This window comes from Sminthopsis crassicaudata, chromosome 1 (assembly GCF_048593235.1).
Source record: "Sminthopsis crassicaudata isolate SCR6 chromosome 1, ASM4859323v1, whole genome shotgun sequence".
Lineage (NCBI taxonomy): Eukaryota > Metazoa > Chordata > Mammalia > Dasyuromorphia > Dasyuridae > Sminthopsis > Sminthopsis crassicaudata.
The window spans coordinates 2,011,959-2,084,047 of record NC_133617.1 but is presented as its reverse complement, the minus strand read 5'-3'; the positions used below and the strand labels follow the sequence as shown (position 1 = coordinate 2,084,047).

The 72,089-nt window shown below is 43.3% G+C and overlaps 2 protein-coding genes across 2 annotated transcripts; one reads left to right on the top strand and one right to left on the bottom strand.

Annotated features, from left to right (window-relative positions):
• Positions 1 to 13,736: 13,736 nt before the first annotated feature.
• LOC141555089 (vomeronasal type-2 receptor 26-like) lies at positions 13,737 to 48,736 on the bottom strand. Its single transcript, XM_074288060.1, has 6 exons — positions 48,725 to 48,736; positions 46,719 to 46,814; positions 19,659 to 19,744; positions 19,441 to 19,450; positions 17,833 to 17,956; positions 13,737 to 14,662 (listed from the first exon to the last, which is right to left on the bottom strand). The coding sequence occupies exons 1-6, from the start codon at positions 48,734 to 48,736 to the stop codon at positions 13,737 to 13,739; spliced, it is 1,254 nt and encodes a 417-aa protein (XP_074144161.1).
• Positions 48,737 to 56,227: 7,491 nt separating this feature from the next.
• Positions 56,228 to 66,514, top strand: LOC141554507 (immunoglobulin superfamily member 1-like). The gene is made up of 13 exons (XM_074286894.1): positions 56,228 to 56,303; positions 56,801 to 56,811; positions 57,102 to 57,169; positions 57,349 to 57,384; positions 57,558 to 57,767; positions 58,605 to 58,741; positions 60,153 to 60,407; positions 60,741 to 61,040; positions 61,928 to 62,227; positions 62,676 to 62,963; positions 63,794 to 63,864; positions 63,975 to 64,012; positions 66,445 to 66,514. The coding sequence occupies exons 1-13, from the start codon at positions 56,228 to 56,230 to the stop codon at positions 66,512 to 66,514; spliced, it is 1,860 nt and encodes a 619-aa protein (XP_074142995.1).
• The last annotated feature ends 5,575 nt before the right edge of the window (positions 66,515 to 72,089 follow it).

Sequence of the window (72,089 nt, the reverse complement as noted above, 5' to 3'; positions counted from 1 at the left end):
TGAGTGACAGCTTTTCTACTTTTCCATCTCCAAATTTTACACCCATTTTGTGTGACAATTGAACAATATCTGAACGTCCTTTTCATTATTTAGGACATGTCTTACATGAAAGTTATATAACTAGGCCACCTCCTAAGTTTAAATTGAATGATTATAATACCTTGAATGATTTCCAAAAATTAGTGGGGAATATTCAATGGCTGAAAACTACTGTTCCTATTCCCCTATCACTAATGCATCTGTTATATGATATATTAAAAGGTCCTTCAGATTTAAAATCACTTAGGCAATGGACTGAATATGCAAAGGTGGCTATACAACAAATCATGAAACATATGAGTATCTGTAGCATTAGATGGGATCCAAATACGCCACACAGATTTGCTCATTTACAAGACTCTCCCTTTTTTGGAGTTTTCTTTCAGGATACAGGGGTTATTGAATGGGATGTATCCACAAAAGCCAATAAGAATCTTAACTAATAAAAACCAAGCTTTATATCAGTTTTTGTCTGAAGCAATACAAAGAGGTATCTTAGGTAGACCCTCTATTATTCATTTGTCATTATCACATTCTTATTTTGTTCATTTAATTGAGTCTGAAGAATGTCCTTTATTGCCTTTTTTGTTCTCTTTCTCACGTTAAGTTACCAAAAGTTGCCCAACTTTATCAACAGCTTAATATAACGATTCCTTCTGCTGTGATGAGTGCAACTCCTGTAGATGGTCCTAATATTTTTACTGATGCTACTAAGGATTACAGAGCAAGTTTTTATATACCTTCTTCTAATGCATTATGAGTTTTATCAACCCCTTATGACTCTACCCAGAAAAATGAATTATATGCTATTTTATATGTATTGCATCATGTCTCCCCATCTTTTAACCTTGTTACAGATGGTCAGTATGTTTATTTAGTAGTTAAGAATTTACAGAATGCTATTATTGACATCCTTCATGCCACTATTGCTCAATTATTATATCAAATTCAACAAGCCTTGTTTGCTTTAAAATCTCCCATATATGTTCTACATGTTGGATCACATACAGATTAGGTAGAGGAGCAAAATTTGAAGGTAACAAAACTGTTGATTCTGCTTTATATAATTGTGAAGTGCTTGATGCCATACAGTTAGCTCAACATGCTCATGATAACTTACACTTAAGAAGACTGTATGGAATAACAACACAAACATCAGAGTTAATAAAAAGGTGTTTAAAATGTATTCCCCATATAAAAGTGGTCCTACCTATATCTGGCAAATGGAGAACACAGTGCGTTCATGTAACTGTAGATACTCATTCTAATTTTATAGTAGCTACTCTTCAACCTGGAGAGGCACTGAAACATGTTATTTCTCATTTATACCATTGTTTTGCTTCCACTGGTGTGCCTCAACAAATAAAGATGGATAATGGACCTGCTTACACTTCAAAAGTTTATCAGTCATTCTGTACTGAATTTGGCATTACTCATGTAACTGGTATTCCTTATAATCCTACAGGTCAGGCTATTGTTGAGCATCCACTACATCCCTGAAGACACTCCTTGTTAAACAAGAAAAGGGAGTGTCATGGGGAAGGCCAAAGGGTCGTTAACCCAAAATATGTTGGATAAAGCAGTATTTACATATAATTATTTACAATTTGCTGCCAATGAGTTGACATCAGCCATTCATTTTTGGTTTACATTTGAGAGTACAAGATCAGATGGCACTAAAATACAACATCAACAACTACATCAGGAAAAAATTAAGAGTATTATGGAAAATGGAGGAGGGTGATTGGGTAGGTCTGGGAACAGTGAAGGTATGGGGTCCTGGATATGCTTTTATCGTTGCAGATGGATCCAGATGTGAGCAGTGGGTGCCAACAAGAAGGATCAGGACCATCGGTAAAGGTGAACAAGGAGCAAGGAAACGAGAAGAAAAGACAGAAAAAGCCGCAAACAAGAACATCACAGGGACAAAGGAGACAATGGAGAAAACAACTTTCTTTAGATAAAGCACTGCAAAATGAGATATATGCTTTAGAACTTACTGTAGAATGGTTGGGAGAGGAATTAGTCCTCCAAAATTTGTTACAATCTCTACCATGTCATTACGCTTAAGTCCCCAAATGTGTTACACCTTTGCCCTGGAACAGTACAGCACTCAATAACACTTGGCTCAGTGTATGAGATCATTTGAGAGGGGCCTTATTGGCTGCCAATGTATCTAACCAAATTGAAGAATTGGCCAAATAAATCAAAGATATCAATGTTATGGCTGCTCAATTTCAGTGGCCTGACAACGCATCAAGATCTAATGGATTGGATACAATCTCAAGTGTTTCCTATCCCGCACTGGTTATTCTCTGTTATTCTGTTTCTAGTAGTGTTAATGTTACTCTGCTTATGTACCCCGTGTTTGATATCATGTATCTTGTTCTTTGCATTCTGTGCTATTGTTTCTGCTTTTGCTGACTGGCACCCATGACCGAGAGTACCGCCCAGAGAGCTAAGTCTTACTGTGGTGGATTAAGAGGTAGGGCAGCAGGTAGCATGGTAGGGTTAAGGATATCCAGGAGTTTCCTGCTCCATTAACGGATTGAGCTTTCTCTCCATGTCTGTACTGTGAACGGGATCTCTTTTCCATGATATAATTGCTGGAATAAAATGCCAACATTGAGCAGGGATTAGGAGACACAGACAGCAGGCGAGGTTTGGGCCAAGGACGCTCGGGAGTCCCGGGATATACCGGCCTTTATACGAGGCTGAGCCTTCCCTGCGCTTGTGTACCGTGAATGGGGTTTCCTTACCCTGAGACATAAGCGGTACCCGCTAAACAAGAAAAGTGTACGTGGCATGGAAGAGAGGAGGGCCAGGAGAACAGTGTGTGCGCCTCAAGGCCAGTTCACAAGGCTGTTTACATAGAGGTTCATAACTGGCTCAGAGTAACCAGCCTAGAGAGTGATGACTGGCTCTGAGGAGCCCGGAACGGGGCAGGGCAAAGGATAAGGAGATCTGGGCTGGGAATGACGGGAAATGGGATATAAAAGATTTGTAACTGTGCCACAGAGGGGGACAGAGAGGGGTTGGGGAGAGAAAAGGGTGGACAGAAGGTGTAGGGGGCACACTAAATGCTTGCACTTACTGAACTGTCTGGTGCCGGTTGCTCTATGAGGAAGAACACAGCTGAGGGGAGCTGTGCCGGACTTCGGAAGACGGGGGATGGTCAGGGATCCGGGGGATGGTCAGGGATCTGGTTGAGGGCCCTTGGGTGAGTAAGGGAACCCTACAGATTAGTAGTTCTCTAGGTCAGGGGGACTGACTTAATATTACAGCAAATGATGGTTCCCTGGTGACGTCATGAGTGGTTTATGCTCAACATGGGGCACATAAAGCTGTGCCAAACGGAGCCGGAGCCGGAGGCAGCCTCAGAGGGGCCGGAGCCACATTCATTCCCTCCGTCTCACCCCCTGGGGTGGCCTCCTGCTCCTCCCCCCAGAACAAGGCCGGCCTGGGAGGCTCTCCAGAAACCCAGCCCAGGCTCCAGCAAAGGAACCTGATTGGGAAGGACATAATAAAGGGCTTGTGCTGGAACCCCTGCTGTTCTAGTGCTGCTCACTCTGCTGAAAGGAAGGCTGCCCCCGACCTCCAGAGAACCGAGCGAGAACGTTCCATTTATCCAGACTGTGACTCCCAACAACAGAGTCCAGCACCGAGACGCTGCTCCAGAAACAAGAAGGGGAGGGGCACATAACCCAGAGAACGGCCCAACTGAATTTATCTATAAAATGGTTTGGATTTTTGGAGGAGACGCACGGGCTGTGGGAGGCAGGTTCTGACCCCCCCCCCCCCGGGGAAAGCCGGTGTCCGGGGGAGCAGCTCCACTGTCCTCAGATAATCACGGGGTGATGGGAGGGAGCCAGAAAGTGGGGAAGGGACCAGAGAGGTTAAGGGCTGGGGGAGGGGGTTTGCTTGTATCTCTACAGATGGAGGAGGCTGCACAAGCGGCCCCTCCAACATCCCGGGGACAAGCTCTTTCCAAAACAGGTGAAAAGGCTCTTTTCCAGACTGAAGGGAGAAAAAGCCCCTGCCAGTAGGGAGCAGGGAGCAGGGAAGCTCCCTGGGGTCTCTGGGGCTCCCACCCTGAGCCCAAACGGCACTTTCATACTTTTCTTAGTTCAAGGACGGGCAGCTGAGCCTCCCACCAGGGGCTGCAAAAGGGAACCCAGTGAAGCTCGTTGCTCAGGGCCCCAGTTCATTATGGGGGATGTGGGAGCTTACACCCCCTCCCGGGTCCCAGCAGCTCCCAGGCCCACACTAGGGCGTCCTGTCCCACTGTCCTGCTCCAGTGGTTCGTGCCCAGAGGGGCTGGCTGTGATTTCCAGCTGTGCAACTTTGCCCAAAAAGTCCCTTCAGCCCCCCCAGCTGCGGCCTGTCCCCTGCACAGTGGGGGGAAGCCTGGACAGCTCTCAGGTCCGGCCCAGCTGCCATCCAGGACCGGCTTCTTCCCTCCCTTCTCCTGTCCCCGCACCCCAAACCCCCATCCCTTTACACATACATTGGCCTTTCCCTGGGGACCAAGGGCTTCCCCTTCATTTCCCCCCATGTCTGGCAGGCTCAGACTCCCCCGGCCCCCCAGACTCCCAGAGCGGAGCTCCTGATTCTGCTTTCTCTGTCCCAGTCCTCATGAGGGGAAGCAGCCCGGGGAGAGGGGGCCAGCCACCCCAGGAAAGGGCAGCTTAAGGGCCCTCAGATCCATCCAGCCCAAGCAGCCAGAGCCCTGAGGGGGAGCAGGAGGCAGCGAGTGCCAGGGGAAGCCCCAGAAGCCCCGGGACCCCTTCTGATCCCAGGCTGGACTGGACCCGGGCCAGGACCTGAGCACAGACACCTTCCCAACAGCAGTGCTTCCAGGGGGAGAGACCCGGGCCCAGGAGGCCTGGGGACCCCGGGGCAGGGACCAGGCCCAGCTGATGAGCAGGGGCCCTGACACTCAGCCCTGAGTCCTTGCAAGGGTTCGGCCTTAGGAACGAAAGTGCTTTTATTGGGGCAATGGGAGGGAGCAGGAGGCCTCCTGGGGCCTCAGGTCCTCTCTGAGGTGCAGGGCAGCCGGCAGCTTCCCTTTGCTGTGTCCCCTGCATAACAGGAGCCCCCAGAGAGCAGGGCTGCCCTTTCTCCCAGGACCCCTGGCACCCACATCCCCATCCAAAAAGCCTCAAAAAATGCTCCTTTCCTTCCTTCCCTTAGAGGAAGGCTGGCACAGGACTCCCCTCCCCCACCTAGAGCTGCCCTTAGAGCCCTCAGGGGGAAAGCAGCAGGGACTTCTGGGAAAGTAGGACCAGAGCAGGATGTGTGGCCCCCAGTGTTGCAGACTCTCCTCTAAGAAGCCATGATTCAGCCTTTCCAAATTGTCCATTTAATAAAACTTTGACATCCTCCTCTTTTGTTTTTTGAGGAAAAGGGAATCTACTTAGAAGTACTATTTCTTTGCCCTAAAGCCCCCCTGCTGACGTTCTTTCTGCTTTGTGACAGGGTACAGAGCCCCAGCAATCACCTTCCTTAGGGATATAGGGTAAGAATGATGCCCCCTGACCCTGCTGTAAAGGAATCCTTACCTTCCCTCCCCCTGCTGGGAGCGGCCCACTCCAGGGGTCACGTGGTCTCCTAGGTGGGGGGGAGCTCCCTGCTCACCCTCCCCTGGGCCGGAATCTGACTGTTCTCCTTGGGGAGACCCAGAGCACCCCGACCCTGGAGAGGAGGGTCCCGGGCACATGGGGAGTAACAGCAGGGTGATTATTCTGCCCTTTAGGAACGTTCCCCAAGAAAGACATTGGGACAGTGGGTGACTTTGTCCTGCAGCGTTTCCCATGTGTGTGATGCCATTTCCAAGCACAAAGTCTTGTCAGGGAAAGGCACGGGGGGGGGGGGGGGGGAGGGGCACTGTCAGTGTGGGAATGTCTGCAGGAATGGCTTGGATGTAGATTTGGGTCCAGTGACATATTTCTGGCAGAGTTGGGGTGAAATGCCAGAGAAGGGCGTCTGTGGGAAGCTTTTCCTTTTGACAATTTAATGGCGCCTTTTCCTCTGACCCTCACACCTAATAGACCCTGGCACTAGGACTGGGCTTGCTCCTCTCCCCAGTCCTGATGGGGCAGATTACAGACAGGGCAGAGGTCATGCAGAGCACAGCTGCCCCCTGCAGCCTTGGCGAGCTCTAGGAGGCTCTGACCATGGAGAGAAAGGCATCTGTCCCACCACAGAGGGCCGGGTCTGTCTGCACCGGGCCCAACACCTTTCCCCAGCACGAGCCCTTCCTGCTGCCACTCATCCTCCCCTTCTGCCCGGGGGCTCACCCAGTGTCAGCAGGGCTGGATCCCTGACCATCTCATGCAGAGACGGGAGCCAGCATTGCTGCCTGTGAGAGACCTCAAGGGCCCCCGCTGCGCCAGGGCAGGACAACCTTTCCTGGACATGCTGGGCAGCTCTGGACCTGGGATCCATGGACAATAACCAGAGCAGAAGCTGGGTCTCAGTATCTGTTGTACAATATCCCAATCATAATGGGCACAAAAAATGTCATCCATGTCATGCACAATGCGGGCTCCTTTCCATTTGGTTCTGACAGGAGCTCTAATTTCTGCCACATTCTGATGACACATAGTAGGTGTGCTTTTATATCCTGGGTTAGGACTTGCTGTGGAAATCTTCAGTAAGTTCCCTTCACATTGGTGGAGGGTGTTGAAAATGCAAAATATGGACAGTCTTCAAATCTTAAATGAATAGAGTGAAACAGTCCTTGATGTCAATGATCCATCTGTGCCTTTCACAGTGATATCAGTGGGTGAGGGAAGTCCCGGCTATAAGCTGCCCATAGACTCCATTCTATTATTTATATGAATAAATCTTTTAACTTTCTCCATTTTCCTGATTTCTTTTTTTGTGGCGAATCTGGGTGGATTCCATGGGCAAGTGGATTGCTTTATGTGACCAGTTTGGAATTGTTGACAATTTTCCCAAAGGGCCTCTGTTTTATCATTTGTTAGGGGCAAAAAATCAACCCCTTTGGGGTTCTCCTTTCCATTTGATCTTAGCCATCAGTGTTTTTGTATAAATTCTTTCTGTCAGTGACCCCTAGGAAGAATTGTATGACCATTCATCCCTTTTAGCAGATCCCTCCCTCATAAATGAACAGGGAGTGTCTGAAGAACTTCAGATTTGAACTGACGTTCGTTATTCTCGTTTCTCCACAATAACCATTTAGACCATATACCTTGTAAAGGCTTGTGGGCTCGTATGTTGGCCAAAATTGTGACCAAAAGTACTGTGACATCACTGACTTATCAGATCCTGTGACCACTGACCTTTCAAAGAGTTTTCCTTCTATTTACAACCATAAAAGTGGCCTAGAATCAGCTATAGATTGCATCCAGAACACCTCTTTTCCTCTATTTCCAGAACATTTTAATATTTTCTTTCTACTTTTTCATAAGATATTATCAGTAACTGTGCTCTCCTTTCCTGCTTTTTTAAAAAATGTCCTGGTGAGGAGCAGCAAGCGAGGAATACACATTTCCCCTTCAGAAATCACAATCTACTGCTTGTGGAATAGCCATAAGCCCTAGTAATGGCCACGAACTAAGTTCTGACATGAGAACTCCTAATCCCGAGAATAGGAGGAGAAAGAAGAAGACCTGAGATTTTAGTGGAGAAAGAACATCTTCCCACATTGTCAGTCACTCAGTGGGACATCGAGGAACATAAATCAAGGCTTGTCCTTCCCGGGGTCGCATGTATTAATTCTGGTATGGTCAATAAGTAGAATTTAAGGTATTGGTTGCAGACACAGTTTGGGTGGAATAAGAAAAAGTGTGGTTCCCATCATCTGGGGCTGGAGTTGGCCTTAAGATAGTTTCTGATATCTCTTTATCTTGCATATTATTCTCAGAGGGACATTGAAAATGTCTTGGCCCTTCTGGTATTTTGCACATAAAAGTCAAAGATTTATCGCTGAATTGCAATGTGATGCAACCTTTTGTGTAGTACAATTGATCTTCATATGACCCCTTTGTCCCCAATTATAGCATCCATGGGATTTTGAAAAATTCTGAGATTGTGATTATCCTGATTCAGCACAGCAGTCATTAGTAGAACTTGAAAGGAGTTCCAACTTTCTGACACCTTTAGAACATTTCTACTAAAGACATTTCTGGTTTGGCCCTAGATAATGCATTTTTACAATCTCCATTAGCATTTTCAAGGTCAAGTTGTCTTAATGAAATATGGGCTATCTCCCCATCACTGAGAGAACACTGAATTGCTGTCATTCAGTGACTGACAAACTCAGCCAAGGCCTCATTAAGACCCTGAATGATTTTTGTATCTGATGTCTCTCTGCCAGGTTTCCCAAGTATCTTTACCCATGCTGCTCTAGCTGTCTTCATCACTTGTTCATAAGCTATTACTTCATAATTTGATTGATTTCTTCACTGACTAAATACTCCCATTCCAGTGAGAATCTCAAAGGTGATTCTGACCCTGGTGTGATCATTGATCTGGACTTGGTCTTGCCATTCCTAAAAAATTGCTGCCTTCCATATTAAATAATGTCCTCCTTCTAAGGTGGTTTTTGCCATTGAACACCTGGTTAAAGGAGGTGAGGTGCTTCATGAGACTGAATCTAACAGGGTAAAGGCATGTGGACTATTGGAACCATCACTGGAAGCAGCTGATGTAACACTTTCAGTAACTACAAGTCCACAGCTTGATATTCTCTCCTATTTTGTCCTGGATTACTTGGAACTGTGGTTTCAATAACTGCATTTCTAAAAAGTTGTCTTCTATTCTTTCTTTACCTGTCTTAATTGTCTCTGGAACTAGTCTGTTTGATTCATTTCTGTAAGAATTTAGTTTCTCTTCAGATCTGTATTTAGGAGAAGCCTCTAAACAGGGATCTGTAGGTTCTGTGAATTGTTCTTTCTTGTTAACATTAAAACATTCTATAGCTTGGGCCATGTGTTCTTCCTCCACAGTACTAGCAGACAGATCGACTTTAAGCACTCTAGTTATTAATAGAACTCCCTCTGAAGACAGAAGAGAGATTTTCAAAATATTTCAAATAGAAAATATAATAACCTGAAAAGTCCCTGGCCCTGTTTCTCTAAAATATTCACTCATTGATGTTTCCTCTGTCTTCAATTTCTCCACATGGATTGTTCCTTCTTGTGAAAACCAAAGACAGCAGTTTTCTACAGACTCAAAAAATTCCTGTAATTGTCCAGTAGTAACAACCAATTCTCTTTCCTTTACTCGCTTCTTTAATACTTTCAGATAACATTCTAGGTCCCTGTCACCTGATTGCATTTGCCCCATTCTGATTCAATATGTGTGCTACATAGGTATCAGTGGTGCAAAACTCAATATTACTGCTACCTAATTCTTGTGTTAGCCTGGAGATTAACTAATTTCACCTCTTACCCTAATCCTTGAGCTCACCAAGGGTTCCCTCTCCTCTGCAATGGCATTCAGGTCCCATCTAGCTGAGTGCCCCGTGTGGATGCCGGCTCCCCCAACTAGGATGAGTGTGGAAACAAAAGTACAGGAGCCAGCCAGGTACCATCTAAGCATTCCATTTATTGATCTAAGAGCCAGGATCTGGATTTTCTCTAAGCTAATATTGCAAAAAACACTAGAGTCTTCAGGTTACTTAGTGAATATTTCAAGATTACAGATACACATCTTGCTCTTCCTTGTAGCTTGACATGAACATTAAACAGTGATTAGCAGTAAGTCTGCCTATTGTAACAATCATAAATTGTAGCACTTGGTGGTAACATTCTACTTATTGTAACAGAGTCATATATTGTGTACTTCAGGAAAGCCTTGTTCCTATTACATTCATCAAGCCTCTTATCTCAGAAATATTTCCAGAAATTCTATTCTAATTATTGTTCTATAATAGACGACCAGCAGGACGATTTCAGAGAGGCCTGGAGACACTGACAGGAACTGATGCTGAGTGAACAGAGCAGAACCAGGAGATCATCGTTCACAGCAAAACAAGGTTATATGATGATCAGTTCTGAAGGACGTGGCTCTCTTCAACAATGAGGTGCTTCAGATCCAGTGCTTTACTGATAAAGAGAGCCATCTACAACCAGACAGAGGACTGTGGGAACTGAGTGTGGTTCAAAAAAGAGCATTTTCACTTTTTGTTGTCATTTGCTTGCATTTTATTTTGTCAATAACATTTTTCTAGTTTGATTGGATTTTTCTTATACAGCAGGACAATTGTATAAATATGTATGAACATATTGACTTTAATCTATAATTCTATCATGTTTAACATATAGTAGCCTACTTGCCATCTCGGGGAGGGGGTGAGGAAAGGGGGGAAATTGGAACACAAGGTTTTGTAAAGGTCAATGTTGAAGAATTGTTCATGCATATTTTTTTTAATTTTTATTAATTATAGTTTTAATTTACCAGATATATGCATGGGTAATTTTAGAGCACTGACAATTGCCAAACCTGTTGTTCCAATTTTTCCCCTTCTTCCCCCCCACCAGATGGCAGGTTGACCAATATATGTTAAATATGTTAAAGTATGTGTTAAATACAATATACATATACATGTCCAATCAGTTGTTTTGCTGTACAAAAAAGAATCGGACTTTGAAATAGTGTACCATTAGCCTGTGAAGGAAATCCAAAATGCAGGTGGGCAAAAATAGAGGGATTGGGAATTCCATGTAGTGGTTCTTTCACTGGGTGTAGCTGGTTCAGTTCATTACTGCTCTATTGGAACTGATTTGGTTCATTTCATTGTTGAAGAGGGCCACGTCCATCAGAATACATCCTCATACAGTATTGTTGTTGAAGTATATAATGATCTCCTGATCCTGCTCATTTCACTCAATATCAGTTCATGTAAGTCTCTCCTAGCCTCTCTGTATTCATCCTGCTGGTCATTTCTTTCAGAACAATAATATTGCATAATATTCATATACCACAATTTATTCAGCCATTCTCCAATTGATGGGCATCCACTTAGTTTCCAGTTTCTGGTCACTACAAAGAGGGCTCATGCATATGTTTTAAAACTAACAAGCTTTAATAAAGAAAAAAAATAAAAGAAAGAAAGAAAAAAAAAAAGAGCTATTCTATGCTCCCAAAATATCTTGAAACAGAGCTGAGAAGACCAAATAAAGAGGTAACTCACTTCAGATCTCACCCCAAATGCTCCAAATTATTTTAAACTGATGATAAATATATTTTACTCATAAAAAAGATGGACTGGAACATTTTTCTAATCTAAGACAACTTCCCATAAGGAAAGGTCCATTGTGATATAGGAGCTCAGTAGTGGTATTGATGAATCCAGCAAAGTCCCAGCCATGGCTTAATGCCAGCAAACAAGGTGTAATAACTCTGACTCTGCTGCTTTCTTGGCAGAAATCAAAGGTCTAATTGGTTAAATGGAAGCTAAAGCCTTTATGAGAAATACAGACAACATCAATCAAAATGTAAATAATGAAAAAGTGGAAAATAATGTGATATATCTCATTGGAAAAATAACAACCGAGTAGGGATCATTTTAATTTATGGGACTTCCTAGACATCTTCGTGTAAGATATTATTGAGGAAAACACTTGGTATTCTAGAGAGTAAAAGAGAAATGGAATGAATGCACTGATCACCATCTGAAGAATTCAAGAAGGAAATGTCCAGAAATAGGGTTGTCAAATTCCAAAACTTTTAGGTAAATGGGAAAATATTGCAAGTATCTAGAAAGAAAGAGTTCAAATATAGTGAGAAGACAGTCAGGATACATAAGATATTGTCACTTCTTCTTTAAAGGATCAGAGTATTATGAATGTGAATTTCTGTAGAGCAAAGGAGCTAGGATTGTAAACAAGAATCACCTGCCCAGTAAAACTGATGAGAAACCTTCAGGAAAAAGGTAGGAACTCAGTGAAGTAGAGGAATTCCAAGTAATTGTGATGAAAAGACCAGAGCCAAACAAAACTTTTGATTTTCAAATACAGAACTCAGGAGAAGCACAAGTTATTAATCAGGAAATGGAAATCATAAGAGATTTAACCTGATTTACCTCTTTACATTCTTACATGAGAGGATGATCCTTGTAATTCATGAGAAATTTCCCATTATTAGGGAAATTAGAAAAAGTGTATAAAAAAGAGTGCATAGGTGTGAACTGAATATGAATATGAAAGAATACTTTATGAAAGAAATTACATTAAATTAAAGGGTTGGTGGAATATATTGGGAGAAAGGGAAAGGAGAAGTAGAATGGCATAAATTATCTTCTACTAAAATGGAAACAAAGCATTTAGTAGAGGGGAAGGAAGGAAAGAATAAAGAGAGAGTGAATATTGCCTTCATTTGTATTGGGTCTAAGAGGAAATAACATACACATTCAACCTAGGTATAGAAATCCATTTTATTTTGCAAGATAATAGGAGGATAAAGGAATATGAGCAGGAGCTAGGGTAAGAAAAGAGAGGAAATATTGGGAAATGTGTGGTGAAAAGTAAAAGGATAAATTGAAAGAAAAATAAATGAATAAATGGGGAAATGCAGTTAGCAATAGTCATTGTGAAAACAATTTTGAAACAACCTTCTTTGATGCAGCCAGCTCTTCTGAAATGTATAGATAAAGGAATGAAATATATTAAAATATGAGCCAATCCCCAATTGATATTTGTAACATGCTGTTGTCTCCAGAAGCTGCTGATCCCTCTCTGGGAGGTGATCTGCTGTGTCAACTCAAATCTCTAGGACAGATTCTTCTTCCTGTAGAGAGCTGACTTCCCTTCCTGCAGAGAGCCGCATTGAGTCTTGTCCAGAAAAAACTCCCTTCTTCCTCCAGAACTGCCCTCTTTTATCCTCCCAGAGAATGGGCGTGGGATAATGCAAGGGCTTCTGGGAAAAATTACTTCAACCAATGAACTTGCTCCTCCTCAGGAATTCACAAGTAAAACTCCCAGTAAAGGCCTGAACTAGGGAACTGTCAAGTACCAACTTAGCACTTAGTAAGAACCTAATATCTCATTATCTCATTAGCACTTAGTAAGAACCTAACAGATATTGAGAAAAATATGTGATATATGTTGAAAAGCCCATAAAATTTTGCAAATTCATTCACCTAAAACTAACACTACATGGCTTGAAACCCAAAAGGGATTAAGAAAAAAAGGAAAATATGTACAAAAATATTGATGTCGCCTCTGTTCTTGGGAAAACAATTGGAAATTGTGGGAATTCTCATCAAATGCACAATGACTGAGGAAATTTGTGGTATGTAATTGTGATGGAATACTTTGATGATTCTGTAACTATGATGACCATAAAAATCTGGAAAGATATACATGAACATAGGAAAAGTGAAATATAAGGTGTACAAAGTCAAGCAATGAAGTGGACTGGTCACCTGCAAATAACTTTGCTTTTTCAACAACACAATGATCCAAAACTACTCTGAAAGGCTTTATGATGAAACATCAAACAGTTTGTAAAATATTATTTTAAGGGTTCTTTTTATTAACCCAAGGAATGGTGCATGCATATTTCTTAAAAAAAAAATTATATAAATATTTTGTGTAACTGCACATGTGGCTTCTCAATGGTTCTGGGGTTGGAAAAGAAGGGAGAGAACGTGGAAGTCAAAGTTTTAAAAACAAAGGAAAAAATATTGTTTTACATGGAATGGGGGAAAATAAAGACATCAAATTTTAAAAAAAATAATTCTTGCGCCTGGAACTCCTTTGATTTTTGTTCTGTTTTGTATTATTTTCCCATGATGTCAGGAGAATGACAAGACATTTGGGAATAAAAATGCAGCCCAATAATCCAGCGCTTGAGGCCAAGATGGAGAAGATCTCCACAATCATCACAGCTTTCCCTTTGGAGCTCTGATATGTGGGGAGGAAAGAGATCCAGACACTGCAAAACACCAGCATGCTGAAAGTGATGAACTTGGCTTCATTGAAGGCATCAGGCAGGTTCCTGGCCAGGAAGGCTATGGTGAAGCTGCCCAGGGCCAGAAAGCCCATGTAGCCCAGGACACAGTAAAATGCAAAGGCGGAGCCCTCATTACATGTGAGGATGATGTGCCTGGATTCAGAGTGTGTGTCTGCTTCTGGAAAGGGGGGACAGGTCCCCAACCAGATGGCACAGAAAAGTCCTTGAATTCCAGAGCAGATGAGAACAACACAGTAGGGCACTCTAGGATGAAGGAATATCCGCATCCTGCTCCCTAGCCCTGTAACCCTGAAAGCCAGAACCACTATGACGGTTTTGGCCAAAATGGAGGAAACAGCCACTGTGAACACAACTGCAAAGACTGTTTGTCGGAAAAGGCAGGAAGCAGTGGTGGGACGGCCCACAAAGAGCAAGGAACAGAGGAAGCAGGAGGAAAGGGAGGTGAGGAGCAAGTAGCTGATGTTCCTGTTATTGGCTTGGACTATGGAAGTGTCTTGGAATTTCACAAAGACCCACAGAACCAGGGCAGTGAAGAATGAGAATGAAAGAGCTACAGCTGTCACTGCCTTCCCCCAAGGTTCATTCACATCCAGGAAGGTCACAGTCTTGGGGAGGCAGTGATCTCTCTGCTCATTGGGATATTCATCCTCTGGGCACTTCTTACACTGCTCAGCATCTGCAGGAGACAAACAAGGACTTAAAATTTAGATTAAAACATTTCTCTACATTCCCACTGCAGGAAATAGTCAGGAGAGCTTCAGCAAGTCCTTCTACTTCTATAGGATGCAAAACCCCATTCTCTCTTTACTGATGACACAGTCACTGCTAATTCACTTGGTATACTGGCCAGATCAAATCTATCCATGTCCTTGATCTCTGGCTGGCTTTCTTTCAGGTTCTTTTTATTCCTTTTTTGTAAGTGATGTCACCTTTTCTTCTTAACCTAATCACTAAGGACAGTAAGCTTAGACAGTGGAGCCCTTCAGTATCAAATATCCAGACTACTGTGTAGTGTCGGGCAACAACTCAAGTTGAAGAGCTGCCTGTATCAATACTTCCTCACTCTTTCCAGCTCCCAGTTTACACCTTTCCACAACCAATTGATATGGATTTTAAACATTTCCTTGGCAGATACAGTGCGTGTATTCTTGTCTCTGTTGGTATAGAAGCTCCTTGAATGAAGGATTCAATTCTTATTATCACTCTAGCCCTTTATTTATGACCAAGTTCTTCTCATACTAAGTAACTATTGATCAACTGATTAATGACTTATTAAATAGCTGGCAAGTTTCTTATAGAAAACCTGTTTCTTTTGTTTTGGAAGTGTTAATTTTATGAAATGAAGCCTTCCCAGGATATATTCAATAGGGAAAATGATAACCCATTAATACCTTCATTTTATCAATTACTTTAAAGAAAAATTCTTTTTGGATCCTCATTTTCAATAGTATTTGGAATATTGGATTGACCTTTTTCAAACCCTAGATTTCAGATCCATGAAACCTGAAATTACCATCTGGACTGCTTCAGTGACACTAGACCCTTTATTTCTAGCTCTGTTGCCTAAAAATTATTTTTTTCTCCTTATTGAGTCTTCCTGTTTTCTAAGATCTTCACAAATCTTTTATTGCCCCAATACATCTGCAGTGAAAACCCCAAGAGACATGCTAGCTATGTCACAAGTTGCCATCAGCTGTTTCAATTTTACTCTGCATTATCAGTGAGAACATGACTACTTGAGAATGAATAGGACTTGAAGTCAAGAAAATCAGAGTTTATATCCTGCCTCAGAAACACAGTTATTATGTGACTCTAGGTAATTAATATCCTTTGGTCTGCCTTTGTTTTCCTTTCAGTGAAATAAGGATAATAATCACACCATCTTTATAAGGTTATTATAAGCATCAAATGAGAGAAAACATGTAGTACAAAATTGAGCCTCTATTTACATGGTTTTTATAATTTTTACCACCATCATCCTCATCCTTCTCATCAATAAATCAAGAGTTTGCCCTCATTGCAGGGTAGACCCATAGTGTGACCCATGAGTAGGCAGCAGATGAGCTTAAGGGAGGGCCTAAATTTTGTACTTTGTACAAATTGTAGGATCTTCTCATAGAAGCAGCCTTTTCTCTGCTTTCCTCTTTTGCCTTCTCTCTTGGATTCAAAACCACGTAAGGCCAGGCTCAAATGCAATACTATTGAATAAGCCATGGCCGCATCCATTCTGCTTTGAGCTTGTGATGCAGTGTTGACTCCACAAGCCTGTGACCCACGTGGTGATTTCCTTATCCCATGTCTCATTTCTTAACCTCCTGAGCTGATTCATTATCTGATGTCACTCCATGTGCAATGTGATGAAAACAGGTGATGGCCATGAAGAGGCAGATGCACTTTTAATACTGTGGAAGTCACTCTGCTCCACAATGTGGGCCCAGAAATCAAGGCCCAGCTAAATGCCTGACCTTCTTAGGTAGAGATTGTTCCTGCTGCAGGAGTTCCCTCTAACCACAAATCACAGATCCAGTCCCAGTCTATCCCTGCTTTTAACTGTGTTGATTAAAATGTCAGGGGAAAAGGCCAATTTGTTTAGCATTCCTCACTATGCCTGACTTTTTGTTCAATACCATAAAGCATTAGAAGAATGAAATGTGGAAAGGCAATATTGGATCATCAGTAGAAAGGGCTAGTAGCATTTGGATGGTTCCTATGGTGCTTACAGAGAAAACTAATTGCTCTGGGTCTCATATGGGACATGAAGCATGATCTCTGAAGACCCTGATAGTTTTTAGCTCTTGGTCAATGTTGAGTAAATTTTCCATTGAAACCACATCCACAAGTTAGAGAAAAGTCTTCAATCTATAATACAACTCCCCCATCAGGTAACTTTCTTTACTTTTGCCTTCTCCATTTCAATATCTCTGTTTCTATTTCTGTCTCTCTATTCATTTCTTTCTAACTCTATCTCTGCCTTTGTCTCTCAGCATCGTTGTATCTGTTTCTCCCTTTTTTTCTTGCAAAGACATCTCTCACTCCCTTATCTATAAACATATATAATTATAAATATGTGCATTCATAAATATGTACCCTTATATTTTTACTTAAATATATATATATATATATATATATATATATATATGAATGTAGAGACACTTGTATATATTGTTTTTAATCTTTACCTTTGTGTATATCCATGACACACTATCTAGGAGTAAAGGGTAAGTGATTGCCGTTCATCAAAGAAATAAGATGATGAATAATTTCTCCTACATATTATCTTTCTCATTTTGCACTCAGAAAAATTACCATATCATTGTGTTTGTACAGTTCCTGGCTGGGACTTGGCAAGTTGATTTGCACATATTTTGTCTTGTTTACACTTACCTGGGATTTCTCTTTCTGCCTCTTGTTCCTGGCCTTTTTTGGTAACATACAAATGGCAGTGATAAATGTGGGTTTGTGTTATATTCACCAATTGTGTTGAAAATGTTAACTGTTTCAAGTAGTTGTTGTTGATTTTCAAGGAGTTTGTAAACATACCATATCTCCTGCAAAGAGTGATATTAGGTTTTTCATTGCATACATTAATTGCTTCAAATTCACTTTGGCCTCTTATTCCTAAAGGTAACATTTCTAGTACAAAGATTCATAATATTGGTGAGAATGGGAATCCTTGTTTTCACCCTTTATCTTATTGGAGAAGTTCTTAACTTTTGCTCTTTCTCTGACTCATATAATCATTTACAGAGACTGTGACATTTCTTCAAAATTGAGACGAAAGCATATGCTCTTAGTTTTTTTTCACTCTCAGAGGCTGTGTGAAGTGAGCTCCTTTCAGTAACTCACCCATATGCCTGGAGATTTCTCCTTCTGAACATGGGGAGCAGCTGAAGCAACAAGGAGGCTTCCCCTCCAAAGGCAACTTCCTGAATCCAGCAGGACAACTGGCACTACATACCGCAGAGGGAACCTAAGATGGTGACAGGAGACTGGAATAAACATTTTTAATTGACATTTATGTTTGTGAAGAAAAATGCAGCTGTTTTCGCCATTCTGGTTTTGAGAACCACCTCCACAGATACATAATTAGGAGTGTATAGGAATGATCATATGATCCAACTTACTCTTTCCATTTGTCACCCACTCTTCTGCACCACTCAGTGACAAACCTTCTCCTACTGAACCATTCACAAAAAGGCATTTCACATGCAGGACATTTGTAAGATAGTCCATATGTTGGCTAATTACAGAGAAGTTGACTTGCCCAGTCTCAGTCATAGATGTGGGACAGATCTCAACAAGACCCTGAAGCTTCTCCTTGGGCAGGACCATTATATTGCATGTGCTGTTCCCAAAGCAATGTGAATTTTAATGACCTAGAAATATATTCCTCAATGGACTTGGTTCATTTCAACAATGAGATGATAAAAGATAATTCCAATAAACTTTGTTCTTACTTTGTTGTGAGTGGGTTTGTGTGTGAGTGGGTTTGTGTGTTTGTGTGAATTGGGATTAAGTTACTTGCTCAAGGTCAAACATCTGGGCAGTGTTCGGTGTCTCAGACTGGATGTAAACTCAGGTCCTCTTGGCTCTAGGGTAGATGCTCTATCCACTGTGACTAAACAAGATGTGGTGTATATAATAGTGAGAGAATAGTGGTGTGCTATTAGACATGGTGACCTGGCTGATTTCAGAAAAACAGGGAAAAAGTTGTATGAAATAACAAACAGTAAAGTGAGTTTAATTAAGAAAACATTGTTCACAGTGATAGCAATGGTTTTCCAAGAACACTTTTGACGTCTAAGTCATTTTGTGTGCTATAACTGCTAAAATCAATAACAAAGGAAAGATGCAAGTATAAACAATTTAGCTCCAAAGACAGACAGAACATGGATACTTTCATTTTACACACACACACACACACACACACACACACACACACACAGACAGATAGATAGACAGATAGATAGATAGATAGATAGATAGATAGATAGATAGATAGATAGATAGATACATCTTTTAGGAAAAAAGGAAGCAATGTAAAATGGAAAGTCGTGGTTATATGTTGAATCCTCTATGTTATGCTGTGTACAAGTTAAAGGTTTTTTTCTTTCTTTCCTATATAACTTGAAAACAAATATAAATTAAAGTATATTCATGCCTGCTTTGGAAATAGCAAAGAAGGAGAATATGAAATGGTATCTAAAAAATTGAAGATTTGTTGAACTACATATTATATTTGTAGATATCTGTGTGAATACATAGACATAAATTTACATATATGTATATATGCAACAAATTTTCTCTGTGTGTTTTACAATGTAGATTGTATAAATATAATAAAGTACTATACTGATGTAAGAAATAATAAAGAGGATTGCTACAGAGAAAACAGGGGAGACATGTATGAACTTATGACAAGTGAAACAGAACCAGGGCTAGCCATTTTCCCACCCAGTTGCACCTGTCAATAATGGAGAGTACACCGTATAAGTCAGGAGATTAAAGTAACATTGAAAATGTGTCTGACCTTTGATTCCCATGCATCCCACACTATGACATTTGCACAAATTGTAAAATCTTGACTAGGCTGAGCTTCTGGGATAAAGTCCCCCACGTACAGAAGATGATCATTATAAAAATCGAAGTATATATAGTTCATAATGGCATACTGGGCCTCTGTACGTCTATTCTCATCCACAAACACCTGCTCCCCAACAACGTTCTTAAACTGGATATTCTTCAGGTAGGAGTGTAGCTGAAAGAGAAGAGAAATGCTCATCAGTGAGAGGCACCTAGGGGAAAGGCAATTGTACACAAGAACTTATGGATTCCTATGGTCTTATTTTCAGGTGGGGTCAAATCTGAGTTTCTTCTGAAATGACCCTCTGAAAACCTGCAGGTTTCCTTCTTCTCCCAGGTTTGTAGTTTCAGTCTCACACTCAAGCCCTCATTGTTCCTCACCCCTTTATATAACGTTTTGCCAAGGTCTGCTTGCAACATCTCTCTAAAATGTTCCCCTCCTGTTCTTTGCTACTAGAACATCCTCATGACTTTACACCCAGATTATCTCAATAGCCAACCTGGTGGGTGCCCCTGACTAAACCTCTCCTATTCTGCCCTCCATCCTGCCTTGGAAGGGATCGTTCTGAAGCACAGGCCAGACCCTGGCACTCCCATCCTTGATAATCTCCAGTGGTTTTCTCCCATTTCCAGGATAAACTATCAAACCATTTGTGTGACATTCAAAGCACTCAGTGTAAACCAGGAGCAGCCACTGAAGACACAGCACTGGAAGAAACTACAGAAGTGGCAGCCATTGCAGGAGTTCTTGGACCACAGATATTAGGAGGGTTGAAGAGCTTGTCAGAAGGGTATCACAGGGGTCTCTTTTAAAGTCCTGGGACAGAACTCAGTTGCTTTGCCAGTACCCAGATTGAGCACACTTGCCTGGCTCACAGTTTGAGAGTGAGGAAGAGAACTAGCACAGGACAACATTTAGCAACAGCAGAATATGGCTCTTCTCACAGTTGCAGGGCAGGAAAAAGTGCTTGTGGTAACTCACAGAATAAAACAGAGGCAGATAATTAATAAACACATTTCTTCAAAGATCAGACACCCCTTGGAAGAACTGAAACATCCAGATCCTAGAAGAATCCCTGAAAATAGCTGCACAAAACTTCTGAACCTTGGGCCATTGGCCCCTTTACTCTGGAAACCGGGCACTACTCTAATACACAGGTAAAGTCAAATAATAATCTGGGGAGACTAGTAAACAACAGAAAATGGGTCTGATCATAGAAAATTACTGTGAACAGGAAGATGAACAATCCATACTAAGAAGAAAATAACAAAGTCAAAACTCCTTTATCAATAAAATCCACAACATAAGTAAGAATTGGTCTAAAGCCACAGAAGAGTTCAAAATGAATTTTCAAAATAAAGTCAGACAAGTAGAGAAAAAAATTATGAAGACAAATGAAAGAGATGTAAAAGGAAGCAGAAAAAGACATAGAGGAGAAAATGTCTGAAAAATCAGAATTGAAGAAATTGAACAGGAAATATAGAGGCCTGTTGAAGAAAATATTTCCTTAAATTTAGAACAAAGAAGGTAGAAGTTAATGACACTTAGAGAAATAAAAGAAAAAAACTAAAAGGAAAAAGTATAGAGAATAATATGCTATAACACAATGGAAAATGCTGACCTGGAAATAGATAGAAGGGACAGCATTTAACATTATGAGACTATACCAAGAACATGAATTTGGTCTTTCAAGAAAGTATCAAGTAAATGTCTACTTCATTCCAGAATATGAAGGGAAAATAGAGTATGAAAGAAGCCACAGGTCATCTACTGAAAAAGATCCCCAAAGGACGTCACCAGGGATATTTTAGTCCAATTCTAGAACTCCAAGGTAAAGAAGAATATATTGCAAGGAAGCAAAAAAAAAAAATCTATATATTGGAGCCACAGTCAGGATGAGAAAAGATTCCTCACCTTCTTAATTGAAAGATCAGAGTGCTTGGAATAGGATATTTTGGAGATGAAAGGAACTGAGATTACAACTAAGGATCACCTACCCAGAAAAGTTGAGTTCAGTCCTTCAGGGAAAAAATGGGTTCCTAATGAAATAAAGAACCTTTAAATATTTGTAATAACAAAAATTCCAGAGCTGAGTAGGAAATGTGAAACCTAAGGTTATTTACAACCCTAAGACTCTAGGAAGGAAATTTCATTTGAATTTTATATGCAATTTGACAAATATTGGAAACCAACAATAAAATCTTTGAGGAATATTCAATCAGAATAACTTTAGAAATTGAAAAATCTTCAATGTCTCCCATGTCCCACTTCTTACTAAAATACATTTCAAAAATTGTAGCTAAAAAGGCACCACACTTTCCATATTACCTGCCACGGATGAGGCAATACAGATTCTTCATTTCCCAAGGATCTTTTCTCAGATCTTTTCATCAGTATTTCATGGAGAGCCCAAGCCACAGCATAAAAAGCATTGTAGATGTTGTAACACAAGGTGGATGTGGTCATGTCCACAGGGTAAAGAGGTAAATGTTTCAGGGAGCCATTTGGCAAATATAAATCTTGCTCTGGAATATCTGGTTGATCTGAGCATTTCAAAGGTGATGGCCTATGTGCTTTAAGAAAAACATCCCTCATAGATAAAGGAGGTATAAACTCCCTCAAAAAACTCTCAAACCCAGGCACTGGAGTGGTCAAGTGTGAAAAGTAGAGAGAAGCATGGAAAGTGAAACCATAATGGTACAGGGCTCTCAATGTAGTGTCTGAATGAGAAGTGGCAATCCACACCTTCTTGGTTGGGAATAAAAATCCTGGTGGGTTTCCCATAATTGTAAATGAATCTGTGTCAGTATGAATGACAATGACTTTAACTTCTGAAATTAGGATCCTGGACTTGAAGGCCTCAGAGGTCTCCCTATTTTTTCTGTGACTGAGAGGGATCTTCTCTGTGAAGGACACACAAACTCTGTTCTTTTTCATTTCATTTCTCATTTCTCTGAGGAATTCCTCACCTCTCATGTCATCAAAGACAATCAGACCTATCCAGTTCCATTGAAAATATAACAATAAGCGGACAATACCTCGGTGAAGAGAAGAGGACTTGTGGGCCATCTGATAGAGGGAAGGAAACTGGACTTTGTCAGTAAGACTGGGATCAAAAGGGCCATAAGTAATCTGGATGAGGGAAAAAAAATATGGATGAGCCGGTGCATGCTGCTGCTGAGAGAACTAACATAAAATACACTTATTCAAAAGGGCACATTTATTGTAAGAAGAAAGTTTTAGATTTTATTGTAAAGTTTATCATAGATGACAATTTCTCTCTAAAAGTTTCTCTAGATCTCTCTGAGCTCTCAAAAAGATAATGACTTAGTGAAGGCACAGATTTTGATGTTACTAATAGTACAGACAGTGAGTTTTCCTTGAACTTCCCAAAGAAATCAGAATATATAGTTTCTTCATTTAAGCGTTGGCCCAGAACAAATTTCTTTTTTTTTTCTTTTTTTTATTACTATAACTTTTTATTTACAAAATATATGCATAGGTACGTTTTTAGCACTGTAAATTGCAAAACCTTTTGTTCCAATTTTTCCCCTCCTTCTCCCCACCCTTTGCTCCAAATGGCAAGTTGACCAATACATGTTAATTATGTTAAAATATAAATTAAATACAATATATGTGTACATATAGAAGCAGTTATTTTGCTGTACAAAAAGAATCAGACTTTGAATTAGTGTACAATTAGCTTATGAAGGAAATCCAAGCAAAAACAGAGGGTCTGGGAATTCTATGTAGCGGCTCATAGTCATTTCACTGGGTGTAGCTGGTTCAGTTCATTCCTGCTCTATTGGAACTAATTTGGTTCATCTCATTGTTGAAGAGGGCCAGGTCCATCAGAATTGATCATCATATGGTATTGTTGAATATATAATGATCTCCTGGTCCTGCTCATTTCACTCAGCATCAGTTCATGTAAGCCAGACCAAATTTCTAGAGTAAACCAGCTCTATATTATTAAGGCTGAAGACAAGGATTTTTTTGGTGAATGAAAGAAAACCACAGAACTGTGTACTTTTTTGATTTGGAACAAAATAATATTCACCTGTAGACATCATTACTGGTTTTCATTGTGGTATTTTCAACAAGAAAATCGAACTGGTTTGCAATAGACCCTGAATATCTATTTCTGGCTTTATGAAATCTGAAAACTAAGATTGCTAAAGGAGCTTAGGGAGATCTAAACCAGTGATCCAGGAAATACACCCCCAGTACAATGCACCTGGGCAACTGACACCCTCCCAATCACTAAGGGTTTCCAAGAATATGACTTTTCACACATACTGACAGCTTAGTCTTCTTCAAGTGTAATTGCTATAAATAGAACAAGCAGGAAACAAAAGATATGTTTTCAACATTAGAGAAATGCAATTCAAAACAAGTTGGAGGTACCAAAAGACATCTATCAGATTTACAAATATCCCAAAAACATAAAAGGAAAGCAGAAATGTGAGGAAAAAAATTTTGTAACAAGGATCTCTGATAAAATTCAGCAATAAATTGGGCAAGGAAATTGCAATGTGTATTGTAGATTAACTTCATTTCTCAAATATAACTTTATCTCTATGCATATGAAAAGAATTTCTAAATCACTATTTTTAGAGATGTGCAAATTGAAAGAACTCTGAAGTACCACATCCCACTTATTAGACGGACTAACAAAACAAAAAAGAGAACAATAAAAAATCCTGCAAAGGATATTTTAAATTGGGGACAAAATACTGTTGATAAAATTGTAATCCGATCCAATTGTTATGGGGAAAAAATTGAAAAGATGATCAAACTGCTCATATCCTTCCTTTCAGCAATAGCCTTTATAAATCTATATACCAATATTATTATACAAGTAAGAAAGGACCAATTTGAACTAAATTCTTTATAGCAGTTGTTTTTGCTATGGCTAAGTACTGGAAGTCTAATGCACATATTTCAATTGTAAAACTAGCTACAGTATATGATTATGATGAGATGTAAATATTTTAATATAAATGAGAAGCAACACAATTTCAGCAAAATCCCTGGAAAGTCCTAGGCACAAAGATGGAAAATGTAGTGAGCATAACCTGCAGAGCATGGCACACTCTAACAGCACTATTGTCCAGTAAGGAACTGTGAATGATTTAGAAATTCTCATTGATATAATGAATCAAGAAATTCTGAGAGAACTAATGAAGAAACATACGTTTCATCAATAAAGAATTGATATTGTCTGAATCCTGAATGAAGCATACTATTTTTTTTTCATTTCTTTCTTTTGAGTTTTCTTTTACAAAATGACTGAATTGGAAAGGTTTTTCATGATTGTACATGTATAACTGATATTTGAATGCTTACCAGTTTACTTAGGGGGCACCATAAAGGAAGCAAGAGAAAGAGAATGGGGAACTCAATACATTAAAAAATTGCTTTTAACATGATACTATGGGAAAAAATAAAATAGGATATAGTAAGAATGTGCTTATAAACATTTAAGAAAATGAATAAATCTAATTGTAAAATAATTGAAAACAGCTGAAATATGTCCTAAACTGCACATAAGTGGCCTAATGCTTCTCTAAAGTTCTCATACACATGAAAACTATGGAAAAAGAGAGCACCATATCAGGCATTCGTGACTCTTTATACCTAGCATTATTCTACAGATGAGCCCACATTACCTATCATCAGACACAACTTGAAATGTATTGTTTATTCTCTAAGACACATCAGAAGACCTGTTCCATAATTTGATAATCATTATCACAATCTTTGGCAACAATATTTGTCTCATTGACAAAAAACAGATATTCATGGACTAGAGGACTGTTAAAAACTCAACTCCTCTATGACAAATAGTGTTTCAGATCTGAGGGTCAGATATATACCCACACATCACAGTAGGAAAGAATTGGCCCATTTGGTGAAGAAGACTTATTCAATTTATCCTGCCATGCTCTGTCTGATCAGGATCAAGGAAAAATAATCCCAGAGTGGAACAGGTTGCCTCTATTCTAGACCAGATTTCCTGTTATTATATTATCTGTCAACAAAGATATTAGATGAAACCTTTCTCATGATTCCCTCAACTAGTCATATTTCCACAAGGACATCTAGAGTTAATTCCTGTGCTCTTTGAACTTGTAAGTTCTTGATTTTCCTCTTCTCCATGTATATGGTCAGGACTATTTATATTTCAATGTTAGTGATAAAACAAAGATCCCAAGTGATTTTTCTCCAAGGGCCTTAAATATTGAATATTAAAGAACTTATAGTTAAATAGGTTAAATCAGGAGAGTTTTAAAATAAGGGATGTGGATAGAAATGGAGAGAGTTTTCCAGTCCTTCACCTTTTCATATGCATAGTTCAATATTCAAAACTGACCTCCATTCCTTTTAAATGAAACCATCTAAATTTTCATTGTTTCTCTTCTATAAAATCATCCCCTATTTTCTTCTTCTGAACACACAAAACAGCCACTCATCTGACTGACCATTGACAGAGTTCACTAAGCAGCCAGCTTAAACTGCAGTGCTCAGAGAGGTCTCTTTTCAGTTGGGAAAAGATGATGTGCTTTCTGAAATGTCACTCCTTGCACTGAATGCTTCTGCTCTCCTTCGGTGCCTATTAATAAAGTTAGGATCCTCTTTGAGAACAATGTCAGGAACATTTTCAAACTCTTGTACATTCGAAAATGTAAATATGAAGTTCTTAGGACAGCTCTGTGGATAAGCTTCCCAGGGCTGTCTAAAACAAGCACATTATATATCACTGCTCAGGCTCTGTTTCCTTTTATAAATAATTCTCATCTTCATAAATTCTGGACTAATAGTGAGGGACTAAGTGATTATGAAAAATGAAGCTCATAGAATGATATGCAAAAGACTGAAAGATCATGCAACTTAAAAGACAACAATGGTAAGTTCTAATCAGTTCTCTTCCAGCAGTGAATTGTGCAGTATTGAGTAAACACTTTAACTTCTCCAATCATTATTGAACTTATCTGTGTAATGGGCAAATAGAACTAGTTTTGCTTTCAAATCATCTCTTAGGTTGAAAGCTAAATGCCTTCTTGGCTTACAATATGGCTGATGTTCTAGGAGTTGTTCATTTTCCCTGATGATGAGGACAGTGTCTTTGTTCAGTCACTAGAGCTAAACTGATCTAAGAAAAGGCAGATTAATTAGTATCCCAGTCAATCATTAGCTGCATGATAACAATTTAACTTTTCTCAGTCACACTAGTCTCACTGTAAATGGGAGTTATAAAAATGTCTTCATTATGAGTTTGTTGTGCAGATCAAAAGAAATACATATTAAAAGCATTTTAAAAGTTTTTTACAGGTGTGCATAGATGCATTTTATTTTACTGCTGCTGCTCCTGCTACTTATACTACCAATACTACTGCTGTGACTCCTAGCTTGTACAGAAGAACAGAGAATGTATTAGGTTCTATCTCATTCACCTGGGGTAAACGGTAGAGGTCAAGCAGGGTCCCCATCTGAACAGAGAGAGCTGATGTGGCTCCTCCAATGGCAGCCACAACCTTTCCTTGCTCTCTGCAGTTGTAATTAGGGACCAGCTGGGGTATTCCAGACAGCCACAACAAGTAGCTCTGCAAGCTCCTTTCTTCACTGGAATAGGTGTTGTACATATGATATCCCAGGGAAATGTTGGGCAACAGATTGGTATCACTGTTAATCTGACGTACAGTGAAGACAGGCATGAGTATTTGCTGGTAATTTTTTTCATTATATCTGGTGAATTAATGGTAAACGTTACAGAACATTAATACAACCTTCACACAGAATTCATTTCCGAAGACTTTCCCAACATTTAGTCAAAACTAAGGACTCCAATAGCAGTTTAGCTCCTTCCATTTGAATTCAAACTAGCCTCTGTCCATACACATTGTTCCAATATTCTTTTCTTTTTGTAATTTCTTAAATGGTGAGGACTACTGAGTTTATGTCCTAATGAAACTCTGCTTCCTTCAGTCATTCACTCATTCCATAAGAAGACATGGATAGAAGCCTTAGAATATAATGGGAGGGAGAAATATGTTACTATGATGTAAGAGGGGAAAAGAATAAACATCACTTATATATGGAAACTGTAGAATAAAACTCCATTTCCCTGAAGAAATAAGGGAAGAAAGCTCATCATTGTCTATGAAAACTGGGGAGAATTTGATATCTGGATATTTGGCAAAGAGGTCCTTTTAAAAGGAGGAAATTACACAAATAAATTGAAATAAGTGTGAGAAGAGAAGGTGCCACATATCCAGCCACCAATATTTTATACAGATCCTATCTAACATCTCCTGGACAAATGAGTTCCTGGTTCCGCTTTTCTCTCTCCTCACTTTTTCCTTTTCTCTCAGGATCTGAGAAGAAAAGTCAGTGCCAAGATTTTTATTTAGTACCAGATCTTCAAGCAGGAGCCCAGTAGCAAAGAACCTCTATTATTCTAGGCAATTTTTAAAAAATAGACCAAACCTTGTACATTATTTGCAATGGTGACTACCTCTCAGACACTCTGGGCTTGTTTTAATGGCTGGACAAGGTTAGTGTGACATTATACTCACATATATTCAATTTCCATCAAATTATCATTGATGCTGACAATATGGGGTCATTGCTTTCTCCCTGGGATGCAATTCTCAAGGTAAAAATCAAGTAATTCATAAAACATAAAAGGGCATTTGACTTAGAACAGGATTGTTATTTAATGTTTCATCAATGGGTGGTGACACTCCTTGCTCTGGGTTAAATTTCCTACTTTTCCTAGATTCTGAACAATAAATAGAATAAAAAGAACCACAGTAAACCATTAAAGAGGTAACCAATAATTCATATCATTGAATGGCCTTGTTTCTTAGACAAAAATATATGCAATTGTAAGAATATATTTATAATTTATGAATATTGATTCATAGAGAATTTTTATTTATAAGTACAAAGAGAAGTATAAATGAAAAAAAAAATCCAGAGAGATTAAATAATGACATAAGACTACAACAAGGTCCAGAAAAGAATCCTTATCTGCCAAAGAACCATTCAGGGAAACTCATAGTCTCTCTTCAACAAGCAGAAAACAGAGTAAATAGCAGAACAGCTTCTCCTCTGATGTGATAGAGGGAAATGATCCATAAATCGGTGGAGGAGTCTGAATTTTTTTTTGCTACAGCTCAGACGTACAAACGGTTATATCTGAGTATTGCGTGGCTATATACTGAGATCCTGCTATGGAAAGGAGGGATTTGCAAAGATAATTGATCATGATAATGCATAAAACTAAGACTTATGCAGCAGCACAAAGGCCAGGATGCCTTCTCAAAGTCCTAGAAAGTAAATAAACATCCATCTGTCCCGGGTTCATCCAGTTAAAGAAGAGTTAGCTTGAAAAAGTAAAAGAAGCTCCTGTGACACCACCTCAAGAAAACAGAATTCTCCAGACATCCCTGAGAGGGAACAGGCATTTCATAAAGCCATTTGCAAGGCTGAGCACTTGCTAGAGCTCCATCCTGCAGAATTCTGTCTTTTCCAAATAAAGTCAAATTTCCCGAGCCTCAGTTTCAGGCTCCATCAGTCCTAAAGTGCTTAGTACTTTTTAGATTCCCTAAGCTGGGACACGCTGAATTTTGTGACAACATTACTTCTTCCAAAAGGATTAGAAAATAATGATAAATTCACTTACCCACAGGAAGGAGTAAAGATAAGATCATATTTCCCACTCACAAATGAGATGGGAGGAGTAGAATTATCCCTAACACTAAATTTCCTGAAGAAGGGGTCCCAAGGCTTCCTAATAAGAAGTGCTCTCTTGCTGTCAGATAGGCAAAGCTGGAGAGGAAACACACCTTCCCTTCCTGTGAATGGGCAGATTTCCCCTTGCTCAGGATCTGTACACTCAGCAAGAACTCTGACCTAGGATAGAGAGGCAGCAGAGCCCAAGTACTTCGGCTGCTTCAGGCCATTAAGCCTTCACTATTTCCATGAAGTTAGGATGGCCTGGAAGGGAGACAAAAGCCTGAGCCTGATAGGGACAGAGAAACCTGGGGATGGCCTGTTTGTTGGGAAATGGGAAAAGGAAAGGAGGGGAGAGGAGTTTTGTTTCTTCAACTCTGAAGTTAAAGAGACACAATGAAAGCTGCCAAGAAGATGCAAACATGAAAAGACAGGGAGAGGGGAGAGCGCCCCGACTCATACGGAACAATGAGGACTTTTCTTACATCCTTGCAGTAGAAATGAGCACAGGCAGAGAGAGACACTTACGTGTAAGTCCTACAAGCCTTGTTAGGATGACTCTGAAACCGCTCTGCTCCTGTTTCATTGCTCACTTCAGGTGAGATTATGGGTAAAAAGAAGCCAATGTCCACATCTCCACTGATATAAGACATGGGTTGATCTTCATAGAAAATCTGCCCAGACCCTGGAAGCTGCAGCAGCAGAGACACAGCAAGGGAAAAAACGAGGTGAGAAATGCTTCTCATAATATGGGGCCACATCTCCCTGGACAGTAACCAAAGTTTTAACTCTGAGTCAATGGAGCAACTGCTCCTGCTCCAGCCAAGTCAGCTGCTGGAGTCAGGGACTGAGGAGGAACTTTTCAGCACCAGACACGGCCTGTCTATGTATAGAAGCCCGGGCTCTGATGTCCAGGTCACACTGGAGGAAACAGAGGGACATTAGTCAGGTCCATGTGCAAGACAAGGACAATGATAAAAGATGAGTGACCGTTATATTCTTTCTCTCTGTCTCCCGATACATTTATTTTTAGATAATTATTGGATGCATTCCTGTTATTCCATTTTCCTCAGAGAAGTCTCAGTCTCAGAAGAATTCCGGGGACCAGCCTGCCTGGGGCATCTCCAGCTGAGTCCCTGCATCCAGGGAAATCATAAGTGCAAAATTATATTTTGACCTCTCTTTCCCTTGCTCCATGTCAGGCTCCATCCCAGAAGTGCCTTTTGTAGGAAAATAGTTTTGTGACCTGACTTCAGCCCATAACCTGTGCTGGAGAAACCTCGAGAAACATTCCATTGTAGGTCACAAGATTTATTAAATCCTTCAGTGATGACAATTTCCCTAAAAGTCAGTAAAGTTGTAGCCTTGATGCTCTTAAGTTCCCTGCACCAGGGTCCATGTGAGCCAGGTCCCAGGCTCAGGGCGCAGTGAAATCCATTTAGAAGAGTCATTATAGACAGTCTGGTGCTCAGAGTTTTCCTCTGCTAGTGGGTCTCCCTCTTTCTGTAGGATTGTAACATCCGTCTGTTAGAGATGAAAGGAGCCTCAGAGGTTCCTCAGTCCAGGATTTTGAGGACAGATTTCCTCTCTCCAACAACCAGAACAAAGACACCTGCAGGCCCATCTTCCCCACCTGAGATTAATATCACAGTATCCACAAGTAAACCTTTGCACTTTGGGCGGTGGGAGCAAAGACTTCTGAAGTCCCAGAGATATTTGGAGGAAATCTTTCATGAAATCTCTGCTTTACAGATGAGAAATGACTCCCCGAAGATTAGAATGACTTGCCTGCCTTTACACAATATGGAGCAGAACAATCCTGAGATTTTACCCAAAAGCTAATTCCCTCCTACTCCCAACCACTGCCCTTAGAGACGTTCACAGGTGGAGCTCTTGTAGTCAGAAACCCTTTGGACTAAAGCTTATGATTCCAAGCTTTGGCCCTCCAATCTGAAGGAGAGGCCCCCCAGTGGATGAGATGGGGCCACTTTGCTCCATGATTCTAGGTCAGGAGATCAGTTTAGTCCTGGGGGAGGGGATGCTGCTCCTGGCAGGGAAAACCAGTCAGAGCTGAGGATGAAAAATGAAGAGAATCAGATATGATATACTTTGGTAAATCTGCCTTTACCTACTGGATCCCAGGCCATCTTCCTAACCTGATTACCTATAACAAGATAAAGGAGCATACAGCCAGAACTGGCAAAGCGCTCAGAGACCTGGTGATTCTAGGTTGGTCCCTTCCTTCTCTAGATCTAGAAAATGGGCCCAGCAAGGTTCAGTCATCTTAGTCAAGGCTAATCCTCAGTGACCCCATTTTGAGGGTTTCCTAGAGGGCTTTGCCGCTCCCCCTCCAAGGCCTTTGACTGATGAAGAAAACTGAGGGAAATAAGGTGAAGGACTTGCCTTGGGTCACAAAGTGGTTCCAGTAAGTGCATGAGGCCAGATTAGAACTTGCCTCCTGTCCCCTAACTGTCCCTGTCCAATCTGACACCCTTCCAATGCAAGATCCACTCTGGGACCTTCAGGGAACTTGCCCCTCCAAATAAGGAGGTCAGGGTCCTCTTGGGGCTCATTCTTCCCACTTTGGAATAATCTCAGGGAAAAATAATGTTAAAACAAAGCTTCATTATGACTCCTGTGTAGGGTCTCCTCAAAGTGCTCCTAGCAGAGGATATTGGGGGAATGAGGGAGGCTTCAGTTACACACACACACACACACACACACACACACACACACACACACACACACACACGAACCACAACATTGCCTGGGACATTTTGTGAGTAAAGAAGCTGTGGTAGAGACCAGTGGTTTGTAAGGCCTTTGTTTCCAGGTGGATTCATCTGGGATCCTGCTGGGAGCCTTTGGACAAGGAGACTTCAGTCAGCCCTCCCCCTCTGGCAGAGAACTCTGGGAATTCCACAGAACTTTGTTTCTTTTGACTTTGACCCACCTCAGGAACTGCTTTTGTCTGGGGATATTGGAATGAATTTCTGGTAAAGACAAGGGGGAACTGATGCTCCAGGTTCTGAGGGGACCATTGCAGCCCATCCAGAACACTGACGAGACGACTGCCATCCTGGCTAGAAAAGGGAACAGGAGACACACAGGGGGACTGGCAGCAGGCCGGCTCTTCATTTCCTTCCACAGAGAGAAGGCCCAACAGCAAGGACTCAGAACCAGGCATCTGAGGTGCATCTAATATGTTCCCATCATCCTCCTGGAAGGGAAGGACTTTCAGGGCGCTGCCTCCCCAGTGATCACAGCTCCTAAAACAGAAGCAAATGGGGATTCCCGAGGGCTCAGGAGCGCCCATATCTGACCTGTGTCACTGCATCAATGGGAATAATACACAAGAACAGGCCACATTGCCCCTGCTTTGCCAGGGCTCCCTGAGCACCTTTCCCCAGGCCTTGAGGCTGAACCCCCTCTCTGGGCCTCTTTGCCATTAGAACCGGGGACCAGGAGCTCACAAACCTCTGCTGTGGCCTTTGGTTCCCACACTGACCGGCACAGAGGGAGTTCTCAGCACAGGCTCCTTTGATCCCCCATCATTTACCCCCAGGGGGATCCCAGCTGATCTCTGTGATTGCCTGAGATCTCTGACCTCCCTGGGCCTCTTCTGGAGCAGGAGGGGGTCAGACTCCTGACCTCTGAGGGCTCCTGGCTCCAGGTCCATGATCTGGTTCAGCCTCAGGCAGAACAGGGGGGGCCTGTGGGGGAGGGGCCCAGGGCTCTCCATGGTTCTGGCCAAGTCTATTGTTCTCTGGGAAGGGAGAGAGCCAAGCTAAGGGGGAGGGCAAGGGCTAAGTCAGGAGCTCCAGGGGCACCTGGCCTGAACAAAGGGGCAGCTAAGGGGGGCAGAACATGGAGTTCAGGCTGGAGCCAGGGAGAACCGAGTCCCACTGCAGCCTCAGGCACCTGCTGGCTGTGGGAACCTGGGAAATCCCTCTGATTGACTCAGTTTGCCCTGATGTAAAATGGGGTAATAAAGCACCTACCTCCTGGGGGTGCAGTGAGGATCAAATGAGGTGATTGTGAAGCCCTTAGCACAGGGCCTGGCTCATAGGATGTGCTCCATAAACAGTAGTAATTATTATTATTATTTGTAATGTTCTCGGTTTCGGTTTCCTTGGGGTCTCTGGGAGCTCCCTTTCACTTCAGTAATCACCACAAGTGCAGCCGGGGGTTAAAGTCCAAATCCTTTCTTGTCTCTTTCCAAGTCTTGGCTCCTTTCCTGGCCCCGTTAGCTTTCTTGGGGGCCTCTCTCTCTCCTCCATCCCAGAGCTTGAGCTCCCGCCTCCTTCTCTGCCTCTGATTCCCCCCGACTCCATAGGTTTGTGCTCCAGCCTCAGCCACCACCAAGGAGGACGATGGGATGAATCTGTCCCCGCCCCGAGAGCTTCTGGTGCTTCTGTCTCTTCTGGGCCTGAGAGCTTGTCCTTCTGTGCCCCACACTGAGCACACCCCTGTCATGACACCCCTGGGAACCTGTAGCGTGCTGTTGTCTCCAGAAGCTGCCGATCGCTCTCTGGGAGGAGATCTGCTGTGTCAACTCAAATCTCTAGGACAGATTCTTCTTCCTGTAGAGAACCGTTGTCTCCAGGCAGTTGCCCTTAACTCTCATCCAGAGAAGTGACTTCCCTTCCTGCAGAGAGCCCTGTCAAGCCTGATGTAGTGCAGAGTCTTCTCCTATTTCTGGAGTGCTGTCCTCTTTTATCCTACCAGAGAATGGGCGTGGGATAATGCAAGGGCTTCTGGGAAGAATCACTTCAACCAATGAGCCTGCTCCTCCCAAGCACACAAGCTCTTCCTTAGGAATTCACAAGTCAAACTACCAGGAAAGGCCGGAACTAGAGAATTGTTAAGTACCGATTTAGCACTTAGTAAGAACCTAACAGGAACCATTCTTTGTTGTAGGATTAAATCAATTCTGACCTGGGTTTAACCACTGTCTCCTCAGTCCCACTCAGGGCCTTGTTTCCGGTTCCGGCCCACCATCTCCTTATAGGGTCAGACCAATCCCCTTGAGCCAGGCTGAAGGAGGGAACCATTGTCTCTGTCAATCCCAGCCCCTTGCTCTGTTCCCAGTTCTGGCCACAAACATGATTAGTAGTAAATGAGTTAATGTCTGTGAATGGCTCAGCACAGCACCTGGCACACAGTGGGCACTTTATACATGGCAGTTACTACTGCAGCCCGGGGGGCGAGCCGGATGCTCCAGGACATTCCCTGCACACTCGGGTTTCCCAGGATTCGGGGTCTCCCTGGGACGTGGGTCCATTCTAGCAGCTCATCAGCCCTGGAGGCCTCCTCCTCCTGGGACACTCCTTCTGTGTATCCCCCCAAAAGCTGGAGAGGCCTTCGATTCACCCCTCACACATTTATTAGACGCCTAGTAAAAGTGACAGCCCTCCCCCTCTGGTTTACCTTCCTCTGGGGGAGATGTAACATGTACAGAACTAAAGAAGGAAGGGCCAGCTGGGTGGGGCAGGGGTGAGAGCTCTGGCCTGGAGTCAGGGAAACATCTTTCTAAGATCAAATCCGGCCTCAGACATTTACTATCTGTGTGACCTTGGCCAAGTCACTGTTTGCCTCAGTTCGTCCTGTCTAAAATGAGCTAGACAAGGGAATGACAAAACACTCCGGTATTACTGCCAAGAAAATCCCAAATGGGACCAGAAAGAGAGGGACGTGATTGAACAATGGCTGAGCAAGAAAAGCAAAATAAAGCCAAAGGAAAATTGAAGTACAAAGGGGAGAGGGGTGGAAGAAGCATTTGTTAAGCCCCTACTGTGTGCCAGGACCTTGTGTATTCAGGACAGAGAACACACCTGGGGGGCAGAGGAGGTCTCCTGGAAGCACGCGGCACCTGAGCTAAGCCTCTGGAAATCAAAGGAAACAAACTGTGTGTAAGAAAATATACACACATGCATTTGTTCAAGGACATACATATAGGTACCTATATATATACACAGGGGATTTTTTAGTTTTTGTTGTTGTTGGAAATTGTTCCCATCATCCTCCTCACCAAATGGAGAAGAAGCTTCTGGGATGGGGCAGCCAGGAAGGGAGAACATGGTGGTCCCACAGGACCAGGCGCTCAGGCCATGCTGGGGCTCCCTTTGGCTGCAACTGGGGAAGGGAAGGAAGGCCTAGAAAATGGAGCTGGGAAGGCCCCAAAAGTAGTGGGGGCCAGGGAGCCATGGGGTCCTTCCTTTAGTTCCAAGATAAAGAGCTCCACTGAAGGCCCAGGGCATTTTTGGGGTGTCCCCACATCCCCCTTGCTAGATGTCCCTGAGAGAGAATCCCACTTCCTTTGCCAACGAGAGGGCCGTCCCTGGCACTGGACTCCACAGGGAGGGGAATGGCCTGTCCTCTGCACAATGAGGTAGGGAGCCTGAGATCCCCATCCTGTCTGATCTCTGGATAATCTGGGGGACCTCGGGCCTCAGTTCCCCTGGCTATGACATGGTGCACTTGCACTTCCTGTCTCCTTGGTCCCTTCTGACTCTCCATAGAGGACCTCATCATCCCTCCCTCTTATCTCCCTCCTCCCTCTTTTTTCTGGGATGCTTTCTCACCAAGAATACTGGATAATCCTTGGCTCCTGTGTGACCTGGACAAGCACTTTCCCAGCTCTGAGCCTCAGCTCCCTGGGACCCCTCCTGGCTCTCCACATCTCCCCCTTTTCTGTTCATTTGCCCCTTTGCCTTGTTCCCCTCTCCCCAAACGTGTCTAACTGAATCCCTCAGGATTTTGGCCCCTACAGGCCATGAGAGAAGCCTTCCAGCCTGGATAGGGTACAGACAGAACCTCCGTTTACCCCTAAGGACTCTGGGGAGGGGGGAGGCAGCAGGGCCCGTGTGCTCTGTCTCTGGCCTGGCCTGGCTGGTTTGTGTCCCATGAATGCTCTGCACCTTCCCAGGTGACCAGGGCCATGTTTCTCTTTTAGGGGATGTGCTCATTTGTTGACAGACTGTTGTGAATCCCAACCCTGGAGAGGAGGGTCCTGGGCAGATGGGGGGGTCACAGGGAAGCAGTTATTCTGCCCTTTGGGAATGTTTTCCAAGAATGGCATTGGGACAGTGGGTGACTTTCTCCTGTGGCGTTTCCCATGTGTGTGATGCCATTTCCAAGCACAAACTCTTGTTGGGGGAAGGCATGGGGGTGGGGGGGGCTGTCAGTGTGGGAATGTCTGCAGGAATGGCTTGATGTAGATTTGGGTCCAGTGACATGTTTCTGGCAGCCTTGGGGTGAAATGCCAGAGAAGGGCATCTGTGGGAAGCTTTTCCTTTTGACAATTTAATGGCTGCTTTTCCTCAGACCCTCACACCAAAAACATCCCAGCACTGGGCCTGGGCTTGCTCCTTTCCCCAGTCCTGATGGGGCAGATTACAGACAGGGCAGAGGTCGTGCTGAGCAGAGCTGCCCCCTGCAGCCTTGGCGAGCTCTAGGAGGTTCTGACCATGGAGAGAATGGCATCTGTCCCATCACAGAGGGGCCCGCCCCTGTCTGCACTGGGCCAGGCACCTTTCCCCAGCTTGAGCCCTTTCTCCTGCCGCTCTCCTTCCCCTTCTGCCCCGGGGGACTCACCCAGTGTCAGCAGGGCTGGATCCCTGACCATCCCATGCAGAGCCAGCATCCCTCCGTGGGAGAGAGCCCAAGGGCCCCCGCTGCGCCAGGGCAGGACAACCTTTCCTGGACATGCTGGGCAGCTCCAGACCTGGGATCCACAGACAATTCCCAGAACGGAAGCTGTTTCTCATTGTCTGTTTGTTATACAATATCCCGATCCTAATGGGCACATAAGATGTCATCCATGTCATGCACAATGTGGACTCCTTTCCATTTGGTTCTGACAGGAGCTCTAATTTCTACCACATTCTGTTGACACACAGTAGGTGTGTTTTTATAGTCTGTGAAAGAACTTACTGTTGAAATCTTCAGTAAGGTTCCTTCTCATTGGTGGAGGGCGTTGAAAATGCAAAATACGGACAGTCTTCCGATCTTAAATGAACAGAGTGAAATAGTCCTTGATGTCAATGATCCATCTGTGTCATTCCTAATGATAACATTGGGTGAGGGAAGTCCTGGCTAAAAGCTGCCCATAGACTCCATTCTATTATTAATATGAATAAATCGTTTAACTTTCTCCATTTTCCAGATTACTTTTTTTTTTAGTGAATCTGGGTGGATTCCATGGGCTACTGGATTGCTTTATGTGAGCAGTTTGTAATTGTTGACAAATTTCCCAAAGGGCCTCTGGTTTTTCATTAGTTAGAGGCCAAAGATGAACCCAAATGGGGGCTCTCCTTTCCATTTCATCGTAGGCTCCCGTGTTTTCATTTGTATTCTTTCTGGTCAGTGACCCCTATAAAAATTTTATGCATATTCATCACTTTAAACAAAATCTCTCCCCCATAAATGAACAGGGAGTGTCTGAAGAACTTCAGATTTAAACTGACGTTCGTTATTCTCCTTTCTCCCCAATAACCATTTAGCCCGTATACCTTGTAAAGGTTTGTGGGCTCGTATGTTGGCCAAGCTTGTGACCAAAAGTACTGTGACATCACCGACTTATCAGCTCCTGTGTCCACCAACCCTTAAAAGAGTTTTCCTTCTATTTCCAACTATAAAAGTGGCCTAGAATCAGCTATAGATTGCATCCAGAACACCTCTTTTTCTATACTTCCAGAACATTTAAATATTCTTTTCTGACTCTTTTATATGATACTATCAGTAACTGTGCTATCCTTTCCTGCTTTTTACTTAATGTCCCAGTGAGGAGCAGCAAGCAAGGAATACACATTTCCCCTTCAAAAAATCAGCATCTAGGGGCGGAGCCAAGATGGCGGAGAAGAAACACACTACTCAGTGAACGTCCTCACTCCCTCACAACCAATTAGATAAATTAAGTCTCAAAATTAGCTCAGGACTGATAGATACCACAAGGACTGGAAGCACGACTTACCAGCTGAAGAGAATCTGGAGTTTCAACAGGAAAGGTCAGTTCTCAGGGGAGGAATAAGAAAGACCAGCACAGACGGTGGGGTAGGGGCACACTGCGCCCATTGCGCTGGGAGGGGCTCTGGGATCAGAGAAGCCACTGAGGTAAAGGAATCTGGCACAGGCTGTTAGCTCTTCTCTGCTAATTATTTAGCAGTTCAGAAGAGAAAGCCAAAATATTTTAAAACTCAGATTAGATTCCCCCCCCCCCCCACCCTGGGGGTGACTCGGCAGACTCGGCACCAGGGGGTGTGGCCTCAGCTACCTCCTGAGAATAGTTAAGAGACTGACAAGTGGGTGGATACGGCCCAAGGCAACACACGCTGCCTAGCTTAGCTGGAGGGAGTGGAACTCAGCTCCAGGAAGTCCCAGAGAAGCGGAACCTTTGAACTAGGGACCGCGGTTTCTGGCAGACACTTCCAGTTTGAGCGCAGGGGCTTCTCACGTCACCTGCTGCAGACATCCACTCCCCACCCGGACACATAGGCTGAGCTTCTTGCTGTCTTCACTATTCTACGCCCTCAAAGCACAGCAGTGCTAATCACCTCTGAGGCGCTTCCAGGGAGGGGGTGGGGAACTCTCTCCCAGAGCTCTCTCTTAGCGCGGGCGCAGGGGCCGCTGCATCCATCCGGTCTGGGAGGAAGCTGGTAAAGAAGTAAATAATTTCCTACCCCAGGGACAGACCCCAAAACATTTTTTAAGTACGAGCAAAAAAGCTAGAAAAACTATAGATTCCTTCTATACAGAGAAAGAGCGGGTATCCAACCCCGAGGAAGTTAACAGCAAAGATTCAGAAGATAACAACCTAAAGGGGAACGATTCCTGCCCCCCATCACATAACTCTCTCCTAGAAGAAGCTCTTAAGAAATTGAGGGAGATCGAAGAAAAATGGGGCAAGGAAAGGGAAGTTATGATAGAGAATAACAACGTCCTGAAATTGGAGTTGGAAAAAATAAAGAATTCACAGGAGATGCAGGGAAACAAAATTAGTGAATTAGAAAAGGTTAAAAAAACACAGGAAAGTAGGATTTCTGAATTGGAAAAGATAAAAAAGTCTCAAGAAAATAGAATTTCTGAATTGGAAAAAGAAAATAATTCTCAAAAAAAAAATTAGGGAAATGGAAAAAAATTCAATAGAACAAAATAATTCATTTAAAAACGAAATTGGGCATTTACAAAAAGAACTAAAAACTGTGAAAGAAGAAAATAACTCCTTAAAAGTCAGGATGGAACAAATAGAAATGAATGATTCACAGAGAACCCAAGAATCAGTCAAACAAAACAAAAAAAATGAGAAGCTGGAGAACAACGTCAAATACTTACTGGGAAAATCTATAGACCTGGAAAATAGATCTAGGAGAGATAATCTGCGGATTATTGGACTTCCAGAAAACTATGACCAAAAAAAGAGCCTAGATTCTATTTTACAGGAAATTATCAAAGAGAACTGTCCAGAGATAATAGAAACAGAAGGGAAAGTAGATGTGGAAAGAATTCATCGAACTCCTTCTGAAATAGACCCTAAAAAAAGAACACCACGGAATATTGTGGCTAAGCTGCAGAATTACCACACAAAGGAGAAAATCCTGCAAGCAGCTAGAAAAAAACAATTTAAATACCAAGGTGCCACAATAAGGGTCACCCAAGATCTGGCTGCCTCCACATTAAAAGATAGAAGGGCCTGGAACCTGATATTCCGTAAGGCAAAAGATCAAGGACTGCAACCAAGAATGAACTACCCAGCTAAGTTTAGCATCTTTTTCCACGGAAGAAGATGGTCATTCAATGAAACAGAGGAATTCTATATGTTTCTAAGAAAAAAACCAGACTTAAACAAAAAATTTGATCTACATCCACAAGACTGAAGAGAAACAGAAAAAGGTACACAGAACCCTTGAGAACTGTAACTCTGTTGTGGGTATATAAAAAATACTCAAGGATAATTTGATTTTACTGATATAAAAGAAAAAAAGGGGGGTGTAGTAAAGGGAAGGAGGTCGGTTCAGAAAAAGGGGAAGGAGTGATAAAAAGAGGGAAACTACATCCCAGGAAGAGACATAGAAAATACACCATATCTGAGGGAACTTAGTGAGGGGGAGAATCATTGTGTGAATCTTACTCTCATCAGAAGAGGCTCAAAGAGTAAATAATTAACATATTTGTTTTTCAGAGAATTTTCTCTCACCTCATTAAAAGGGGGGAGAGGAAAAGGGAAAAGGAAAAGGGGAATAAGTGAAGGGACTTGGAGGGAGGGGGGAGGGATCCTAAAAAAAAAAAAAAAAAAAAAAGAGGGAGGGTTGCGCGTCACAAGGGGGGTCTGTAAATTAAATATCGGGGAGGGGGATCAGGGGGGTCAAGGGAAAAAAGCATAATCTGGGGATAATACGATGGCAGGAAATACAGAATTAGTAATTTTAACTGTAAATGTAAATGGGATGAACGATCCCATCAAACGGAGACGGATAGTAGATTGGATCAAAAAGCAGAACCCTACAATATGTTGCCTACAGGAAACACACTTAAAGCAGGGAGATACATACAGAGTAAAGGTAAAAGGTTGGAACAGAGCCTATTATGCTTCAGGTAAAGCCAAAAAAGCAGGGGTAGCTATCCTTATCTCAGATCAAGCAAAAGCAGAAGTAGATCTCGTTAAAAAAGATTAAGGAAGGAAACTATATCCTGCTGAAAGGTAGCATAAATAATGAAGCCATATCAATACTAAACATATATGCACCAAGTGGTATAGCATCTAACTTTCTAAAGGAAAAGTTAAGAGAACTGCAAGAAGAAATAGACAGTAAAACTATAATAGTGGGAGATCTCAACCTTGCACTCTCAGATTTAGACAAATCAAACCACAAAACAAACAAGAAAGAAATTAAAAAAGTAAATAGAACATTAGAAAAACTAGGTATGATAGACCTTTGGAGAAAACTGAATGGCAATAGGAAGGAATATACTTTCTTCTCAGCAGTTCATGGATCCTATACAAAAATTGACCATATACTAGGACATAAAGATCTCAAAATTAAATGTAGGAAGGCAGAAATAATAAATGCCTTCTTCTCAGATCACAATGCAATAAAAGCTACATTCAGTAAAAAGTTAGGGGTAAATAGACCAAAAAGTAATTGGAAACTGAATAATCTCATCTTAAAGAATGACTGGGTGAAAGAGCAAATTATAGAAACAATTAACAATTTCACCCAAGATAATGATAATGATGAGACATCATATCAAAATCTTTGGGATGCAGCTAAAGCGGTAATAAGGGGAAATTTTATATCTTTAGAGGCTTATTTGAAGAAAATTGAGAAAGAGAAGATTAACGAATTGGGCTTACAACTTAAAAGGCTAGAAAAAGACCAAATTATAAACCCCCAACCAAAAATTAAACTCGAAATACAAAAATTAAAAGGAGAAATCAATAAAATTGAAAGTAAAAAAACTATTGAATTAATAAATAAAACCAAGAGTTGGTTTTATGAAAAAGCCAATAAAATAGATAAACCTTTGGTAAATTTGATCAAAAAAAAGAAAGAGGAAAATCAAATTGATAGTCTTACAAATGAAAAGGGGGATCTTTCCACCAATGAAGAGGAAATTAGAGAAATAATAAGGAGTTACTTTGCCCAACTTTATGCCAATAAATTTGATAACTTAAGTGAAATGGATGACTTCCTCCAAAAATATAGGCTCCCTAGATTAACAGAGGAGGAGATAAATTGCTTAAATAGTCCCATTTCAGAAAAAGAAATAGAACAAGCTATTAATCAACTCCCCAGGAAAAAATCCCCAGGGCCAGATGGATTCACATGTGAATTCTACCAAACATTTAAAGAACAATTAGCCCCAATGTTATATAAATTATTTGAAAAAATAGGGGATGAAGGAGTCCTACCAAATTCCTTTTATGACACAGACATGGTACTGATACCTAAACCTGGTAGATCGAAAACTGAGAAAGAAAATTATAGACCAATCTCCTTAATGAATATTGATGCTAAAATCTTAAATAAGATATTAGCAAAAAGACTTCAGAAAATCATCTCCAAGATAATACACTATGATCAAGTAGGATTTATTCCAGGAATGCAGGGCTGGTTTAATATTAGGAAAACTATTAATATAATTGACCATATTAATAATCAAATTAATAAGAACCATATGATCATCTCAATAGATGCAGAAAAAGCATTTGACAAAATCCAACATCCATTCCTACTAAAAACTCTTGAGAGTATAGGAATAAATGGATTATTCCTTAGAATAATCAGGAGTATATATTTAAGACCGTCAGTAAGCATAATATGCAATAGAAATAAACTGCAACCTTTCCCAGTAAGATCAGGAGTGAAACAAGGTTGCCCACTATCACCATTACTATTCAATATAGTACTAGAAACGCTAGCCTCGGCAATAAGAGCCGAGAAAGAGATTCAAGGAATTAGAGTAGGAAATGAGGAAATTAAACTATCACTTTTTGCAGATGACATGATGGTATACTTAGAGAACCCCAAAGACTCTGCTAAAAAGCTACTAGAAATAATTCAACATTTCAGCAAAGTGGCAGGATACAAAATAAATCCACATAAATCCTCGGCATTTTTATATATCACTAACAAAATGCAACAGCAAGAGATACAAAGAGAAATTCCATTCCAAACAAATGTTGATAGTATAAAATATTTGGGAATCCATCTACCAAAGAAAAGTCAGGAATTATATGAGAAAAATTACAAAACACTTGCCACAAAAATAAAATCAGATTTAAATAATTGGAAAGACATTCAGTGCTCTTGGATAGGCCGAGCGAATATAATAAAGATGACAATACTCCCCAAACTAATCTATTTATTTAGTGCTATACCAATCAGACTCCCAAGAAACTATTTCAATGACCTAGAAAAAATAACAACAAAATTCATATGGAAGAATAAAAGGTCAAGAATTGCAAGGGAACTAATGAAAAAAAACTCAGAGGAAGGTGGTCTAAGTGTACCTGATCTAAAGCTATATTATATAGCAGCAGTCACCAAAACCATTTGGTATTGGCTAAGAAATAGACCGGTAGATCAGTGGAACAGATTAGATACAAAGGACAAAAAAGGGTACATCTATAGCAATCTAATCTTTGACAAACCCAAAGATTCCAACATTAGGGATAAAAATTCATTATTCGGAAAAAACTGTTGGGAAAACTGGAAATTAGTATGGCAGAAATTAGATATGGATCCACACTTAACACCATATACCAAGATAAGATCAAAATGGGTCCATGATTTAGGCATAAAGAGGGAGATAATAAATAGATTAGAGGAACAGAGGATAATCTACCTCTCAGACTTGTGGAGGAGGAAGGAATTTATGACCAGAGGAGAACTAGAGATCATTATTGATCACAAAATAGAAGATTTTGATTACATCAAACTAAAAAGTTTCTGTACAAATAATACTAATGCAAACAAGATTAGAAGGGAAGTAACAAATTGGGAAAATATTTTTAAAAACAAAGGTTCTGACAAAGGTCTCATTTCCAAAATATATAGAGAACTGACCATAATTTATAAGAAACCAAACCATTCTCCAATTGATAAATGGTCAAAGGATATGAACAGACAATTCTCAGAGGAAGAAATTGAAACTATATCCACTCACATGAAAGAGTGTTCCAAATCACTACTGATCAGAGAAATGCAAATTAAGACCACTCTGAGATACCACTACACACCTGTCAGATTGGCTAAGATGACAGGAACAAATAATGACAAATGTTGGAGGGGATGTGGGGAAATTGGGACACTAATACATTGCTGGTGGAGTTGTGAAAGAATCCAGCCATTCTGGAGAGCAATCTGGAATTATGCCCAAAAAGTTATCAAACTGTGCATACCCTTTGGCCCAGCAGCGCTACTACTGGGATTATATCCCAAAGAAATACTAAAGAGCGGAAAGAGACATATATGTGCCAAAATGTTTGTGGCAGCTCTTTTTGTTGTAGCTAGAAACTGGAAGATGAATGGATGTCCATCAGTTGGAGAATGGTTGGGTAAATTGTGGTATATGAAGGTTATGGAATATTATTGCTCAGTAAGAAATGACCAGCAGGAGGAATACAGAGAGGGTTGGAGAGACTTAAATCAACTGATGCTGAGTGAAATGAGCAGAACCAGAAGATCACTGTATACTTCAACAACGATACTGTATGAGGATGTATTCTGATGGAAGTGGAAATCTTCAACATAAAGAAGATCCAACTCACTTCCAGTTGATCAATGATGGACAGAGGTAGATACACCCAGCGAAGAAACACTGGGAGGGGAATGTAAATTGTTAGCACTAATATCTGTCTGCCCAGGTTGCATGTACCTTCGGATTCTAATGTTTATTGTGCAACAAGAAAATGATATTCACACACATGTATTGTACTTAGACTATATTGTAACACATGTAAAATGTATGGTATTGCCCGTCGTCGGGGGGAGGGAATAAGGGAGGGGGGGTAATTTGGAAAAATGAATACAAGGGATAATATTATAAAATATATATATATATATAATAAAAAAAATTTAAAAAAAAAAATCAGCATCTACTACTTGAGGAATAGCCATAAGCCCTTGCAATGACTGTGAATTCCATCCCAACATGAGCCCTCCTATCCCCAAAGGAAGAAGACCTGAGACTCCAGTGGGGAGAGAACATGTTCTCATATTGCCAGTAATTCAGTGTGACACCAAAGAACATAACCAGGACTTCCCAGGGTCAAATGTATTCCATCCCAAATTGTCAATAAATAGGATTTAATGTACTGGTTGCAGACACAGTTTGAGGAGGAATAAGGGCAAGTACAGCTCCCATCATCTGGGGTTGGAGCTGGTCCTGAGGAGAGTTTCCGGTTTCTCATTACCTTGCCTATTACTCTGAGAGGGACATTCAGAAGCCAACTTTCGGCCCTTCCACCATTTTGGACATAAAGTCAAAGGTTTATCTGCTGAATTGCAATGTGATGCAACCTTTTGTATAGTACAATTTGTCTTCATATGACCCCATTGTCCACAATTAGAGCATCTGTGAGATTTTGAAAAATTCTGAGATTGTGATTTATCCTGATTTAGAGCAGCAGTCGTTCCTGGGGCTTGAAAGAAGTTCCAACTTTCTGACACTGTTACGATTTTTACAAGGTGCTAAATCACTGATATTGATAGAGACAATAATTATTTAATTTGGCACAGTTCAGTGTGATTGATCTGATCCTACATGGGGATGTTATGGGCTAGAACTTGAAACAAGGTACTCAGTGGAATTGATGAGATGATGATTCTCTAATTTACTTGTACTTAGTACTTACTATAATTCCACAGTATTCACACCTTTAAGAGAGCATATATAGGGAGGAGCTGACTAGCTCATTAAAGGAAAAGCCTGCTCTTGGAGTTCAGGGAGAGTCACAAGTCAGAGACCCACAAGCCCATTCTCTGGAAGGAGGAGTCAAGATTCATTCCAACTTCCACCTTTTGTGCTACTTGAGACATTTGGAGAGAGCTCTTGGAACCAAGGAGTCAGACAGGCCTCTACTAAAGCTAACTGGGCCCAGGAACAGAGAAAAAACTTTGAAGAGACAATAAAGGATTTGGACTTTACCTCCTGGCTGAATTTGAGGTGATTATTGAAACTGAACTGAAACGAAGACTGCTCCCAGAAACCCCCAAGAAATCTGCTCCCAGAGAACACTACATTTTAGAAAACATTACATGACACCCTTGGAGCATTTCTACTAAAGACATTTTAGTTTGCCACAAGATAATATATTTTTACAATCTGCATTAGCATTTTCAAGGGCAAGTTGTCTCAATCAAATTTGGGCTATCTCCCCATCAGTGAATAAAATTTGGATTATTAAAACCATAACTGGAAGCAGCCTGATGTAACACTTTCAGTAACTAGAAGTCTATCGTTTGCTATTCTCTCCTATTGTGTCCTGGATTGCTAGGATCGGGGGTTTCAATAACTAGCAAAGCTAACTGAATTTCTAAAAGGATGTCTTCTCCCCTTTTTTTGGCTCTCTTAACTGCCTCCGGAACTAGTGTGTTTGATTCAATTCTGTAAGAATTTAGTTTCCCTTCAGATCTGTATTGAGGAGAAGCCTATAAATAGGGATCTGTAGGTTCTGTGAATTGTTCTTTCTTTTTAACATTAAAACATTCTATAGCTTGCTCCCTGTCTTCTTCCTCCATAGTACCAGCAGACAGATGTACTTTAAGCACTCTAGTACTTAAAAGAACTCTTTCTGGAGGCAGAAGAGAGATTTTCAAAATATTTCAAATAGAAAATATAGCAAGTAGAAAAACTCCTGGCCATATTTCTCAAAAATATTCACTCACTGATTTTTCCCTCTTACCTTAATCCTGGAGCTCACCACGAGGTCCCTCTCCTCTGCAATGGCATTCAGGTCTCTGGCTAGTTGAGTGCCCAGTGTGGATGCCCGCTCCCCCAACTAGGATGAGTGTGGAAACAAAAGTACAGGTGCCAACCAGGTACCATCTAAGCATTCCATGTATTGATCTGAGAGCCAGGGTCTGTATTTTCTCTAAGCTCATATTGCAAGAACACTAGAGTCTTCAGGTTACTTAGTGAATGTTTCAAGATTACAGATACACATCCTGCTCTTCCTTGCAGCTTGACATGAACATTGAACAGTGATTCGCAGTAAGTCTGCCTATTGTAACAATCATCAATTGTAACACTTGGTGGTAACATTCTACTTATTGTAACAGAGTCATAATTGTGTATTTCAGGAAGGCCTTGTTCCTACTATATTATTCAAGGTGGTTATCCCAAGAAATTGTATTCTAATTATTGTTCTATAACAAACGATCAGTAGGGTGATTTCAGAGAGGCCTGGAGAGACTGACATGAACTGATCATCAGCCCCAGCAGATGCTTTCCCAACACCCATCATGTCCCACCTCAATGCCCTAGCCTGTAAAGCCCTTCTGTCCTGGTCCTTCCCAGCATGCCGTCTTTACTTCTCCCTTGCGTCCACTCTAGCACTGGCTCTTCTCAGCACCCCAAGCTACTGTCCATTTGGCCTGTGATAGAAGATAGCCTGGTAAAGGGAGGAGGAGCCTCAGATTTGGTGGCTGTGAAATAATTTCACACACCTGTCCCCCTAGATGCTGGTGGGGTGACTATGGGAAAGTCCTGGCCTTCTGGAACTCAGTTCCTCCCTTCATGACACGCATGACACGATGCTCATGTTCTAATGGTCTGGGTTGGTCTAATGGGGATGCTAGAGCTCAAACCCTGTGATCCCCGGGACTGCGACTGTCTTCAGGTAGCAAGGACCCCTTCCCTAAATCTTTGGGGCTCCTTCACTGAACAGGAAGTTACTGATAGATGATGGAGGGCAGGAAAAAGAGAGCTCAGAGGGAGCCCCCATTCTCCTCTAGCAGCTCCTGCTCTGGTTTCACTGCAGAAAGCACAGTGGGTGATAGGACAAGGACCTGCCGCAGTGTGGGGAAATTGAGGCCGGGGAATCTCAAGATCTGTCTATCACTCAGTGATGGAATTATTTGGAAGAGAAGAAAGAGATTTTCAAACCTTAAAATGCAAGAGAAAGGTCTGAATGTGGCAGCCATGTTGCATTAGAGTCTATCCTTGGTCCTGCTGGCTTGGGGTTAGAGTTGGGCCCCTGGAAGGGAATAAGAAGGGGCCATATATGAAACAATGACCTGCTCCCTGCCTTATTCCTTGTCCTTCATTGTTCTGTAGATTTACAGCCTTTTGGGGCCTAGAACATCTTTCTGAAAGTGACCAAGGAGCCCCGCAGGCCTATAGGACTGTGCAAATGGGCCTGATCAGGCATGCTTAGTCCACCCTTTTTCTCTGTTTGGATGTTTTCATGGAATGATTGAATGGGATGGGAGAGATCAGGTCTCTAACATTCTTCCTCCCTCCTTTCTCAGGAATGCTTCCCAAACCCAACATTGGAGCCTCCCCTGGATCCTTGATATTGCCAGGGAAAGCAGTGACCATCTGGTGCCAAATGTTTGCACAGTCCCCCACTCAGGACTACACTTTTGCCCTGCTGAATGCAAAGAGCCTGGAGCCCTTACTGCTACAGATCCCTGCAGGGCCCGGGACTGAATTTTCACTTCCATCTGTGGGGGCCGAGGACAGTGGGAGCTATAGCTGTATTTACTACCTGAAAACACCCCCACACAGAGCATCCCATCTTAGCCCAGCCATGGAGCTGACTATACTTGGTGACTAGTCATGGGAATCCCTAAGTCCCCATTCCATGTCCCCACATAGAGGCCCCAAAGCTCGGGGACAGCATAAGATCATGGGTATTCTGAAGGGATGGTGGGAATAGGGCTGGAAGAAACCTCTGGGCCATCTCACTTTAGGCCCCATGATAATGGGGGCGTTCTCCATTCAGACAGGATCTAAGGGAGAGAATCAGATGAGAAACAAGATTTCTGCTGCCCCTTTCAGGGGGTTAGCAGAGGGGGTCTAGAAATGACATCTGACATTGACCTCAGGCATCCCTTTCTCCTCAGGACAACTACCCAGACCCACTCTGTGGGCCCAGCCAGGCCTTGTGGTGGCCCCAGGGACCAACATCTCTCTCTGGTGCTCAAGGCCCAGGCTGGCTTCTCGGTGACATATATTCTGTGGAAGATTGGGACAAGGCAGCCCTTGCAGAACCAGAACTCAGCACAGCCCTGGACTGACTTCTCCCTCCCTTCTGTCAGACCTGAGGACACTGGGAGCTACAGATGTATTTACAAGGACAGGACAGTCTCTGGTGAAGAATCAGAATCCAGTGAGCCCCTGGAGTTGGTGGTGACAGGTGAGGGGTGTGGGGACCCCAGAATAATGCTGAGTGTGACCCCTCTGCCCACTGCCAAGACAGGGGCCCCACAGAGCCCAGGGCAGGGGGCCTACACGGCCTGATCTGTTCTGAGGCCGGTCCTGAGTCAGGGACCTTGTGACACATGAAATATTTCTGTTGTGATCTGGAATCCTGTAAAAGCTGATGATGTGCCCTGAGTTAGGAGTGAGAAGCCGCACAAAGACCCAGAGCTGAGAGGGGGCAAACCCTCCCTTTACCAATGACTACATGATTGTCCAGGGAACTTGTCCAGGGTCACCTAAAAGTGAGGAACAGAGCCGGGAGATAAGCCTTCTCTCTCTTGGACCCTGATTCATCCCTGAGCCTGACTGTGTAGCCCCTGATGAGAAGAAGATCATGATCTCCCTGCCTGTCCGTCATCAGAGGCATGAGATCATAGACTAGGTGAGGTCCCTGCAGTGTGACAGTCTCCTTAGATTGCTAGCTAGCTGTGAATAGAAAGATAGCGGCATCTTTTATTCATACCCGCTCCTTTACAGAGAGCAATAATGTCCCCTTTATAGAGAAGATTACTGAATCTCAGTCCCAGTTGAATAAGAACTGTCACATAGGAACTGAGAGTCAGAACATGGACTTGACCCAGACTTCCTCTCACCCCCCCCCCATTCTTCCCCTCTCAGGATCTCTGCCCAAGCCTTCTCTCTCAGCCCACCCAGGCCTGGTGGTGGAGCCTGGGAAGCACGTGACTCTCCAGTGCAGGCAGCCCCCTCAGTCAGCACTCTGGAGAGCGACATTCACTCTGCTGAAGGTGGGCAGCCCTCAGCCCTTGCAGAGCCAGAGCCCAGCGGGCACCTCAGCTGACTTCCCCCTCCTCTCTGTGAGGGCCCAGGATGCTGGCAACTACACCTGTGTCTACTCTGAAAGAATGGCTCCATACCAGGTGTCAGAGCCCAGTGATGCCCTAGAGGTCTGGGTGACAGGTAAGAATGTCTTCAAGTTCTCCAGGGAAAAAATAGAGGGATGGAAGTTAAGATTGAAAGGTAGCCCAGAAAATGTGGTCTCCTCTTAACAGCACAAAGGAGAGGTTGGGATAAGGACTGGATATCATCTAGAAGGTGAAAAACAAAGTTGGAACAATGGACCAGCTCAGGAACTGCACCAAAGGGACAAGAATGGAAGGAGAAACAACCGTATTTTCCTAGATAACCCCAAAGACCATCTGGAGTGTACTATCTACCCCTGTTCAGGGAAACAAACTCAGAGCAATGCATGGTCAGAATCAGTGGAATGGTTGGTCAGGAAATTCTTCAGGGAACTCTTTGATCTTGCCCCCCTTCTGCTCACCCTCACACAGCTGTGGAGGGGATCTTGAGCATCTCGGGTCTTTCTTTGTGTTTCCAGATACCCTCCCCAAGCCTTCTCTCTCAGCCTGGCCTGGTCTAGAGGTAGCCTCGGGGAGCAATGTGACCCTCCTTTGCCGGGGACCCTCATGGATTCCTCGGTTTGCTCTGTACAAGGAGGGGGTTGAGGGAATCCTGCACAGCATGGAAGCCCATGAAGACGGGGGCAGATTCATCTTCACCCATGTGACCCCCGAGCACTCTGGCAATTACTGCTGCAGCTATCAGCTGGGCACCAATGAAAGTCTCTGAAAACACCCTAGTAATACCCTGGAGCTTCTAGTAAGAGAAGTAAGAGGTGAGAGGAACTCAGCAGGAAGGTACTGGTAACCACTCCATTCCTCAGCCCCTACAAGGAACTGAAAGCCTGGCCTTGCTTCTGCCCAGAAACACAGTGTGAGAATCTATAGAGACTTTCACCCAGTCCTCACCTCCTGGCTAATGAGGACCCAGTGTGTGAGCTGGGACATCAAGCATTCCTCCTTACGTCTTACTTGACAAATACGTCGTTATTCGGGTTTCTGTCTACCTCACTCTTATTCCAAGAGATAAACCCTCCCTCAGTGTGATTTGTACAAACTGTTGGATGTTCGTGGTGATGGGAAGATGGGGATAAGAAAAGAAAATGCGGTGGCAATTATAGGGGAAGTGTGAGCATTGCTTAGCACAGTCATTTATGTTGACTCTTCTCTCTCCCCTCACCTAGTTTCAGAGCCAAGTAACAGCCTCATCATCATCCTCAGCTATGTTTGCTTTCTGTTCCTATTCCTTTGCCTTCTCTTGCTTGTACTACTGGGTAAGTTTGGGGGAAAGAGCATGAAACAGAGATGGGTAAGGCTTAAATTTTCTTCCTCTAAGATCTTCCTTGACCTTGCTTCTTTCTCGTCCCATGTGTATCTCATCAGGATCTTTGCAGGGATGCATCCGTACAAGGTAAGGAAACTCAGCTCCTCCTCCCATGGTGCCCTTTTTTCTTTTCCCGTGTAACCCAGACTCTCTGAAGCAGGCAGAGATTCTGGTGAGAGGAAAATGCTAATAGAAAATTTGAACTCCAGCCGTTTATCCCATGTCTTCCCTTTCTTCCTACTCTAGCTGTTTTTGTTGCTACTGTCTCCCTTCAAATACTTGCCAGCCCCATCATGCTGAGGCACCCAGAGAGGAAAGGCCATGTAAGTTATCTGTTGAAGGAGATGACAGAATCCTGGCCCCAGGGGGAGAGGGTGAAGAGGAATAATAGAAGGGAATCCGGGTCTTGGGAGCTTGGGAATGATGAAATCTATTCTTCACTTCAGATGAAGAAGAGACTGGAGAGACAACAAGGGGACCATGGGTGAGTTAACCCCATTCTGTCTTCTGTCTCCAGGAATGCCATTCAATGCCTCTAAAATGAGGATATCTTAAATTATTGAGAATATTTCTATCACATTTCAATGACAATATTTCAATACCCTTTATCTCCTTCATAATTCTATGAAGTATATTTCATGTATCTAAAAGTATGAGAATGGGAAAGGATGTATTGCTTTTGGCAGATGAGTCTTCAAAGATTTCATGACACACAAATAGATTAAGAACATCTGCTCCCAATTCCTCCCTGTTCTCTCCCTCTTCTATTTCTCCTTCAGGTTCCCATGGCCGAAGATCCACAGGAAGTGACCTACACTCAGCTGAATATAAGAACCTTGAATAAGAGGAAAACTGATACCAAGAAGACACCAACAGAAGCCACATTCTAAGCCGATATAAACTGAAAGTTTGGGCCCTTTTTGCAAAGGAATTCTCTCCTTTCTTCTCGTCTTTCCTTCACCCTTAATACATCTATTTCTTAATGCATCTTTCCCAGAAATTAACAATTCAAGAATCATGAAGACAAAATCAAAGAAGATTCAGCTGTTTCTACATTAAGCGATTGGAGGACTTAGAATAAGATTTTTTTTATCTCTTTGTTTTGTTTTTCCTGCGGTAATTGGAGTTAAGTCACTTGCCCAGAGTCACATAGTTGGAAGTGTTAAGTGTCTGAGTTCAGATTTGAACTCAGTTACTCCTGACTTCAGGTCAGGTACTCTATCCACTGTACCACCTAGCTGCCCCAGAATAAGAAATTTTGAATAGCAATGGAGATAGGATTAGAACCAAGGATCACCAAACCCACAAAAACGATTACAATCCCTGAGTAGCACAAGAATAATCTGAGAAATAGAGGATTTCCAAATATTCTTGAGGAAAAGAAAAGAGCTAATTAGAAACTTTGGCTTTCAGATACATTATAAGAAATGTAAAAAAAAAAGTCACCAGGAAAAACAAATCAAGAGGGACTTCACAAGGTTAAACTGTTTACGTTCCTGTACCCTATAGTTTTATAGGTAGATGTTTTTTGAAGAAGAACTATTAAAAGTATAATGAAAGAAATTAAGAGAATGCAAAATTTCAAAAAGATTAATAAAATCTATTTTAAAAATAAAGGTCCCAGTGATTTCTCCCAGTATTTTACTAATTAGGGCTAAATACATCACAGTTCTTTTATCAGTCCTCACAGGGAATGATCTTTCACTTTCTAATAGAGAACATGTCATTAAAATTTACTGGACAAGAGTTTCCTCTTCTATAACATGAGAGAATTGGAATAGATCACCCTGTGCTCCTTTTTGGCAGATCTCTGTTCAGTGATCAAATGATCTGAATAGATCACACTGCTCAAGAGTTTCCCATATTTTTCCACTTTCTTCCAATAGTTCCCACTCCCCACTACCCAAGGTACTTTGGGTGTGGCCAGATATAAGCAGCAACAGCAGCATGATCGAAAACCTAAGTCTGCAACATGTCTTCTTCAAATAAAGATCACAATCTCAGCAATGTTTGGTACTATTGTCTCACCACATTGTTTTCACCTCAAGCTTCCCATTCACTAAAACCACCAGGGGGTTCGAGGAAAAATTGACTCTGGAATTTTCACTATACTGTGATATGTGTGTATGCCTACACATAGATCTGTATCTATATAGGGATATATCTTTGGGCCATCTATCATATCCATAATGCCCTCCCCCTCCCAAACTTTGCTTCACAGGGACCCTCCATTCATTGAAGAATCTGCTTATATGCTATCATGAAAATAAAATCCTTCCCAACAATGTATGCACTAGTAACTTATTTCTCAAATACATATTTCCCCACAGATATAGATTTCCTTTACATTGACCCTACATGTATTTATTCTGCATAAACATAGCCCGTGTACACGCTGTCTAACCTGGGAGAGTGAAAGCTCTGGGAAAATCTTTTTTTTTTTCTGGAAAAGATAATGACAAATTTTGGAGGGCATGTGGGAAAATTGGGACAATAATTCATTGTTGGTGGAATTGTGAATGTATCCAACCGTTCTGGAGAGCAATTTGGAACTATACCCCAAAAATTATCAAACTGTGCTTACCCTCTGATCCAGCAGTGTTTCTACTGGGCTTATATCCCAAAGAGATCTTAAAGAAGGGAAAGGGATCCACATGAACAAAAGTGTTTGTGGCAGCTCTTTTCGTAGTGGAAAGAAAGGGGAAACTGATGTCCATGAAATGGAGAATGGATGAATGGCACATGAATACTATGGAATGCTATTGTTCTATAAGAAATGACCAGCAGGATGATTTCGGGAAGGCCTGGAGAGACTTACAGGAACTGATGCTGAGTGAAGTGAGCAGAACCAGGAGATGAGTATATACTTCAACAACAATATTATATGATGATCAATTCTAACTGATATGGCTCTCTTTAACCTTGAGATGATTCAAACCAGTTCCACCTGTATGGTGATAAAGAGAACCATCTACACCCAGAGAGAGAATCATGGGAACAAACCCAGCATTCTCACTCTCTCTTTTGTTATTCACTTGCATTTTGTTTTCTTTCTCAGTTTTTCTTTTTCTTCCTTCTTAATCGGATTTTTCTTGTGCAGCAAGATAACGGTATAAATATGTATGCGTATATTGAATCTAACATGTATGTTGATGTATTTAACATGGATTGGACTACCTGTCAGCTAAGGTAGGGGTGGGGGTAAGGAGGGGAAAATTTGGAACATAAGATTTTCCAAGGGTCAATGTTGGAAAAATTATCCATGCATATGCTTTCTAAATAAAAAGGCTTAATTTTAAAAAATGAATCTTAAGTCAATCTTACTTTTCACCAAAGTAAAGGTTTAATAATTTGTTACTACCCAGGGTCTCCACTCAGAATTCAGATTCCAATCTTTCCCAGGAAAAAGTTATCTTTCTGATAATCAGACTGTCTCCTATTATTTCCATCTGTTTCAAATTTAGTCCCTCCTATGACCAGCCCACTCTCCCCAATTTTCCTTTCTGCCCTCTGGAATCCCTCTTCTATTTTTAACAAGTTTCCATTCAAGGCAGCTCTACCTTCCAGCCTAAAATTATTTTGCATAAATATCTTGTACTGATAAGTATCCTTCAATATATTTTTGTCCTTATCAGTAGAGTATAAGCTCCATGAGGACAATTCTGTCTCTTTCTTGTCTTTGCATTCTCAGCACCTAGCTCAGGGAAGATCACATAATAGGAGATTAATTAATGGTCATTAAGTTTGAGAGGAGTCTTGTCTAGGCAGAACTGTAGGCAGAAAAGTATTGAATCATGATGTAAAGGAAGTGCAGAACAACCATTTGTTGTCCTGAAGGACTCTCATTTCCTCTTTCTCCAGAGAAAACTTTCAGAATAGATACAGTGCCTGATGAATATGTCAACGGAGCAGCCAACGCCTGCTTACTCTGGCTGGCTATTCCAGGACTAAAAGCTGCTGCCATTGTTACATTGTGGTGTCACAAGGGATGCAGTAACTAAGGCCCTTAAATACCTAGAAATGAGATACAACAAACTAGGACACGATTTGGTGACAGATTCATGACTTCATGAAGTCAGAACAATATGACATCAAATTTGTCCTTGGACATTTATTAGTCTGTGAATCCAGGCAACTAACAAACTCTGGGGATAAGATAGAAGCCATCTTCCATGTTGTGAGGATTAAATGAGAAAAAATGTTTGTACAATCTATACAAAATGGGAAAGTGCTAAAGAAATGATAGCCAGTGCTATTCTCATTGCTGGTGTTGTTGTTTAGGATATTCAGCCCAAGAGAACAGAAGATGATCCTGTGAGATTCTTTTTGCAGAAATGCTTTTCGGAAATGTATTTTTTTCCTCATCAGTAAAGTATAAACTCCATAAGAAATGTTCTTTTTTTCTCTTTGTATTCCTGGCAGGGCAGGCCACAAAGTGGAGACTAATAACTGGTCATTAAGTTTGAGCTGGGTCGGGGGGCAGCTAGGTGGCGCAGTGAATAGAATTCACTTGAATTCAAGAGGACCCGAGTTCAAATCTGGTCTCAGACACTTAACATTTCCTTCCTGTGTGACCCTGGGCAAGTCACTTAACCCCAGCCTCAAAGAAAATTAATAATAATAATAATAATAATAATAATAATAATTTTGAGCTGGGTCTTGTCTAGATAGGATGCTGTCTCCTAGAACTCTGAGTCAGAAAAGCATTGAATAATGATATGCTACTCAGGCCAGAAGAGTCAGTGGTGTCCTGACTGACTCCTGAGATGTCCTGGTCAAGGCTCTATTATCAGGGTAGGTGCAATGGCTGACCATAGAGCAATCGGTGCAGCCAACACCAAGGCTGGCCAATCCTTGGCTGAAAAGTGTGCCCACTATGGTATCCTACAGGAGATGCAGTCACTGAGCCATTTATATGCCTGGAGATAAAGGGAAACAGATTCCTACATTATTTGCCTGATTTATGATTTTAACTGACTGGAAATCAGGAAAGGCTGTGGTCAAAACTTAACTTAGATCGTTACAAGCTATGTGAGCCAAGGCCAAAACATTAGCTCTGCCTCAGTTTGATCATCTGTAAAATGGGGACAATGGAGAGTCGACTTTCCAGGCTGCTGTAAAGATCAAATGAGAACATATGTGAAAAATATCTGCCAAGATGAAAGCACTATAGAAATGATATCCATCAATATTGTTTTTGTTCTTGTGCTTATGATGTGGATAATGATGTTCACACCAAGACAGCAGGAAATGACACTGAGACAGAAGTCGTACCATGCACGGAACATGTGCTCACCCTCCCTGTGAGCCAAGGGTCTGAGGTCAGGATCTGAGGCTGTGGTGTTAAGCCTTCGTGCCCAATCTTGGTGATTTCAGGGAAAGGCTACGTAAGGGGAATGCTGGTACTTTCTTGGAACAGCGAGGCATTTGTGGAGGCCCCAGACCCCTTTCAGTTGTCTTTGACACTAAAGAGGCATCAGTTTCTCCAGTCCTTGCCAGGCTCCATTTACCATGAGCCATGCTGATTTCCTCAGAACTCAGCCTTGAAGGACCATCCCTTTCATCAGTATAAGAGTGGAAGCTGTGGGGCCTGGGTTAAGGAGGCGTGAGGCAGCAGGGCTGGCTACCACATCCTGGGCCAGCCTCCTTTTGACCTGCCTTTTTCCGCTCTGCACAGTTGAGGCTGGACAGGACAGAACGCAAGATCCACCATGGACTCCACAGTAACTTTCCTGATCTCCATGGGTAAGTCTCCAGAGTCACACCAGGGTAGGGAAGGACATTGTGACAAGATTCTGAGCTGGCTCACCTGACCGATGGGGAAGAAACTTAAGGAGGACACAGAAGTACTGGGGGTGAAACAGGACCCCAATGTCTGCTCAAATGGTTCTTCCTTCATATTCTGACCTGAGCTTCTCTTACAGGACTGAGCCTGCACTGGGAGTCTACGGCAGAGATGGGTGAGTGCTGCCCCCTCCAACATCCCATTGTTCTTTTTGTACTCCTGGTCCCAAAACAATTCAGAAATCCACTCCGGGATAGGAACTTCAGAGTCCACAGGTGAAAGATTCACAGGGTGAGAGAAATCCTGAAAAATCTTGAATCTTTTTTCCTTGTCAGATGCCCTTTTCAGGCCGGCCCTTTGGGCTGACCCAAGTCCCGTGGTCCGCAAGGGAGCAGATGTGACCCTCAGGTGCCAGGGCCGACTGGGGAGTGACAGATTCCAGCTCTGGAAGGATGGAGAGCTCAGAGAGGAGAGAAATGACTCGTGGTCACGGGCGGACTTTGTGCTCAGGAAAGTAGATGACTTGAGAGATGCCAGAAGCTACAAATGCCGCTCTGGGTAGGGGCCCTTGTGGTCAGAGCTCAGTGACCCCCTGACCCTTGTAGTGACAGGTGAGGAGTGCTGGTATTAAGCCATCCCAGATGGCAAGGAACCAATCCTGGAATGGGAATCCCAGATTCCTCCCTAGAAAGTCAACTTCAATAAATGGGGCAAACCCTCAGGCTGTACTATCTTCCTCTCCTTTCTCCTTTGCTAAAGCTTCTCACAACTCACAGTGCTCTGGGAACCTGTCGCCCTTAAGCTCACATTTTGAGTTTTGAAATCTTCCTCAATAGCCCTAAGAGGAGGAGTACATGTGTACGTGATTCTCTTTTAGAAATGGGGAAAGTGAGACTTGGAGAGGAGGTAAGCTGACTTAAGTAGGTGAGCAGGTTCTTTAGTGTCAGGGGATTAGAAGCCATGTCTCCCGGCTCCAATCCCAGGGATCTTCCCCGACCTGCTCACAGTCCCTTGGTGATGCAGTCAGGAGAGCCAGACTACTCCTTTCTCAGATGATACCCAGCAGCCTTTGGGAGAAGAGGGACACAGCTTTCCCGGAGCAAATGGAATGTAGATGAACTTTTTCTTTCTTCTCCTAGGTCCAACCCAGCAACACCCTACATGTTCAGTTTTATCTCCCACCGCTCCCTTCTGTCCTCACTACCTTCCCATTACCCTGAACAGATGTTTCCCTCTGATGCCTTTCCCACCTTCACACTCGTTTTCCTGCACATGGTTCAAGTCCAGCTCAGACCCTGACTTTCCTGTTCGCCCTGATGGCAACAAATGGCACTGTCCTGCTCTTTGGCCCTCCCAGCATGCTAGCTTCACCTCTCTTTTGTGCCCACTCTTAAGATTGGGCCCCTTCCCCACATTTCATGTTGCCATCCACCTGGCGAGTGTTCGAAGGGAGCCTGCTGAAGAGGGAAAGAGCCTAAGAGTGGGAGCCAGAGAGGGGGGCTCAGAGACCTGCATCCCCAGCTTCTGGCTGGGTAACAGTGGGCTAGTCGCTGAAGATCTCAGCTCCCCCTTATGGCATGAAGAGGAAAGATTATATAATGGGGTCACTTGAACTCAAAACCTTGTGACCTCTGGGACTAGGAGGCCTCTGATGAGAGCAGGGATGGTGATTTTTCTACACCTTTGGGCTCCCCCAGTCACTGAGCAGGAAATGGCTGGTAGATGACGAGGGAGGGCAGGATCCTTACACATCAGTCCAGAGGGATCCCCCGTCCTCCCGTACCAGGATCTTCCCCACCACTGGCCGCACAAAGCTCTGCCACATCCTCTCTAGCTTCAGGGAGGGCTGGGCAAGGATAAGCAGGGCAAAGAGCAGTCATTGTGCAACAGTGTTGGAAAATGGCAGAGCCCTTCTTGAGAAGTTGAATTTCTCTCTAAGCACCTTCCACCCCACATGGTCCTGGGATTGTTAGAAACCAAGAGCTTTCCAAACCCCGAAGCTGAGGAAAAGGTCTGAATTTGCCAGTGATGTTGCATTAGCATCCCTCCTTAATGGAGCAAGCCCAGGCTCTTGTGCCAGAGCTCGATTCCTTGAAGGAGGTGAGAAGGGGGCAGCTGGGGCAGGGTGACTCCTCTGTCCAGGACTCTGCCCTTCCCATGGCTCTGCACTTTCACAGCCTTCCTGGGCTCAGAAAATTTTTCTGATGATCCTGAGAGTCATGTTACTAACCAGTGAAATGGGTGACAGTGTAGCATTCTTGGTTGGTTTTCTGGGGGTTTTGCAACCAGCCTTCTCTTCAGTAATCACCTCGAGAAGAGTCAGGTGTTAAAGTCCAAATCCTTTATTATCTCCTTCACAATTTAGTTTTCTTGCCTGGGGCCTGGGCCAGCTTTCTGGAGAGCCTTTCAGACCGGCCTTGGTCTCCGTGGGGGAAGTACAGGAGGCCAGCCTCCACGGTGCTGTGAGATGAAGGAATGAATCTGGCTCTGAGTCCCAGGGCTTGGGCTCCATTTCCAGCCACCACAAAAGATGGTCCCGCCCTGGCTGAGTTTGTCCCAGCTCATATCCTCTATTACAGCTAAATCCATTCATCCTACTGAGTGTGAGCCAATCATTATACCACTAGGGAGCCATTATTTGTGGTAAAATTAAATCAATTAGAGAACTATTAAGCACCATGCTAAACTAGATAACCATTGTCTCATCAATTCCACTGTTAGTACTTGGTAAGAATCCTTGTTTTAAGTACAGGGTTCTGGCCCATTGCAGACAGGACTGGAAACAGAGGTTTGGTCAGGGACCTTCAGCCCTCCCTATCCCTGCTAAGCTATTTCAGGCAGTGCTGGGAAGGGCTGGTGGTAAGAGATCAGGCTCTCATTTCCTTCATCCTTTCACAGTAGACCTCCCCAGACCCAACATTTCACCTTCACATGGCTTCCCAGTATCTTCAGCAACAACAGTGACCATCTCCTGCCAAATGCCATCACCATCCTCCTCTCACGACTACATGTTTGCCCTCCTGGAGGCAAAGAGCCTGGAGCCCTTGCAGCTGCAAAGTCCTGCACAGAGCCAAGCTGTTTTCTCACCTCCATCTGTGAAGGCTGAGGACACTGGGAGCTACAGATGTATTTACTACAGGAAAACACCCCCCTACAGGGGGTCATATCCCAGCCATGCCCTGGAGCTGACTGTGTCTGGTGACTACAGATGGACACACCAAAGGGTCCAATTCCAGCCCCGATGGACACACTCTAAGCGTCCAATTCCAGCCCCAACATAGGGGGGCCCATAGAGCTATGGGGACAGAATCAAATCCACAGATTATTGAGGGATGGTTTGGGGGAGGGAGACTTTGGTGCTCTAGCCTGTTCTATATGGACTCAGCTTTGAGCCTCAAGATAATGTGGATGTTCCCAGCCAAAAAAGTGGGAACAGGGGCAAAATTTCTGCTATCCCTGGCATTGGGTGGTAAAAAGAGGGTGCCTAGAGATGACATGGGACCTTGACAACTGTCACCCCTTTCTCTTCAGGACCATTCCCCAAGCCTACTCTGTGGGCCAAAGCTGACCTTGTGATGGCCCCGGGCACCAGCAGCACTCTGTGGTGCTCAAGACCCAGGCTGTCTTCTCTTAAGGAAGTGACTTTCACTCTATGGAAAGCTGGGACCCGAGAGCCCTTACAGCAGAAGCCCTCAGCAGATCTCTGGACTGACTTCTCCCTCCCCTCGGTAACACCCAGGGACACTGGGAGCTACAGCTGTACTTACAAGGACAGGGCCACCTCTGGTAAAGAATCAGTGCCCAGTGATGCCCTGGAGCTGGTGGTGCCAGGTGAGCAAGTTGGGTACCCAAAAGAGTGGTAAGAACCACCCCTCTCCTCTCTGCCCACATGGGGACAAGGGCATGGTGTCTACACAGCCAGCTCTTGGGATTTTGAATCTTGGGTAAAATCTTATTCGTTCCTGAGTTGGGAGACAGGAGAAGAAGCACAGAGACTAAGACCTGAAAGGGACTTTGGAGGTTCTTGAGGCTAAACCCTCCCAATACCAAGGAACAAACAAGACCCTGAGAGGAAAGGACTTGCCCAGGGTTGCCTAACAAGTGAGGGGCAAAGCTTAGACACAAGTCTAAGCTTTTTCACTCCTGGACTCTAATCTGAGACCAAGATCTTTGTTTCAGACGAGAAGGGAAAGGAGTAAGAGGACATGAGCTTCATTCCCGGGGATTCATCAGATGTATGAGATCAAAGACTGGGTGAAATCCCTCCAGTTGGGCAGTGTCCTTACACCCCTGGCTAGCACCAGCCAGATATCTAGTCAAACATCTCATGTACAAAAGACTTAAAGGAAGCTCATGGATCAAGGATGGAAGCTGGGTTTGGAATTTGGAAGATTCATCTTCCTGAATTCAAGTCTGGCTTCCATACCATTACTACATTCGTGATCCCGAACATTTCAGTTAATTCTGTTGATCTCATCTCCTTTATCTGTAAAATGAGCTAGACAAGAAAATGACAAAGTATCTCAATATCTTTGTCAAGAAAACTCTAAATGGGGTCCTTATCATTGGACATGATTAAAAACCACCTGGACAACCAAAGTGGACTGACACAGACCCAATGAGTGAGCCACAGTCACACAGCAAATGGAGGCAGGGCAGGGACTTGACCTAGGTGTCCTGACCTCCAGCCTCCTCTCATCCCCATTATTCCTTCACAGGATCTCTGCCCAAGCCTTCCCTCTCAGCCCTCCCAGGCCAGGTGGTGGAGCCTGGGAAGCACGTGACTCTCCAGTGCAGGCAGCCCCCTCGGTCAGCACTCTGGAGAGCGACATTCACTCTGCTGAAGGTGGGCAGCCCTCAGCCCCTGCAGAGCCAGAGCCCAGCTGGCACCTCAGCTGACTTCCCCCTCCTCTCTGTGAGGGCCCAGGATGCTGGCAACTACACTTGTGTCTACTATAGGAAGATGGCTCCATACCAGGTGTCTGAATGCAGTGAGGTCCTAGAGTTCCGGGTGACAGGTGAGAGTGTATTCATGTTCTCAAGGCATAAAACAGAGGGATGGGAGGTATGATTGAAAGGCAATCCAGAAAATCTGTGAGGACATCGTTTTGGGCTCATTTTATTATCATGAAGTAGAGGTTGGGCCAAAACTGCCTGGGTATCAGAATACAGAGTCCAGGAAAAAAGGTCCTGCTCAGTCACTGCACCACTCTCAGGGGACAAGAATAGAAGGAGAAACAACCTGCTTGTTGTTAGCTAGATAACCCCAAAGAACACCTAAGGTTTACCATCTCTCCCCATTAAGAGAAATCTACTTAGAGCAAGGAATGGTCAGAGTTAATGGAAGCTGGAGTTGATGGTCAGGGAATTCTTCAGACCTCTACAGTCTTGCTCCCCATCCACACTCCCTCATCACAACTATGGGGGTGAGGCTTGAGCATCTCTTCTCTCTCTTTGTATTTCCAGATGAGCTTCCCAAGCCTTCGCTCTCAGCCTCACCTGGACAAGAGGTGGTCTCAGGAACCAATGTGACCCTCCTTTGCTGGGGGCCTTCATGGATTCCTAGGTTTGTTCTATACAAGGAGGGAGTTGAAGAAATCCTGCACAGCATGGAAGTCCGTGAAGACAGGGCCAGGTTCTCCTTGACTCATGTGACCCCCGAGCATTCTGGCAATTACACCTGCAGCTATCAGCTGGGCACCAATGAAAGTCTCTGGAAGCAGCCGAGTGATGCCCTGGAGCTTCTAGTGAGAGGTGAGAGCAGGATGATGGGAAAATGACAATAAGTACTTCATTTCTCAGCCCCTACAAAGAAAGGAAAGCATGGCCTTGGTTCTGGCCAAGAGATAGAGGGTAAGGTCTCTAGACTTTGACACTGTCCTCATTTCCAGGCCAATGGATGTCCAGTGTGTGAGCTGAGGCATAAGACATTCTTCCTTATTCCTTTACACACACACACACACACACACACACACACACACACACACACACACACACTCACACACACACACATACAAACATGAATAGGATTTGTACCAAACTGTTGAATGCTAGTGGTGATGGGAGGTTGTAGAGGGAATAAGAGAAAAACTTAGTAATAATTATATAGGAAAGGTAAGCGTTCCTTTGCACAGTTATTTATGAAGATTCTTCTCTGCCCCCAATCCATGTTCAGACCCCAGTAACAACTTGATCATCATCCTCAGCTGTGTTTCCTTTCTTCTCCTCCTCCTCTGCCTTCTCCTGTTTGCATTCCTCTGCCATGGATCCATCCCTGTGGGTGAGTTTGGGGAAGAGAGGATGAAACAGAAATAATAAGGACTAGACCTCCATTTCCTTTTTTGAAGTCTTCCCTGACTTTATTTCTTTGTGCCCATGTCTCTCTCCCAGGGTCTTTGAGAGGATACAGCCTTCAGAGGTAAGGAGACTCCACTCTTCTTCCCATTGTCCTTGGTTCCTTCTTTTCCATGTAACCTGAACTCTCTGAACTGGAAAGAGATTCTGGTGAGGAGAAGAAGCTGACAGAACCTCCCAGAGTGAATTCCATCTCCTTATGTTATTTCTTCCCTTTCTCCCTACTGTAGCTGTTGCTCTTGCTTTCCTTGGAGTACCTGCCTATCTCATCATCCTGACGGACTCAGAGAGGACAACCCATGTAAGTTATCTGGTCAGGAAAAGAGCAGGATCCTGGGATGGGGGAGGAATAGTAGAAGGAAATCTTTGTTCTGGGAACTTGTGAATGATATAATCTTCCCTCCACCTCAGATTCAGAAGCTGCCGAAGACAGACCAGGACAACTATTCGTAAGTTAATTCCATCCTGTCTTCTACCTCAAAAAACTTTCAAACTTGACCCTAACTTTTAACAGGGTTTGGTTGGAAAAGATCTTTCTTATTTCTTCTCTTCCAGTATAATGCCTTTAAAATGAGTATCTCTTAAATTAGTGAGAATATGTAAATAACATTTCCATAACTATACTTCAATATCATTTATTTCCTTCATAATTCTTTTTAGTACAGTGTGAGACTGAGAAGGTATCTATAGCTTTCCCAAACGAGTCTTCAAAGCTTTCACAACAGAACTAGATTAAGAACTGCCACTGTGAAGTCACTCACTGTTCCCTCCCTCTTATATTTCTCCTTCAGGTCGCCATGGCTGAAGAGCCACAGGAAGTGACGTACACTCAGTTGAACTTAAGAACCTTGAATAAGAAAAAAAAGGGATGCCAAGGAGATACCCATAGAACCTATGTTCTATGACACTGTATTTTTAGACTGAGGATTTGGGCACTTTTCACAAAGGAATTCTCTACTTTCTTCTCCTCTTCTATCTCTTCTCCTCTCCCTGATCCTCAACCTAGAGTAGACTCTCTCCTCCTCCAGAGTGCCAGCCTGGAGTTTCTGGAGACAAAAGAACATTATGTATTGGCGCCCAACATGGGGCAAGGACTTTCAGAGGAGCTAGCCCGGACATTCCCAGAGGGGGAAGGGGAAGAGGGCGGGGTACATTGGAGATGACCATGGTACTACCTGCCAATCCATAGGTCTACTGATCAGAGTTTAATTTTGGTTTCACTGGACTATCTAGGTAGTAGAATAGGGGTCACAGTTCTAGGACATAAAAGATCTGAAAGATGCATTTATTTTTACTCTGTAGAACAGACATAGATTTCTTCTTACATCACAGAGGAGTTAATAAATAAGGAGTGATATTCTGTAGCCACCATCTCTGAAAATTATCCTCAAGAAAAATAGGAGAATATGTTCAAACTAGTAAACTAGATAAATAGTTTCTATGACCTCCTTCTGATTGAAATCCCCCTCCCCCCTGTACTAATTCTTTTAGAAATGCCAATGAAATGACTATGGCAATACCTGATGTTAATAAAGCTCTTTCAACTCTTTGTTTATAGCTTATGTTGCCAGATGTTCACAAATCATCTCTTTAATGCTGTTTCCTAGATGTCCAAGATACTTTTTAATATTCCAAAGACTCCAAACTCAGCCACAGATTGCTTAAACAATTACATTTCTCTTTTCAGAATAATGTCTCCCTTTTTTTACTTCTAAAAAAGTATATGTCTTCACGTTAACAAAAAAGTATATAAGAACATCACGTGACCTTTGTGCACAGGACTACCAAGCCTATTTAACTTATTGCTTGACTTTGGAATATTTGTTCCTTGCTAATATTTCCACCCTTTTCACAATTCAAATCACCTTTGACTTTTACATAAACGTGCTGCAGATATATTGATATTTGATTAATAGAAGTGTAATAAGTTTCTCTTTTTTAAAAGTATTCATATTAAGAAAAAGATATCTCTATCAGTGGACTAAAGAGAAAGTGAAAAAATTCAATATATGTGTTGGCTATGGAAAGAGGCAGTTTTATGACAGTGATTGTGCTTTGGGGCTTTCCTTGACCAGTTTCATCGTGAGAACATCAGAATATAGGAAATGTGAGGGTCCTGAGACTTGCAAATGAGAGGGGCTTTTGTTAAATGACCCAATATGGAGAGTCCAAAGTGTTAAGAGGAAATAATGTTTTTTACAATTAGAAGAAAGGTGAGAACTCAGCCCTATTCTATTTTATTATTCTATTTTTATTATTCTATTTTATTATATGTAATATCATCATTGTATAAGAAATTCTATGATAGATGATATATTATGTTATATAAAATTATTGTATAATATCATATAATATTTGTTATATCCTATTATTATATGATATTGCCATTCTGTAAGAAATGATCGTGGATCACAGCATAGCATTTTCATTCTTTTTGTGGTTGCATGGTGGCATTTTATTTTCTTTCTCAGTTTGGTTGGTTTTGATTTGATTTCTTTTGGGCAGTGAGATGATTTAATGCATATGTGTGCATATTTTGGATTTAACATCCATTTAACAATATGTTTCATATATATTGCCTAACTGGTCATATGTGGAGGGAGTGAGGGGAAAGGGAAGAAATTGAAACACAAGGTTTTGCAAGGGTTCGTGTGGCAAAACTGTCTGTGCATAGAGGCATTGTGGGCCTCCTATACACCAGACCAAAGCATAAAATTGACAGGCAGGACCAATAAGAGAAAAGAGATTCTTTTTCCCCTAGATGGTCCTTGACTCTGGGCAGAACATCATTAGCCAAGGCGGATTGAGTCCGACCTTGCCCATCTGCTCTACTGTGCATTGCACTGGGTAAGCCCTCCTCACTCTCCCTCATCCCCTGCAGTTGGAGGCCAAAGGAATGCTTCTTTGTTGTCTGCCAGTTGACGTGTGTGAGTGTCTCCTTGTGTCTGTGAGTGGGTGGGTGTGAGTGGGTGAGCATCTGAGCATGGCTGCATGGCAGGATGTGTCTGTGTGTGCTTCTGTGAGCATTTCAATGTTCTAGTCTCCAAGGGGCTGCTCATTCCAAGAAGAGGGAATCCCAGGAAAAGTCTGGGATGAGGAAAGAGGGGTCCTGGCCACTGTCATTCTTGGGAGACAAAGGTGTCTTCTCCAAAATTCTTGGATCCTGGGGCAAATCTTCCGAGACTGTCTCTGTGAGAGACGTCCAGATTTCCTGTTGCAGACTTTGGGCTTCTTGGGCTCCAGGGGCAGGCTGCATTGGCTGGGAGGACCCAGAGGGGAGACAGTCGCTCCTGGTCCCCTGGGAGTTTTCTGAGAGGCAGCCGGGTGCCTCCAGTAGGGAGAAGAGAGCCTCCTCGGGACTGGGCTCATGAGGCATGGCAAGTGGAGAAGTGGGGGGCCCCATGGCCACATCTTCCAAGCTTGGCAGACTCCTGCTGTGGCTGCTGCTGGGAGGGGAGTAAAAGAAAGAGTGCAAGGATGGCTGGGGCTGCTGGGGGGCACTCCAGAGGACAGGGATCCCGCTCCTGTTTTCCAGGATAGGAGCCTCTTGCACACCCAGCAGGTGGCCAGGGCCCTCAGAAGCTGCCTCTGAGAAGGTGGAGGGGCTGCACGCTGCAGCTGTAACAAGCAGGTCCTGGGCTTCTCCATCGGACCTCCCTGAACCCGTTGCCTGGCTGCCTGAAGGAGCAGGAGATAAACGTCTCCTCTTGGGAGCTCCCTCAGCCAGGGCTGCCTCTTCCAGCTCTGTTTGGCTCGGAAGGAGCCAGATTTGCTCTTCAACACTTGGCTCTCCGTGGGCTCCAGGGACAGGGTGCAGAGGTAGAGATGGGCGGCTGTCCCCACCGCTGTCCTGGGAGGGTTCTGCCGGCAACGTGGGCTCCTGCAGGAGGTGGAGCAGACCCTCTAGACCGAAGCCATAAGACCCGGGGAGTGGAGCAGTGGAGGTCTGCAGGCTGCTGGGAGTGCAGTCCAAGCCCCAGTCCAGGGGCTGCTGGGGCTGCTGCATGGCCCAGCAGGCCGCGGGGATCGCGCTGTTCCCCCCCTGCACAGCGGCCTCTTCTGTTCCCAGCAGGCCGCCAGGGCGCTCAGCAGCTGCTGCTGGGGAGGCTTTGGCGCTGGCTTCTGGAGCCGGCAGCCGCTGGGCCTGGGCTGCTCGCTGGGGCCTCGCTGAGGACATGGCGGGGCTGCCTGCAGGCCCAGGAGACAGACGCCTCTTCTTGGGGGCCCTTTCCCCCGGGGCTGCAGCTTCCGAGTCCGTCAGGGTGCCGCCAGGCCAGATTTCCCGCTCCCGGGCCTGGCGCTCTTGGGGCACTGGCCGTTGGCCGGCGGGGTCCGGAGCCGCCTCTGAGGAGGGGGCGGCGGCGGCTGGTCCCGGCGGCTGCCCGGCGCTCAAGGCTCCTGCCGAGGGCGCGTCTGTGCGGAAGGCCCTGGCATAGGGATTGTGCTCGATTTTGAGGCGGATGAGCTCCCGGTTGCGATAAGCAGTCACGGCAATGAACTCGGTCTCGGGGAAGCTGAAGACGTGGCTCCGGGAGGGGGCGCCCGGCGCTTCCTGGTCTCCACAGGCCACTTCTTCCACGTGGAGCCGGGGCCGGTACCGGTGCTGAGACCGGAGCCGGAGGGCGCGCGGCGCGCTCCGGCCAGCGGGCTCCTCGTTGCTGAGCTTGAGCATTTTAAAGGCGATCTCGCGCCCCATCCAGTGCGCGCCCGTGTTGGGGGAGTCTGGGTGCGCATACACCTGGCTCCCGGGAACGTGGCTCTGTTCGGGTCCATACGGAGCCCACCCGGCCTCCTCATAGCGCCAGTGATGCTGGTCGACACGCACCATGTCCACAAAGACGCGGTAGCGGGCCCGGGGGTCCATGCCCCGGATGTGGTAAGCCAGGAAGGGGAACATGGCCCGGCCCGGCCTGCTGAGGCGCATTTCGTTCTGCTGCCGATGGAACGTGAGCCACAGGGAATGGTTGCAGAGGACGACCTGGAGCGTTCCGGAGCAAGCGGCGCCGCAGTTCTCCAGGGGAGGCTGCTGGGGCCCCGATGGGCCCAGACAGGAGAAGGGCCGGGATCCGCGCCCTGCGGGGCGTCAGGAGCACAGCCCATCGGGGGCTGGTTCTCAGCTCCGACGCCTTCCCTGTGGGGCCCCCCGGGAGGGGCGGTCCTGCCCGGCGGCACTGGGGCCTGGGGCCTTCATGGCCAAGGGCATGGCCGCCTGAGGGCCTAGAGGGGCTGCGGGAGTGAGCATCGCTGCTGGACTGGCCACGTCCTCCTTAGGGCCGGTCTGTAGTGTTCTCTTGTCCGTCAATTAAAATCCTTCTCCGGGAGGAGGTTTCTTTTCTTGAAATCCTTTTCTCCCGGAGCAGGCTTCTTCTGGAGCCTCCAGCCAGAGCAGAGGTTGAATCTGGAATCCTCTTCTTCCTCAATCCTGGCTCTGAATCTCCTCGAGCTTCCCTGAAGTTCTCCTGGGAAGTCTAGTCCTTAACCCACTCCAGACTGCTTCCTTACCAACTGCCTTCTCCTTTTATCCTCCCAGAGAAGGGGATTGTGGGTACTCCCAGGGGCCTGTGGGAACTCCTACTTGCTCCTTTTAAAGGGGTAAACTCCTTTTCAGAAGTCTAAAGGTGTAAACTCCTTTTCAAGGTGTGAACTAAAGATGTGAACCCTGAGCTAGAGAATTGTTAAGGACCGACTTAGCTCTTAATAAGGACCTAACATCTCCCCTTTTCTTTTGATTTAGAGCATAGGGTGGTCATGACTTTGAAACCTAAATCCATCAACATGGGAGGTATTTCCTATAATTACAGAAATTACATGAAGGTATAGTATTATGACACATGCTAGAAGTAATGTAACAAATAACATGATGAAATAATCATCAATTGAGAATTTATACATGTCCATAAGCCCCTTGTCCATTAGTTCATGTGCCAGAAATCCAATAAATTCCTGCAAGTTTTAAAATCCTACAATAGTCTCATCTTCTTTTTCTTTCATCTAACATTACTAAAACCACTTGGACGAAATTGTAGGTATGAAGTGTATCTTTGGAAATTAAGTTTGGTTTGGAATTGTAGTGTTCACTTAATTCCTCTCCCTACTAATTCCCATTCCTCTAGATCCAATTCTTTTTCCAGAGAAAAACAAGGACATATGACCTGCACAGTTTTTAAAAGTTCAGTGATCTCCTAAAATCACAAGCTTTTCATAATCTTGTCAATGCTCTCTAAACAGTTTCCTTGAACAGAAACAGAAGGCTGTTTTCTAAAAATTTGCCCCATTGTGCTGGAATTCTACTTTAGCTCTTTAAGAAAGTTTCCTTGTTAGTCACACTGATTTCTGGGTCAGTTCCTCAGATCTCACAGGAGATGAGTCAGTCAATAAGCATTTGTTATGTGTTCACTACATGCCAGGGACATTGCCAAGAATTCCCCCACTAATTATCTACACTCAAACTTTCAGTAGGGTTAATAATGAAGGGGGGCAATGTGATTCATATCAGGCTGCCTGAGCTCTGGACCCTATAATCTAATCTTAGAATGAGTCTCTTTAAAGTTCATGAGTTCTGTGGAATTTGTTGCTAGCTTCTGATCTGCTCCCCACTCCTGCAGGTGGCTGCCCAAAAATTACCAGCAGGTTCCGGCCTTGATGTTTGCCATGGAGGAAATCAATAGAGACCTTCGACTGTTCCCTAACACTACCCTGTTATTTCACATCTACAACACCTACTGTAAGGATTCCAGGACATTGGAGAGCTCCCTGCAGTAGCTGTCAGGTCAGGGCCTGACCTCCTCTCCAAATTTTAGCTGCAAGAGGCAGGACAAGGCAATAACTGTTATTGGCGGAGCCATGTCTGCTCTTTCTGTCCAGATAAGAACACTACTAGAGCTCTTCAGATTCCCACAGGTAGGGAGTCTTGGACATCTCGTACCCCTTTTTTGAAAGTAAACTGATGTCCAAAATCAAACAAGATAAAGGAAAGAAAGGATACTTTTATTTTGTGCTTGCTATGTGCCACACGTGTTCTAAGAGCTCTAAAATACAGCATTTGACCTTTAGAAGTATGTTGAGAGATTTATTGTTGTTATTAATCTTCCTTTTACTATTTAAGAAATTGTAGCTGAGAGAAATTAATTGACTTGCCCAAGATCACACAGAAAATAAGATTTAGAGTTTTTTATTCGTTGTTTTTTTAATGTCTCTAGGCCCAAAAGTCTATCCATTGTGCAACTAGATGCACCTAGTTGTTACATAATCCAAGAGGATTTGAATTGAGAACTTTCTTATTTGAGGCCAAAATTCTGAGACAAGAAAACAATGAAATCCATCCTTCCATGGCTGGCAGTGTAAGTTCACACTGACACTGGTGCTTAGGAGTTATTATGGTCAAGAAAATTCCTCATTTGGTGGCCAACATTTTGGTCCACTTTGTTCTCTTCTTCCTAGGTCATGTCTTTTAACTTGATCTCTGCTGGGATGTCCTTGCAAAAATTAAAGTCTTTTTATGCATCATAACACCAAGAGATTGGCAAAAAGACTGTACTTATGAAACAGATTTAGTCATTTACTTATTATACATGGTAGAATTCTCGCAAATAATGTAAACTGGAGTGTCTAAATTGAAAGAAAACAAAAACTGATGTTAAGAGAATTGAAACATGAACTCTTTTAATGTTAGAGCTTGTTGTTATTAGCTCACAGGAGGAATGTGGGTACCAAGTATTCTTATTAAGAAATCTCATTAAATAACGATTTTAAATATCAATGAACTTTAAGGGGCTAATTGCTATCAAGTAATAATTCAGAGTTGTGAGAATCCTGGTGGGGACTAATGAGCAATCCCATTTAAAGACATGTGCAATCTCCCATGATTACCCCTCAACGGAGAAGTATCCAGTTGTCTTCAGGGAATATGGCCAGCCAGCGAGAAGGGATCAGGAGAGTGAGTCCACGGCCTGCTCACTGGACTGGTAACATTCCTTTAGGTAAATCACTTCACTCACAGGACTCTAGGGAATTATAAACATCGATGTTGTAGAGAAGGTTCAGACCTGCTTTAGTTGCTTTTCAAAGCAACCTTCTGAGGTAGGGGTAACTTTCTCAGCACTGGCTAGATGAGGAAAGTAGGTGGACTGTAGTTAAGAGGTCAGTCAATGCTGGATCCTCACTGAATGCATTGTCCTTTGGGGGAAGCTCTGAACTCCCTGTGCCAGGCACGTGGAAAAGGAGTTACTCAAAAATCCTATCTTCCCCCATCCTTTCAGGATAGTCATCCCTTGGTTGCCCATGCCACCTGCCCTCCCATTCTAGTATGTGGAAGTGACACAGATGGCAAAGGCCATCCCTAGCCAGAATAAAACCAAGAATTCGCAAAAGAGTACAAGGAACAAAGCGAGGAGGGTTTTTGCAAGGAAATTTTATTGAAGTTTAGCTTTTGTCCATGAGCATAATTTCCCCTAGCATTCCGCCTTTTACTCCCCTTCTTTCTCCTCCCCTCCCCTCCCAGAGGCATCTCCGATGAGCAATGGCTTC

Bases quoted from the DNA above. Each gene is read 5' to 3' on its own strand.
- LOC141555089 (XM_074288060.1), bottom strand. The intron at 19,745-46,718 runs GTAAGAGGGAAA...CTTCTCTTTCAG, and splicing joins TGGTGAGCTCCAGGATTAAG to CTACACTCCTACCTGAAGAA. The intron at 14,663-17,832 runs GTGAGTTACTGA...TGTCTCCTGCAG, and splicing joins AGAAATCTCCAGGCATATGG to ATGCTGAGCAGTGTAAGAAG.
- LOC141554507 (XM_074286894.1), top strand. From the start codon at position 56,228: ATGGCTGACCATAGAGCAATCGGTGCAGCCAACACCAAGGCTGGCCAA. The intron at 57,768-58,604 runs GTAGGGGCCCTT...CCCACTCTTAAG, and splicing joins AGCTACAAATGCCGCTCTGG to ATTGGGCCCCTTCCCCACAT. The intron at 63,865-63,974 runs GTAAGTTATCTG...CCTCCACCTCAG, and splicing joins ACTCAGAGAGGACAACCCAT to ATTCAGAAGCTGCCGAAGAC.